Raw genomic sequence first — 72,089 nt, 5'->3', positions numbered from 1 at the left:
TAAGAAAAGATTCTCTTTCTCCTTTTCCCTCTGCCCCTCCCCTGCTTGCTCTCTCTCTCCTCTCTCTCTCTCTCTCTCTCTCTCAAAAAAAAAAGTTTACAAATTAGATTGATTTAAGGAATTATTATTATTATTATTAGGTTTTAATCTTTTTGGGGTCATGGACATTGGATTGGTTAGGGTTAGATTTAGCTGGAAGTGACAGAGAATCCTGAATAACTATGGTTTAAACAAAGTAGTCGTTTATTTCTCCTTCCTTCAAACCTAGGCAATCCATAACTAGAATATTGCCTCCATGTTGCCAAGGATGTAGACTTCTAATCTACTCTCCTGTAGATTTGACTTCCACCTCACACTCCAGGATGTCTGGTGAAGTTTTAGTCATCATGTTGATGGAAGGAGGATGGAGATGATCTCTTCCTATTTATAACATGTCTACCTGTTCATGCCTTGCTGCAAGGGAAGTTGGATAATAGAATCTTTGACATTTCCTTTCTCAGCTAAAAATGAGGGGAAGAATGGATATTGGGAGGGTTGATAATCATCATTCTATGTGGCAGATGCCTTTAAGAATTTTTGTAAAGGCTAAGACCCCTTTATAAAAACTCACCTAGGCACACATACATTTTTATATGTTTTTACAGCTTTTGCGGAATTCCTTCCCTTTGAGTCCAACCAAGTTCTCCAGGAATATGAAAATACATTAATAATAATTTTCATCAGCACCACCAGTGTCACAGATAGAATTCTCTGGGAAGCAGATCTGAGATGGAGTTAGAAGTCTGAAAAGATTTTGAGGGGAGAATATTTGTAGAAACAAAAGGGGAGGAAATAGGGTTGGGCAAGTGGGAGTCATCAGATAATTATGTAGAACTGAGAAAACTGTACACGCAATGGCACAAGTTGTCTGTTAGAGGATCTCACACTGGGCAGGAATGGCTTGGCCCTTACACCACTGCCTTGCTCTATTGTTGACTGAAGGCTTCCCTGGCTAGAGTGACACCTTGGCGGTAATTCTTAAAGGGGATCCTAAAGGAAATATAAGCTGGAGGCTATCTACTAATCATAGTCTTTGCAGATAAATAGCAAGTCCTTTCCTGAAGGAACTTGAGTGGTGTATCTTGATGTCTGTCATAGCCGGCTACCATTCAGAGGTTTAAATTGCTGTAAGTCCTTGGGGCACCTGGCTGGCTCAGTTGGTTCAGCAGCTGACTCTTGGTTTCAGCTCAGGTCACGATCTCATGGTTTGTGAGACTGAGTCCCGCGTCGGGCTCCATGCTGACAGTGAGGAGCCTGCTTGGGGTTCTCTCTCTCTCCCTCTCTCTCTACCCCTCCCCCACTCTCACATGCACATGCACTCTCTGTCTTTAAAAATAAATTAATTAATTTGAAAAAATAAATTGCCGTAAGTCCATGAAAGCCAGTTGTGGGTGTTTGTTACTCTTGTAAAATTTTACCTCTAGGTTAGCACTGACATTCTTGGAGGTCTTCCTCGTTTGTTTATCTTGCATACTGAATTTATGATAAAGCCATTGAATCCCTCCTGACTCAATCACTTTGGCCATTTGTAATGTATAGCTCAAGAAAGGAGCAGGGCAGCATCCCTCTAGGATAAGGAAATGGAGGAAAACTTTCATCACCTGAACCATCCGTGGCTGAAATGTCATCTCTACCACCACCTATTAACATGAGAGTGGCTAATGCTGGTCAACAGTTTGAGTCATAGACACTCCTTATTATCTGAGAACAAGTTCAGTGGTAACTATTACTCATCAGGGCAAAGAGGGATATGCCAATGCTCCGTGTCCAGTTCAGAGAGGAAGAATGCAGATTCTACATAAAGAATGGTGACAAAATAGCTCAATTATTAAAATGATCAAAATGGAGCTCAGTTAGTATTGTAGAAGTTTAGCTCACATTTTGTCATGAGTCTTGATTATTCACATAACTGAAAGCCTAGGAGCTGTATCATAATTAGGAAGGTATCAGTGTGATGCTGCATAACCTTTCTACAGTCGATGAGCTTGCTCGGTGCCAGGAGGGCCTTTGCCATACAGTATGTCAACCATCTAGTGAAAATGTGAATTTAAGATCTATAGTGTCATGTTTTTCTTCGTTATTTTCTTATTGGACAGCAACTGCTGAGACTTAATTTAATTATACTCTTTGGTTCCTGACATACTAACTCATTGTACTATATAAGGCTTTAACCTTAATGTAATTTTATTTTCTCCCTGTTATTCTCAGCCCCGGTCTTTACCCCTACAGAGGACTTCCTTCTAATATGGCTGATACCTATACTTCAGTAGTCTGTATTCTCATAAAAATCTGTAGGGTTATTTGTCTATCTGTATTTTAAATTTCTATAAACTTTACTGTACAGATCCCCCTTAATCTTGAAACATTTAATATAATATTTCCAAGTTATACTCATTGCTATAGAGTCATCTAGCTCCTTGCTTCTAACAACTGCCTAGAATTCCAGAGCCTGCATCCAATACCACGTTTTGGCTCCTTCCCTAGTGACAGCTCTCTTAGGTCACTTCCAACTTCTTGATACCACAATCAGTGCTTTTGAGAGTCACATGTCCTGAGATAAGATACATAAAATACAAGAGGTGACTCCATGCCTTTAAGGCATTTTCTGAGTTGCTGGAACAGCACCAAAGCTTCTAGCACAATTGTACTCAACAGGGTGCTTTGGTTCTCCTCATGTCAGGAGACATTAGGCAATATCTGGAAACATTTTTGATTGTCATGACTGGCAGTGGGTAGAGACTAAGGACGCTGCAATACAAGACAGCTCCCTACAGCAGAGTATTGTTTGGTCTAAAATGTCAATTACACTGAGATTGAGAAACCTTATTATAGCAGAATTCTTTTTAGTTCTGCAAATATATTTCTTTTATACATTCTTTGAGTCTTGATCTGGTTTTCTTTTCCTGCTTCTACTTCCTTGTTGTTCTGTTACACTGACATTCCTTTCCTCATTTGCCCTCCTTTATTTATTCTGTTTTCTCTTGTTCTTTTGTGGCCACCTGTTTTGACTGGGATCAGTTCTTGGCAGCTTCTTTCTGCAAACCTGCAGCCACATCCAACTTGATGGCTTGATTTGAACTTCCATTTCAATTCTGTCTACTCCTTAATAAAATGCAGTAATATTTCTTGCTGTAAGTTAATAATTTAATATTCTGTGGAATAGTCTGTGGAAGAGATGTTAGTTACCTAATAATTTGCATTCTCCACTTCTACCTTACTGATAGAATCCCAATTTTATTCCAGGTGGAATCAGTAAAATATTAAATATCCAGGCTTCCTGTTCAGTTATTTGAGATATATAAGCAATGATTGTTGGCTGGATCTTCCAAAATGTCCCTTAAAAAGCATCCAATAACTACCATGCCTTTCCCCCCACCTCTACCTCTTCTTCCTTATTTCTTTCTGTAATGTGGACATAATTATCAGCGCTCCAGCAGCCATATTGTGTAATGAGGCAAACTTGATGGTAGAAGTCTATTGTAAGAATAGCAGAGTAGAGATAGAGTTTGGGTCCATGATGATAGAGCAACCACTGCAACAGCCCTGGTTCTCATGTCTGCATTATTATATGTAAGAAAGAAATAATACTCGGGGTGTCTGGGTGGCTCAGTTGGTTGAGTGTCCAACTTAGGCTCAGGTCATGATCTCACGGTTTGTGAGTTGGAGCCCCGCATCAGGCTCTGTGCTGATAGCTCAGAGCCTGGAGCCTGCTTCAGATTCTGTGTCTCCCTCTCTCTCTGCTCCTCCCCTGATCACACTCTGTCTCTCTCTTAAAAATAAATAAAGATTAAAAAAAATTAAAGAAATAATACTCTATCTTATTAAAGATAGTGTGAGCTTAGCTCATGTGAATTCCACCCCCCACCCCCGCCCCAGATGGAAGGAGGTGTTTTCAGTGTGCTGGCAAAATGAAGTTTGAACCTAGAAAACTAAAGATCCCAGATCATGCTGGACTCATGAAAGTATATTCTTCTCTGTGAGATCTCCTAACTTTCTGCCACGTTTCCCAGGTGATAGACTTTGACCTCATCTGCCTTCATGCTTCAAGATTCATACCATCATAAGCATTCAATATGAACTATCCACTCATGAAATCATCTTTTGTATTTCTAGCAAAATATTATTTTAGAAGATGTTAGCCATACATATGCAATACTTTGAGATATTGTTCACCTGGAAACATTAGCAAGAGGCAATGTTTCCTCATGATCTGAAAAGGATACTGACCTTCCGACCTGAAGAAAGTACCAAATTTCCAACTTGACAAAGAAAATAGTCAAGAACTATTACTGCTTAAAAAAAAAAATTCAGGGGTAAAACTTAGATTCCATCCTGAAATGGTTTGCATTTTTGAAGAGCTATAGGAGCATGTGGACTTTATTCAAGGAAGCCAAAGAGCCCATGTTCAGAGGACCTGTGCCAACAGATGTGCTAAATCTTTCATTGAGGCCTGCTGAGTGATTAATGGGTCTTTCCTTCATTGTCTCCATTCTGTCCTAGGAAAAGACATAGCTAAAGATTTCTTATGGTATTGGTGGATCTACACTTGTTCTTTGCATCTTGAAAGGAGGTTTTGCCATTATCGTTTAGGTCACGGGGGGCCAGTATGAAGGTGACACTGAGCTCGTCCTCAATTATGATGTTATTTTTATGAGGCTGGAGGAACAGTTGCATAAACAGTATCCCTGTCATCCAGAGATATCAAGAGTTAATATTTTCAATGAACGACTAAACTAAGGATGTTTCAGACGCTTTAAGATGAAAGTGACGATAATCCTTCTCAGGACACTACAAGTGTTAATGTGGAATCAACCTCATGGATTTAGAAATGCCAGTGTAACCATCTCAGAATAGGATATCCATTTATCATATAAAGATCATGCTAAATCAAGATTTAGAAGTGTTACAGGAGCTGGTGAGGCTAAGATTCACTTTTCCTAGTCTGGGGTGTTTTTAGGCTATAGTCTTGGGGTGCACTCTAAAGAAATTGCTTTTTGCATGAAGTAGTGTTGAGTCATGTGCATTTATCCAGTACTCAGAGGAGCTTTATGAAAGGCTTACAAGGTCTTTTTGTTTTTGTTGTTGTTTTTGTTGTTTTTTCTTTTTTGACATAATCTGACAGAAGGTACAAGATGAGAGAAGTTAGAGCTAATTCCTGGGGCAAAGCTTGAAGATGGAGACCATCAGGTCATAACAAATAGTATAGTATTAGGGAATACAGGTGTGTATAGCTATTTTTTTAGATGGGTAACCTTAAATCTTTCAGTCTCTTGGTACAACTTTACTCCTTAGGATTTAATCAGATTTCTTTGAACCCCAACCCTGTGGTCCTTCCCAATATCTGCAGAGATCTCAGAAGCTTACTTTTCCTGATTCACTTTAGTTTTGAGTTCTGACTTCTCAACTATCCCTTCTCTGTTGTGAATTTTATGTACAGCTTCTTTATACTCAGCATCACCAAGCTGGATAATTATCTACATTTTTCAAAGTACAAGGGAATATGTATTTCAGTTTCCCTGAAGAAAGATTAATTCTTTCACCAAAGTGGTTAAGTAATTTGCCCAAAGTCACCCAACTAGTAAGTTAGGAAGACTACAGCATGGATCATCTTCTCAGGGACCTCATAGTCTTATGACAAGGCAAGCAATGGCCACACAAAATGATAAGAAGAGTTGTATTGGAGGCATGGAGGGGACTGTGGAGTTTTCTGCCTGGCAGAGAAAGAATACCCTCAGACTGGGAAGATTGCATTACACTGGAGTCAAGACCTGAAAGATAAATAAGCACTCAAAAGTTGGTGGGAGGGTGGAAGGGAGGAAACATGGGAACAAAAAGCCAGAGGCAGGACAGTATGATGGAGAGTATGGTGGCATTCTCAATCACCAGGTATGGGAAGAAGCAAATGTAGATAAAAGGCCACTTACATAGAAATATGCCATGCTGCAGAGTTTAGGTTTTATTCCATAGGCATCAGGAGGCCACAGAAAGACATTGAGCAGGATCGTGGCCTGATTTGATGTGTAGGTTATGCTACTTTAATGAGCTCTCTGCTCACTGGCAGCATCCTTATTCCTTACTGAAGCCTGTTAACAGATGTGCTATGAAACATGGGTCTCTGTACTCAAGAACTGTCCAGCATAAGGTGACTCACTGTGAAAGTAAGCACTGTTCCTGGCATGACAACATTTCCTTCCCTATCACAGGGAAGCCACAGAATTTTTCTCCATCAAATCTCTGGTGTTTGGCTATCACAAGTCAGAAAAAGATAGTGTCAGAGCTCTGAGCGACATTCCTTCCAACTTCATCTCCAACATCCCAGTGGAAACAGAATTATAGCCCATGGAAGAAAAGGACCACCCTGACCAATCCATAGGCCCTTTATTACATGTGATGCTTGCCTCAGCTAAGCCTTCATGACCTACCCAATCAAAACTTCTTTTTCTTTTTTCTTAAAGAACCTAGGGACCTAAACCAACAACCCCTTCCCTCCATTGCTGGTGTCTCAGAAATGAAGTTATTTGCTCACCCTTAACAGTTAAAGGCATAAGTGCTCTTGAGAGGGACTCTCTTTGGTTCTGAAAAATAATGCTCTTTTAAATATGGTGAAATTGCTCTCTTATAATTTATTTAAGATGTCATAAAGTTTCTGCCAACTCTGCCCTTTCAAACTCCAACCTCAAGTTCTCAACTGGAGCACTGAGCAGCAATTATCTTAAAATCCTCCTCATCATTCAGCCATAAGTAACCTTTCCCAAAACAATCTAATAGCATGAGTGTTTTCCTTCAAAGGAAATGTTCCAAACTTCATTTCTAATATTTTTTCCCAAGGCGGTTGAAACTATCTGAAATGTACACAAGACTTATAAAATGGCAATACAATTACCTTAGTAAGGCTTTAAACTCATACGGAGTTTCTGAAGTCATAGTTCTCCTTCAGGACAGGCCTGAGGCAAAATGATACTGTAGGAAATGTTTACACATACTCTGTTAGCAAATTTTCTCTCAAGCATGTCTGCTCATGGATTTCATACCTCAGTGTGACTGTATAGTCATGTACTACCTCTCCCAAATTAATTTTCATTTTTAGACTAATTGCTACATTACAGGGTCCAGATTTACCCTGAGACTTGGATGAATCCAAGTAGTAGGGTTGCATGAAATATATCCCTCTTTAATGAAACCATTATGTATAGATATATATACATATTTTATATATATATTAACTATATATATATATAAATATATATGGTACTTATATATAATATATATATAATATATACATGTATATATATTATATATGTATATATTAACCTGGGAAATAAGAAGTTTCTAGGAAAAATATCTCTTGAATTTACAAATTGCCTTTGGACTTGCATATGCCTGATGGACGTGGGGGTTGGGGAGCCCAATATCAGTAATCATATGATTATATATGTGTATGATAATTTGGTTCCTGTTTACTTCTTCCTTTAGGCTGTATACTCCATGCTGGTAAAGGCCTTGTCTGTTTTTTCTCATCATTATATTTCCCACACAAAGCACAGGGCACATAAGTGTAAATCAGTATTTATAGGGGAGAATGAAATGGTCTGGAAGCTACTTGAGAGAAACAGACACAGAAGAAAGAAAATGGGTGTCTTAGTCGTCTTAGACTGCTCTGAAAAAATAGCACAGACTAGGTGGGTTAACACAGACATCTATTTTTCACATTTCTGGAGGCTGGAAAGTCTAAGATCAAGATATTTGTTGATTTGGTTTTTGGTGAGACTCTCTTCTTGGCTTGCAGATGGTTTCCTTCCCTTTCTGTGTCCTCACGTAGTGGAGAGGGAGGGGAGGGTAAGAAGGATGGAGACAGACATAGAGAGAGAAGAGGAGGGAGAGAAATCTCTTCCTTTTTTCATAAGGCCAGAGTCCTACTAGATTAGGGTTCCATCCTGATGACCTCATTTAACCTTAATTAATTAATTAATTAATTAATTTTTTTGATGTCTAGAAAATCTTTTATTGGGACTTTTTTTTATTGAAGTATAATTTGCATACAATGTTAACTTCAGGTGTACAACATATTGATCTGATAATTGTATACATTACACAGTGCTCACAATAAGTGTGGTCACCATCTGTCACCACACATGTTATTACAGTATTGTTGACTACATTCTCTCTGCTATACCTTTCATCTCTGTGACTTATAACCGGAAGATTGTACCTCTTAGTCCCCTTTATCTATTGTGCCCATCAGGACTAGTCTACTCTTAAAATTCACTTTTGTATTTATACTTTAGGCTTTGGTTGATCCTAAGCATATCTCTGATGTCAGATCCTTACTGCTCAAAGTGTGGTCTGGAACAAGAGCATGGACTTCACCTCTATCTCCAGATTTAGTAGCACTGGGGATTAGGGCTTCAGCATAAGAATTTGTGGGGGGGGGACACAAACACATAGCAGTGGGCTTCAGAGACAGAAGGACTTGAGGTAAAATTAATAATAATTTACTTATGATCTATATAGTCTCAGACACTTTAAAGTTTCTGATCTCAGTTTCCTTATAAAAATGAAGATAAATAATACTTACCTGCAAGTTTATGAAAAGAATAACTAATATAAATACAACCCTTGACTCAGGGCTTACTCAAGGCAGGAATTTAATAAATATTGCTCTCTCTTTATTACCCCAAGGGGCTCTGTTTGGGGCTGGTCTCAGATGGGACTGAGATCTGTCTGGCAAACACTGGTGGGGTGGGATGTCCAGAAGCCTCTTAGCATGGAGATCTTTTATAAAAGAAGAATCTGGGCTTAAAAAGCCTGACTATTAAATATCACCTGCTCACCGTATAGGTGAGAATATAGGTAAAATGAGTTTGAATGACAACTAGTCCCTTAGTTGTCTGAGCCCTAATTCAAATTATGCCCACGTACTATGGTAACTGTGAGCAGGAACAAAGATCCCAGTAAAAATGATTAGCAATTTCACTATAAGGCCTGTGTATGGAATATTACTAGTCTCATTTGGGAATTTCCGTAAAAGAATGAAGAGAGTGGCTAAGTTGATTAAGTGTCCTACTCTTGATTTCTGCTCAGGTCATGATCTCACAGTTCATGGGTTCAAGCTCTGTGTCTGGCTTTGAGATGACAGCATGGAGCCTACTTGGGATTCTCTCTCCCTCTCTCTCTCTCTGCCCCTGCCCTACTTGTGTTCTCTCTCTCTCTGTCTCTCTCTCTCCCTATCAAAATAAATAAACTTAAAAAAAAAGAATGAAGAGGAAGATTGAGAAAAAGAGAGGGAGAGAGAGAAATTCTTTGTTATAACACAGTAGAAAGTACAAATCCGGAATCTTGAGTTCTCTGTTGTCCCAGTGTGACTGGAGATTAAAGTGTCCTGTGAGTATCTGATGAGAAAAGTGGTGCTGTCTGGCCAGAAGGAATGCTTCAGAATTTGTGTCCAGAGTGGTCTCCTAGCTTCTTTTCAGGTAGATCAAGTCAAATGGAACACAAAAGGGCCAAAGATGGAGCAATCTGGATGATTACTTTTAATTTGACTTTTTTGGGCTGGTAACTGCCTGGTATTTTTATTGGCTATTTAGTGAGATATACTGGAAAGAGAGCTGGACCTGCAACCTGAAATCCCACCTAAAGAAAACTCAGTTATGTTGTTTACGAAGTAAATAATCCTTTTTTTTAAATGCAAGGTTTATTTTCCTTATATGTAATATGATGATGGTTATATTACTCTATAGGATGATTTTATAGATTGAATGAGATGAAGTATGAAGTACTTGGCACCTAGTAGGCAGTGAATACGTTTAGTGAATTCAGTTGCCTGGGTAGCAACACTCAGAATTTTGTCAGCTTTGCCATCAACTAGCTGTGTCCACTTTAGCAAGTGTTTAGTTACTGGATTTTGCCTTTACACAACCTGTCGATCTTACCACCTTCTCTGATCCATTTCTACTTTGCCTAGGCATCATATGTTCTATTTTTTAAAATGTGTTTTTTAATTCATTGGTAAAAGGGGCTGATTGTGTGATTACAACTTCATTGCTGAGGCAGCATTTTGAGTGGACCCCCATAGAGTCTCAGGAAGGAGGAATCCTTTTGGACTTTGCGCTGCATCAAAACAATGAGACCATTTCTGAAATGATATTTTCCAGAAGAACTATGTCTCCATGTTTTCAAGAGCAAACTTGAGACACTGGTGAAACTATTTATACTCTTTTCAGCCAAATTCCTAATTTATAAATGGGAAGGTGTTGAGGTGGAGAACATGAATTTAAAAAAAAATGTAGTGAATCAATGCTAAGGGCAAACAGTCTGGAAGAGAACTTGGTTGGTCTACCCTGATTTAGATCCTCCAACTTTAGCAAATGTTAAGCTTGGAGAGTAAGTTAGGAGAAACGAATTGGCACCATGCATTATTTTTCTGGCTTGTGTGTTTTCTCTAAAGAAAGAAGAGGACTAAAATGGGCTTCTTCCCAAGGTCTGAGCTCTCCTTGTCTCCAAAAGAGGATTAACAGACTTTCATGAAAAAGAGTTTCAGGCATACCAAAGTTGACCCAAGAAGCAAGAGATAATCTTTTAGTACTTTGTATTCTCAGTGGGGAATTGCTCTGCCAGAGAGTTTAATGACTCAAATACCGAGAACAAAAACAGAGGGGTTGCAGGTGACCCAGTGAAGGAAGGCTCAGACACAGAAGCCTGGAAGTGACAGGACCTTGAGTTGAATGCCTGCCTGTGAATATGGGGGATGGGCACTAGACTCCATTCACCCTTGGTGATGCTTAGTGCAGAGCAAGTGGAGCCATAGAACTTTGAAAGAGTTTTGTAAAACTTGTCAGGGAGAATCCTCGCCATCAACATGGTAGACTGATAACTAGGTGCCTCATTCTTGTCCTTGCAGATTTAGGTTCTAATAAAATGGATGCGAGGGTAGGAAACCGTTAAAATTTATGGTATCCAGTATTTTGTTGATGTTAGTCAATAGATGCAGGATCTTATGCATATTACTAGTCCACTTCATTCTGGCAAAAAAACTACTCCCTCAGTAAGTCATTTACATGTCTAAGTGGGGACCACTCATGAAACATTTATTGTTTTATAGATAGGAAAGATTTCTTAAAAATATAAAACAAGCAAAATGGCAAATCAGCCTATTAAAAATTTAGGAGAAGCCTAAATATCCATTAGCAGAGAATGGATAAACTGTGAAGTTTTAATACAATACAATTGAATGCCAGTATTTCTCAAACTTTAGAGTGCATCTAAACCATGCAGGGATCTTGTTAAAATATGGATTCTGATTCTGTAGTTCTGCAGTAGGTCCTGAGATTCTGAATTTATTTTTTTAAATTAATTTATTTTTTAAATTTATATCCAAATTAGTTAGCATGTAGTTCAATAATGATTTCAGGAGTAGATTCTTTAGTGCTTCTTACCCATTTAGCCCATCCCCCCTCCTACGACCCCTCCGGTAACCCTCTCTTTGTTCTCCATACTTAAGAGTCTCTTATGTTGTGTCCCCTCCCTGTTTTTATATTATTTTTGCGTCCTCTCCCTTATGTTCATCTATTCTGTGTCTTAAAGTCCTCATATGAGAGAAGTCATATGATATTTGTCTTTCTCTGACTAATTTCGCTTAGCATAATCCCCTCCAGTTCCATCCATGTAGTTGCAAATGCAAGATTTCATTCTTTTTGATTGCTGAGTAATACACACAATACATATACATATACATATACATATACATATACATATACATACACATACACATACACATATACATTTTATCCATTCATCCATCGATGGACATTTGGGCTCTTTCCATACTTTGGCTATCGTTTAGTGGTGCTATAAACATTGGGGTGCATGTATCCCTTCGAAACAGCATACCTGTACCCCTTGGATAAATACCTAGTAGTGCAATTGCTGGGTCGAAGGGTAGTTCTATTTTTAGTTTTTTGAGGAACCTCCATACTGTTTTCCAGAGTGGCTGCACCAGTTTGCATTCCCACCAGTACTGCAAAAGAGATCCTTTTTCTCCACATCCTCACCACCATCTGTTGTTGCCTGAATTGTTGATGTTAGCCATTCTGACAGGTGTAAGGTGGTATCTCATTGTGGTTTTGATTTGTATTTCCCTGATGATGAGTGAATGTTGAGCATTTTTTCATGTGTCGGTTGGCCATCTGGATGTCTTCTTTGGAGAAGTGTCTATTCATTTCTTTTGCCCATTTCTTCACTGGATAATTTGGTTTTTGGGTGCTGAGTTTGATAAATTCCTTATAGTTTTTGGATAGTAATCCTTTATCTGATATGTCATTTGCAAATATCTTCTCCCATTCTGTTGGTCGCCTTTTAGTTTTGCTGATTGTTTCCTTCACTGTGCAGAGGCTTTTTATTTTGGTGAGGTCCCAATAGTTCATTTTTGCCTTTGTTTCCCTTGCCTCTGGAGACATGCTGAGTAATAAGTTTCTGCAGCCAAGATCAAAGAAGTTTTTGCCTGCTTTCCTCTCGAGGATTTTGATGGCTTCCTCTCTTACATTTAGGTCTTTCATCTGTTTTGAGTTTATTTTTGTGTCTGGTGTGAGAAAGTGGTCCAGGTTTATTCTTCTGCATGTCGCTGTCCAGTTTTCCCAGCACCACTTGCTGAAGAGACTGTGTTTATTCCATTGGATATTCTTTCCTGCTTTGTCAAAGATTAGTTGGCCATAGGTTTGTGGGTCCATTTCTGGGTTCTCTATTCTGTTCCATTGATCTGAGTGTCTGTTTTTGTGCCAGTACCATACTGTCTTGATGATTACAACTTTGTAGTACAGCTTGAAGTCCGGGATTGTGATGCCTCCTGCTTTGGTTTTCTTTTCAAGATTGCTTTGGCTATTTGGGGTCTTTTCTGGTTCTATACACATTTTAGGATTATTTGTTCTAGCTCTGTGAAGAATGCTGGTGTTATTTTGATAGGGATTGCATTGAATATGTAGATTGCTTTGGGTAGTATTGACATGTTAACAATATTTGTTCTTCTTATCCAGGTACATGGAATATTTTTCCATTTTCTTGTGTCTTCTTCAATTTCTTTCATAAGCTTTCTATAGTTTTCAGTGTATAGATTTTTCATCTCTTTGGTTAGATTTATTCCTAGGTATTTTATGGTTTTTGGTGCAATTGTACATGGGATCGATTCCTTGATTTCTCTTTCTGTCACTTCAGTGTTGGTGTATAGGAATGCAACCGATTTCTGTGCATTGATTTTATATCCTGCAACTTTGCTGAATTCATGAATCAGTTCTAGCAGGGTTTTTCTTTTGTGGAATCTTTAGGGTTTTCCATATAGAGTATCATGTCATCTGCAAAGAGTGAAAGTTTGACCTCGTCCTGGCCAATTCGGATGCCTTTTATTTCTCTGTGTTGTCTGATTGCAGAGGCTAAGACTTCCAATACTATGTTGAATAACAGTGGTGAGAGTGGACATCCCTGTCTTGTTCCTGACCTTAGGGGGAAAGCTCTCAGCTTTTCCCCATTGAGGATGATATTAGCGTTGGGTCTTTTGTATATGGCTTTTATGATCTTGGTGTATGCTCCTTCTATCCCTACTTTCTTGAGGGTTTTTATCAAGAAAGGATGCTGTATTTTGTCAAATGCTTTCTCTGCATCTATTGAGAGGATCATGCGATTCTTGTCCTTACTTTTATTGATGTGATGAATCCCATTGATGGTTTTGCAGATATTGAACCAGCCCTGCATCCCAGGTATAAATCCCTCTTGGTCATGGTGAATGATTTTTTTAATGTATTGTTAGAGCCGGTTGGCTAATATCTTGTTGAGGATTTTTGCATCCATGTTCATCAGGGAAATTGGTCTATAGTTCTCCTTTTTAGTGCGGTCTCTGTCTGGTTTTGGAATCAAGGTAATGCTGGCTTCATAGAAAGAGTTTGGAAGTTTTCCTTCCATTTCTATTTTTTGGAACAGCTTCAAGAGAATAGGTGTTAACTCTTCCTTAAATGTTTGGTAGAATTCCCCTGGAAAGCCATCTGGCCCTGGACTCTTGTTTTTTTGGGAGAGTTTTGATTACTAATTCGATTTCTTTACTGGTTAGGAGTCTGTTCAAATTTTCTATTTCTTCCTGTTTCAGTTTTGGTAGTGTATATGTTTCTAGGAATTTGTCCCCAGATTGCCCATTTTATTGGTGGATAATTGCTCATAATATTCTCTTATTATTGTTTTTATTTCTGCTGTGTTGATTGTGATCTGAGATTCTGAATTTCTAACAGACTCCCAGGTGATATATTGCTGCCAATCCACAGACACTACCTGGATTAGGAAAATTCTACCAATAGTTAAAATGAACCAAATCCTCACCTGCCACGATAAATAAATCTCTAATGTATAACTTTGAGGTAAAGAATTAAATTGCAGAAGGATATATAGGATATGATACAATTTATATAAAATATAAATAATGCAAATATATTTTTATCCATGTGTGTCATGTGTAGCGAAAAAGTAAAAAGAAGCATAACAATGATAAACATTAAATTCATAATAGCGGCTATCTGGGTGAGTGGACAGGAAAGATGCAGAAATTATATGAGGCTTTAATATGGTCCATGGTGCTTGTTTCTTAAGCTTGGTGGTGGGTACAGAGGTGTTTGGAACATTATTTTCTATATTTTTGTGTGTCAACATTAGGACTTAAAGGTATGGATTTGTGTGTGTGAGCATGTGTTAGTTCAGTAGTCTAAAAAATATTTTTTAATGTTTATTTATTTAATTTGAAAGAGAGGAAGAGAGAGATTGGGGAGGGGCAGAGAGAGAGGGAGAAAGAGAATCCCAAGCAGGCTCTGTACTGACAGCACAGAGTCCGATGTGGGGCTTGATCTCATGAACTGTGAGATCATGACCTGAGCTGAAATCAAAAGTCAGTTGCTTAAATGACTTGAGCCATCCAGGCACCCCTAGTAAATATTTTTTATAAAAATTTTGAGCCTTTTTCTTTGTGGCATTTTGTGATCTTTTTCCTTATGATCTCTTCAACTACAGATTCAGTAAATATATTCACAACTGATTTTATTCCCCGGAGACATGGAAGATGGATAAAGGATTATCAACAGTGCTATATTTGGAAAAGGAAAGCAAAACTTATTTAAGAAAAAATATACATTTTCTTAAGTATCTTTAGCAGAAGTTTCTGTTTTTTTCCATTACAGGTAATTCTACACATTCTTCATTGTCGACATTTAAAATGTGCCAAAAAAAAAAAAAATGTTGACACTCTGGCGAAAGAAGAGCTTATAACACATTAGAAGGGTGTCATTTAAAAACAGCTCATTTTTATCATTAGTTACATGTAATACTGATATACTTACAGAGAAACATTTTCCATTTAGTTATTATATTTTTGTTTAAAATTAGTTTTAATTCTTTTCTAAAGGAAATTAAAGTAGAACTAGGGATTTTAATGAGTAAAAATAAATGTTACAACTGTAAAAACTGGCTAGATATACAAGAGTTAAATGAGAGAAAGATGCAAATAGAATTCTCACAAAAGGGGAAATACAATTAATATACAGATATTTAGAATTATATTCAAGTTTACTAGGTTTGAAACAGTGCATAAGAGAACAACTATGGATGATGGTTTTTGCCCTTCTAATTACTAAAAAAATTTTATTATTTTTAAAAAACTGTAACATTTCATTCTGTTGAAGATGTGGTAATGCAAGCAGTTTTGTTATTTGTGTTAGAGTAAAGTGTAATAATTTAAGACACTATTTGGCGATATGTGCCAAGAGTTCTAAAAAACGTTCATATTACCTACTGAAAATCTCTTTTTAGAATTTAATCTGAAATTCAAGAAATTATGCATAAATATTTTCATCATAATTTTGTATATAGCAGTGAACATTTTTGAAATAGCCCATGTTGATTTGGATCCTATAGGATGAGGATGTGAAGATGAGATTATACATGTGAGAAATTTATTGGATGAAACTCCTAGAAAGTCTTGGCTATAATCATTGGGGTCCTTGAACAAAGGTCATAGGATCCCTGTTTTATGTAGGAAAATCCTGGCTCCAGTGCCCACCCTATGTCCTGTTATTGGCTGGAAAGAGCTCAGGAGAAGCCTGGACTTGGTGTGAACACAATGGCAGAGCCAAAGGAATAGTAGTTGGGTCTATCAGTTCTGCACTAACTGCTAAAGTTTCTCCTGGAGGAGATCTGAGCAGTGCACTTCCATATCAGCCACATAACCAAAATGTCTAGGTAAGCCATGTATTCGTCAAGTTAGGCTTGATGATATAACAAACAACCACCTGCATGACATAATACAATGAAGTTCTAATTCTTGCTCATGTCACAGTCACATCAGGTATTGGGTAAATGGCCTTTTATGTACTGATTCAACAATGCAGATTCTTTTCTCCTCTATGATTCCTGAGCCTTCAACTTAGTCTTCTTTATCCAGCTGAGGGGAATAAGGAAGAGAACGCACAGGGAATTATGTGGAGGAGGTTAGGGACAGGCTTGGCAGTGACCTGTATCACTTTCATTTATGTTCCATTGACTGGAATATGGCAGATCTAACTGCAAGACACCTGGGATTGAAGAGAAGCACATAGATACTGGTACTAAGTTTACTAATATCCTGCCGTATTCATGCTACATCCATTCAGTAGAATATTATGCAGATATATTCACAAGTGTCTTTAAAACTAATTCTATTTTTAGGGGCTCTTGGGTGGCTCAGTGGGTTAAGCATCTGACTTCGTCTCAGGTCATGATCTCGCGGTTCATGGGTTGGAGCCCTGCATTGGGCTTCGCGCTGACGGCTCACAACCTGGAGCCTCTTTGGATTCTGTTTCTCCCTCTCTCTCTGCCCCTTCCCAGCTCGTGCTCCGTCTCTCTGTCTCACTCTCAAAAATAAAAATAAACATTAAAAACATTAAAAAAGTGAATTCTAATTTAAAATGAATTATTGAAAGCTACAGGTAAATTTAATAAGCTTTTAAAACTACATAATAAAACTAGATGGATGGATAGCTGGATAGATATATAGATAGATACAGATATATCAAACTTAGAAAACAACCTAAATCTATGAAGATAAATAATTCAAGAAATAAACTTTCTAGAATATTAGCATAGTTGTCTTAGAATGTGCCATTGAGGAAGTTTTCTTTTCCTTTTTCTAATTTATATTTATGATTGCTTTTAAAATAGAAAATAAAGTTGTGGGGTTTTTTTTAATGGCAAGGAAAACAAAATAATTTTAAGTGTTTATTATTTTTCAATCATTTTTCTCTACATTCCTGTAAATTGCTGTTGTGTATATATAAACAGAATCCATAATAGGTGATGTGAAAGAACGAACTCTGGGGTGCTGGTAGGAATCACCTAAAGATTGGGCTGGGAATGAGAAAGGGTGACTTGAGAAAAAAGAAACAAAAATATTCTAGCCAAATAAATAATTTATAAAAGTAATCTACCCTGCAGACATTTAGGACAGAATTTTAGCATCAATTAAAGTTTAAATTTCGGGACATAATATTGTTTTGTTTTTGAAAAACACATTTTATGTCATTCTAATGATTAAAGTTAAATTACTGACCTTTGTACATTTAACTCTTAGAACTTAAGGAACATCCACATTGTTATCACAAGGTATTTTGAATACAGGCCCCTGATGCCCTGAAATGTCTGTATTCTGTCCCTCTCCTCTATCTTTGGTCTGCCTCTGTTCTCAATAAGGCAGCTGCCATCGCCTACTGCTAAGGCTCTGGCTTCCTCCAATGCCACGTTCTTTCCCAGGAGGTTAGTGCTATTTAACTAAATGACAGCTTTAATGTCAGCCACCACTGCAGCCTTTAAGCCATTCCTGATTAAGTAGAGATTCATGCCACATATGTAGTGAAACTAGTATTTTAAAACAACACACACACACACACACATACACACACACACAACCTTAAAAAACACAGGGTTTGACAAATTTTACAGTAAATTTCTCTCCTAGACAGCCTGATATGGAGTAAACAAATGGTAAATTTAGTTTCCTTTTCAAAACCAATCATCCATTTCCAAAATAAATTAATCAGGCTCTAGCGGTCTCCAGTTTATGGTGATGTTTACTTCTCTTCATTGGCTTCAATCTTGGAGTCCAGATGGGACTAAAACCAGCTCAACTTTCTTTTTGATTGGTTGGGGGTTGCTGGAGCAGCTGGGGGCAATGTCTGGCATATTTGGTTGATGTGATTTCTGCCCCTCAAATGAAGAGGATCACTTATCCTCAACCCTGAATCTCTAATAAATCTATTTATTTCCCATGTACAAATACTAGTAGCAGGATGGCATAGAATTTTAACCATTGCTATTTATTTGATGAGACCTCACCATAATTATCATTATCTGGTCCAATTTTGTACTGATTAGTAGAGTGGAAGCTGATGTGGAATAATTGAAAGAAATTGCAAGTGGCCCATTTGCTTAAAATAGCCATATGTAGTGCACTTGCTTCATAATATGCTAGTCCGAGTTCATTTGTGTTGAGAAGGAATATTCTAGATTCCTTCAAAAGCCATAGAAATACCATAGCTAACAGATGTTCTCTGGCATGAACCTTGATATTATCATGCAACTTGGTCTAGTCACTCTTCAGTTGTAGTTCTTGGGCTTTGGAGCCCAGATTATGATGAACAGTCTCATTAGGTGATTTTATGTGTGAACCTAATGCATTTGTGAGAACTGGCATGCCTGTAATTTGTGAACTTTGGATTTTAGATATGCACTTACACTCAATTTATTAGTACCTACAGTTCCAAACATGGGTGTTAGATGAGCGATTGCTGATGACTCTTCAATATGTCCAATTTTTTTTGCAATCTTTTACTTTTTATTAATATTTATTTTATTCCCCACTGCCCAATTTAAAGACCCAGATATATCTGACCCACAGAGGTGATGATGTAGAAATATTCTGCTCTTTTTGTCCTTGGATTTCAGGTAAACTGTTGTCTAAGATAACAGTGGGAAAAGAAAGTCTTCAGATTCATTAAACATTTGGCTTAGATTTTTATCAACATGTTTACAGGATTGTTACCACAGTGTAATTAATAATATTCTCTCTTCTCCATGTTATTTTCTTTGACTTGTTGGTATGATTCTTAGCACTTCTTTTTTCCTGTAATATGTTGAAGCTATACATGAAAGTCAGCATGGTCAAACAATGTCAGGCATTGATATATATATAACCAAAAGAGAAATGCTGATTTGGTCTTCCACCAAATTAACTTCTTTGTACTTGAATTGTTTTTAATGTAGCAATTCTTTAAACTGTTTCCATATTTAGTTTCAATGTTAATTCCTGCCTTGCAGTAATACTTTTTATTTTAATGGAGTTTATCCTTCCTATTTTTCCACACGTTGGAATGATTAGTGTGCTGAGCACTGGATCTCCCCAATATCTGTGGTGAAAGTGCAACATTAAACTGCTGTCTCCCTTCTCATGAGTCTGAGTCCATTTGATGTAAGTGAAGGAAAGAAGACCAATGTGTCATTTCCATACTATACAACCTTTGCAAAGAGCCAGGTGCACAAAGATATACTGTGATTTGAAGATGGCTGTTCCCATAAGGCATAACTCTCCCATGCCCATCTTCTTCATTCTGGAGCTTATTCATCAGTCACCTGTGAGAATAATTACAGAGGTTTGAGAAATTAATATGCTGAATGCTGGTAAACTCTTTAAAGATGAGAAGTACTTTATAGCTGCTAAGTATAATTTTTAAAAATATTTTTACTTTCTTATTATGTGAAATGTTATCTATGGAATTTTTGTTGACAAGTTAAATGCACTGAAACATCTTTGCTTTGAGGCAAGACAAATAAAGTAGTTTAAGCCAAAATATTGATTCTAAAATTTTTCTTTTGGGACTTTTGGCTTAAAACCAAATTAATTCGGGGCACCTGGGTGGCTCAGTCAGTTAAGTGTCTGACTTGGGCTCAGGTCATGATCTCATGGTTCGTGAGTTCAAGCCCTGAGTCGGGCTCTGTGCTGACAGCTCAGGGCCTGGAGCCTGCTTTGGATTCTGTGTCTCCCTCGCTCTCTGCCCCTCCCCCACTCATTCTCTTTTTCTCAAAAATAAACGAAAACATTAAAAAATTAAAAAAAAAAAAAAACAAACTAAATTCAACCAAACCAAAATAGACCAAGCCAAACCAACCAGTCAGTAATGTCTTTATCAATGGCCAGTATATCTTATTATTTCAGCATATAATCAGGCAATTTTATATGCTTAATATTGTGAGTTCTGAAGTTGCATAAACTGGGTCCAAATCCAAACCTTACCAATTACTAGCTGTGAAATATTAGGCAGTTATTTAACCTTCTTAGATATCAGTTTATTCATCTGTAAAATGGGATGTTGTGGAGACTAAGTTCTATAATGTGTTTGTAAAATAGTGACCCATTCAAAATAAGTGCTTGATTAGTCTGGGCTGCTATAACAAAAATAACATAGACTGGGTTGCTTAAACAACAAATACTTATTTCTCATGTTTCTGGAGGCTAGGGAGTGTAAGTTCAAGGTGCTGGAAGATTTGGTGTTTGGTAAGAGACTGTTTCCTGGTTCATAGTTGGCCATATTTTTGATGTGTCCTCACATAGCAGAAATGGTAAAAGGAGTTCTCTGGGGTCTATTTTAAGAGAACACAAATCCCATTAATGAAGGCTCCACCATCATGACCTAATCACCTCTCAAAGGCTCTACCTTCTCATACCATCACATTGGGGGTTACAATTTCAACATGTAGATTTGGAGGAGGAGTGACACAAACATTTAGTCCATAATAAAGCTCAATGAATACTAGGACTTACGAGTTATAAAACATTGACATTCAACCAGTGTTGCAGTATCTTATTTTTCCAAACCCATGATCTATGGCCAGTATCTGGACTGATTGGTGATGTCTGAACCTAATTAATTGGTGTGCTTGGTGTACTGGTAGTTAAACTACTGCATAGGTAGCAATATGTTGTTGTGGGACTATTTCAAAGCTAAAAGTCTTTGTATTCTCTAACTCCTAACACTTTAAATTCCAATTCTCTCACTCTTTTACCACATCTCCCAATAAAAACAAAGCAATAAAAACAAAAATCCAGTCCAAACAATAAAATGCTCCTTTAGGAGACCATTTTATTGATGTGTTGTCTAAAGAAAAGTGTAAAATATAAACAACAATAGCAAAAAACTAAAAGTCCATGTTAGTTTCAGAAAATCTTCCCTAAGCTATTAAACTTTAGTTATTTCATGTTTGACTGAGTGCCAGCTGCCTGCTTCCCTTTGTTATCTTTTGGTTGATCTTCTGTTATCTAGAGCAAAGTATCTCTCTCTCTCTCTCTCTCTCTCCCTCTCCTTCCTCCTCCCCTCTCCTAGTCTGTAGAGGAAGTAGCATAGCTTTTGTTGATTCCTGACTTAGCCACTGATTTGCTATGTGACTCTGGACTCCTCATAACTTTTGTGGTCCTCAGTTTTCTCTACTCTTTTGATAGTATGATGTATGTAAGTAGTAATTTTTGGGTTTTAATAATGATGTTATTTTAGCCAAATATAAAAGAGTTCCTAAATCTGGACTAGAATTTAACCTTGCCCAAGGAAACTTCTGGCCTTTGCCCTTGACTGATTGAGATTATCTCTAGATTCGTTGAATGTCCTGCCTAATAAGAGTGTCTTTGTTTACCTAGGGATTTTGAGCCATGTCACAAAGTCTAAAATGTGATTTATGGTAATGACTTTGAATACTACAGTATTAGCTGATCTATAAAGAGACTGGAGACTAATGTGGCAGTTGATGGAGCCTCAATAAAGACACCAGAGCTTAGATAAGCTTTGCTGGTTGACAAAGCTCTGTGCATATTGTCACACATCATCATCAAGGGGAGTTAATACTGACTATGACTCCACACGGAGAAGACAACTAGAAGTTCAATGTGCAGAACCTTCCTGGACTCTATGTGTCTCTTCCCTTGGCTGATTTTAATTTTCATTCTTTAGTTTATAGTAAACTCTCATTGTGAATATCAGCTTTCACTGAGTTTTGTGAGTCCTTCTAATGAATTATTGAAACTAAGGGTTGTTTTGAGGACCTCTGAACTTTGAATTAATGTCAGCAGTGAGGGTGGCCTTGTGGACTGTGCTCCTAACTCATACTACCCTATGGAGCTTTATAGAGAATTGACTTAGATTATATATGTTAAACACTGAGAATAGTGCCCAGTACAGAGTAAACCTTAAATAAATCAGCTGTTGTAATCGTCATTATTATTACATGTCTTCTAAAGTAGTACCATCCTGGGAATGCAGGACCTGAGAAGTTTTTCAGCCAGGGTTGTCAAATGTAGCAAATAAGAATACAGAACACAATTCTACTTACATTTTGTTGTTGTTGTTGTTGTTGTCATTGTTAATCTGAAGTTAAAATTTAACTGGGCTTCCTATATTTTATCTGGCAACTCAAAACATAGTCCAACATGTTCATTTTCTAGATAAAGAAGCTATGTCCACAGAGGTTAAACATGCCAGTATCCATAGTTAGAATGTCGTTTCCTGGGATAAAAAACAGATCTTTTGATTCCTATTTACTTAGAAAAAGGCCTAAAATATGCTATAGGTAAAAGAGAAATTCTTTCAAAGGAAAACTATTAAAGGAGTGTAAAAGCTGGTGATGTGTAATGAGGGATTTAAGTCTGCACACCTGCAGCCACTCAACTGGGGAATCCTAACAGGTCTCCTGGGTTTTTTCTAGAGAGTAATCACTTGACAGAAATTTAAACTTTATATGTTAGAATAGCCATTTGAAATATATTCTTAGTGTAACTCTAGTTAATGCCTTGATACTGTAAACATTTTCCATGCCTGTTTTAAGGAAGTTGGCATTTTCTGGGTACATAGGACATGTACTTGGAATTTTACTCATGCTGTTCCCTCATGCTTGTTTACTTCTTTACAATTTATGAAGTATTAGTGTTTGAATCTTCACAATAATTTTGAGGGGTAGACTGAACAGATAGTAAAATTTCTGTTTTACAAATAAGTAAACTGGGGCTCAAAGCATTTTTGGCAAGTCCAAGTTCACTGGCTCATGAGCTGAGGAGAAGGTATGAGATATTCCAACACCTGGCCCAGGTATTCTTCACAATTCAACAGTTAATGATTCCAGACATATATAGCTGGATTATAAATGAATAAGAGAACCATTTCCTTCTATGTTAGTCTGCTCTTGCAACCATAACAAAATAGCATAGACTTAGTGGCTTGAATTACAGAAATTTACTTAAAGTTCTGGCAGCTGGGATGTCCAAGATGAAGGTGCCAACAGGATTGGTCTCTGTTGAGGGACATCTTCCTGGCTTGTAGATAACTACCTTCTTGCTGCGACTTCAGGTAGCCTCTTCTATAAAGAGAGAGAGAGAGAGAGAGAGAGAGAGAGAGAGAGAGAGACAGAAAGGTATCTCTGGTGTCTCTTCTTCTTAAAATGACATCAGTCCTATAAGATAAGTGCTCCACCCTTATGACCTAATTTAACTACCTCCTTAAAAACCCTGTCTCCAAATACAGTCACATTAGAATTTAGGACTTCAGCATATGAATGGTGGGGGGACAATTCAGTCCATAACATCTTTATTAGGTACCTTGGTGTGCTGAGCTCAGTGTTAATGCCAAGTGATGTAATGGGAAAGAGTGAGAGTTTTACATGATGCTAATGAGATCCACTCCTACCTTCACCACACCTACTTCAGGCAATTTAACCTCCATGAGCCTCAATAATAACAACACCTAAAAGGGCTATTGTGTGCATGAAAGTGAAACGATATTGGTAAAGTGTCTGACATGTATGTGTTAGTATGTGTGTGTGTTCAAATTTTAATTTGCTACCCCTTTTAATGTTACTAACAAAGCATACAATGAAACATTGATTCACTTATCTTAATTGATATATTTTGATTTGGGACACAGAGAATTATGAGATTGTTCACCAATCAAATTTTTAAATAATAGTTTTTCTACACTGTTTCCACAGGTTCCTAGTTTTAAAATGGCATTTGCCTTTAAACCATATTTTTATGGAGTAAACATTCATGTTTAACTTGAAGTATTCCCTATAAAAGTCTTGTCTCCGGGTGGTCTAAAACTGAGTGTTTTAGATGAAACTGTTTATTTTGCAGATAATTCGGTAACAATCTTGTTTTGACTTTCCTACCCTGGATTGCATTACATTTTACAAACATACGAGTGAAACATGCTGATGTGAAAAACAAAGATGTGTTCATTCAGAACACACACAACCTTCAAAATCATGAGGATCAACTACAGACTTGTCTATACAATTCGTCTGACTAATGTCTATAACACACTTGGCTACAGAAATTGTTTGAATCATCAACATAAAAATATACAATGCTTACTTTGCAATGTGCCATAATTTAATTTTTGTGTTGGGAAAGAATTGCAACACCACTTGGACCACAGTGAAAGCAAATCCAGTTGATTTGGACTGATGATGTTGAGAGTCTTCAACTTGATTTTGGATGTACAAAACTTGGAAGCATGTGAAAGGGTGGGTTCATCCCTTCAAATATTCATTATTTTGTTACACCCCTTGCCATACATCCTTGGACTATTCAAAACAAGAAATTTTTAGCTTCTAGTTGCCCCCTTTTCTTAGAACATTGGTTGTAGATGGGAATCACCTGAAGTTTTTAATATCCTGATGCCAAAGCCACTTAAACCAATTAAATTGGAACTTTTGGGCATCCATGTGTATTTTTTAAAGTTCTCCAGGTATGTCCAGTCAAGACTCAACCACCATCTTAGAAGAAAAAAAAGACAAATCTTTTCGACCAGAACTGTAGCTTTCAACCAGCTGAACATTAGGTCACCTGGGGGAATATGGAGAGACTATCAGTGTCTGGGGCCCTACAAGTGAGGTGCTCTCATTTCATTTGTTTGGGATTTTTTTCTATTAGACAACACCTTCTCCTTATTCATATCTAGAGCTAACTCCAAAGGTGTGGGCCATAAGAGCAAAAGTAAGTTCCTTTTCTCACTTCTACAAATCTCTGGATGGTGCTTAGGTATACATTTCTTAAGTTGTATTGTATTGTATTGAATGTTTTTAACTTCCACATCCATACAATTACTCACATGGTTAAAACAAAGGAAAAGATAAATATGTATTTCCAAAAAGATGAATTTCACATATAAGACGAACAAAAATACTTTTTAAGCCAAAAATGTTAAACACACACACACACACACACACACACACACACACCACCAATGATTAACTTTTCTTTGAGCATTTACTGTGCCAGGAACTATGCTAAATATTTCTTGTTTAATATTTTCTTATTTAAGAATCTGAGAATCCTGTGAGATAAAGATTACTGTTAACCTCATTCTTTCCATGTGAAAACTGAAGGTTAATTTCCAAGGTCACATGCCTATTAAGTGGCAGACTGTCAGGTCTGAGATTTACCCTACTTGTTAGCTAGCATGTTAGCCTCTCATTTTCATGGATGCTGGCAAAGATAGGAGACTCCTGGGTCAAAGACAAAGGACAGAGCAGGAAGCATGGATTTCACGTTCCTGTTGGTTATCCTTGCCCCACAAATCCCTGGGAAATAATGTGGATGCAGACCCAGGTGGTTTTAATGGGTTGCATGCAAACTTGTCCAACATTTGCCCTGGATGGAGACATTATTGTAGTGGACAGCAAATAAATATGCTCTCTGTTCAGAGATGCATGGACCATTTCTGTGTTCCAAAGTTGTTCACCATTCAAATAGCTTTGAAAAATACTCCCATATAAAGGCTGTCAGTGCCTTAGCTGGAGAAATGTGCAGAAATGTGAAAGACCATGGAGAATTTTCTTCTAACATAGAGTCATATTTAGAGCCCAGTCTGACCCTAGTCTGCATTTTTAACTACTTTTTTTTTTGATAAACTGGAATAAGTAATCAGAATAGAAGAGACAGAAAGATAAAGAGTTCAAAGAAGTAGAGCAGGAAATTGTGGAATCAGTGTTGAAGGTGAGAGACAAAATAACTAGTTCCATTTTTCGTGTACAAGTTACAGACTTAGGGATATGAACCACATTTTCCAGGAGCTAGTCTCCATTCTGTTTCTCATTAGCTTGCTTTTTCTGGGAATAATTGAGATTCTTTACTCACTTCCCTACTGCTGGCACCTGAAAAAGTTAATGAAAAAAGGTATAGAGATTGAATGTTTTCCCTGCTAGAACATCATGCCAGGAGAAGAGGTCTTGGAGCTTCCTCTAGGATAGAATGACTTTCTTCATAGCCTCAACATTGTAAATAAGACATTATTATTAATACATTTTTGAACCGTAACCAGATTGTGAGATCCATAATTGTATTGTTTCTATGTGAAATGTCATTCTAGGCAACCAGCCTTTGAACAAACTTTTGGAATGTAATTCGTTATAAATGGAGAGTATTTCTGTAATATCAGTTGTTTGTGCATATTTCTTTTAAAAAGGTAAGTTTTGAAGCCCAATTTCCAAAGGTTTCTTGAATGCAACATGACTAAGGTGCCATATATCCTCCAATAACTATTTTGTGGAAAAATTCAGCAAAACACTGACAGAAAGTGTCTTCAATACAACAAGGCTGCACGCATTCTAATATCACTGGATAAATATCCCACATATATTACACAATTTAAGAGTAGGATAATAGAATATAAACTGAAATGGTGAATATGTTAACATGCCATGAATTATATTGTTTTAAGACATAAAGTGTCTGTTCCTCAATTTATAGATGGAGGCAGAGGTTCAGTGAGTGCTTTGCTGGCTGCCTCCCCTTATGAGAACAGCCAATAATTATCTTAATATCTCCTGAAATGATCTACAAGTAATTCAAATTGATGACAACTTGAGTGGTGCCAAACAACTTGGCAGGAAGACAGAGACTTCCTTGAACATGACCATTCGTGCTGACCTGCTCTGTAACCTGATATAATGTGATTTGACTGATGCAGCTAACATTAGGCATCTAGTACAAAATTGGGAAGCAGCACTCTCTCCAAGCCATCAACATGAGAAAAATATGACTCTGACCTGCATTTGTTGAAAGGGATTTGTTTTCTTCTAGCTATTTGCCAGTTTAACATGCGACCACTGAGTCCTGGGACAACTTGCCTATGTAAATTAGCTGGACATACCCAGGAGGATCTGTGGTGCTTCACTGTCCAGAGGTAATCAATGGGCCAATAGATGACAGATAGTTGAAAGAAGAGACACCTTTTTCTGCAGTGTTATTTCTTTATGAAGTGATGTCTCAGAGAATCTATTCCTGCATTCTAGTATCACTTTTTTTAAAAGGATCATTTAATCCCAACTCTTTCCATTCCTAGCTTTTATTGAGGATGAACAGATAATCCGTTTACTGACTTGAAATTATCCCTATGGCATTCTTGGCAATTAGATTACTTCCCTAAATAAACCAACTTAATTTTTCTCCAGGAATAAATTGACATGGTCTTGGGCATCAGACACAGCATGGTATCTCTTCTACCCTGTCTCTTACTTGTGACAATGGTGACATTTTATGACCTATCCATTTCAATGTGTATCATGGATCACACTCTTCCATTTGTTACAATCTTCTTTTCAGTGGCTGCCACATACTGAATTTTTGTTCAGGGAAAAATGTTTTATTTTTATAAAAGATAATGTCAATATTAGGCTAAGTTTTGAATAGAAGCTAATTAAAAATATTTTTTTATTTATTATTTTTGAGAGAGTGAGTGGGGAAGGAGCAGAGAAAGAGAATGGGATAAAGGATCTGAAGTGGGTTCTGTGCTGACAAGCAGAGAGCCCAACACAGGGCTTGAACTCATGAACTGTGAGATCATGACTGGGTTAAAGCTGGCTGCTTAACCGACTGAGCCACCCAGGCACTCCTAGAAGCTAATTTTTGAAACCTGTTTACTAATGTCACCTAATTATTAAATAAATAATAAGTGTGGACCAACTATGAAACAAGTGGAAGGATATATGCTGTGGACAAAGAGATGAATTATACATAGTCTCTACAGTTAGAGTTTATAAGCCCTGCCTGTATCAGAAGAAGTATCAGTTCTCATTGCAATTAAATCACTTGATTAAAAAAAAATTTAAACTATTTGTTGGTACAGATATTCAAATGAAAATTTGCAAAAACGCACATGCAGCAGACACAGCTGTACTCTGAGATCCCCATTATCTGAGTTAGCAGGGCTCAGCTCCAAGCCCTCTCCTGGAATTGTCCTCAGCTGCCTCGTTCAACAATGTGTCCCCTTCCTAGGGCATCTGGCTTCCAATGACTGGGCGATGAAAGCCCAGCCCTCTTGCCCTAATTCAGGGCAACTTTGCAGGGCCATCCCAGCTCCAGAACTTCCTTTGGAATTTTTAAATAGCTGGTGTAGGCATGAGTTTTCTAAAATTGAGAATATAATCACATGAAACATGTTAGATTCAACTTGTTAATTTAAGTCTGGTCCTCCCTGGAACCCTAATAAAATGACACCTAAGGAATAAAGAAGATTAAAAAAAAACTACAAGAAGAAAAAAAAGAATAAAAGAGAAAACTGCAATAAACTCAAAACATAAAATTTGTGAATTCTGGGAAGCTGATGACTGAGTGGCAACTGATGCATCAAACTACAGGAATCTTAAATCTCAGTTTGCTAGTGGGACAGTCAAGAAGAACCAAGCCGATTTGTTCTATAGATGCTTGGCAAGGCTAAATAATGAGTTGGTGGTATCAGGTACCTCAGGAAAGGATATAGGATTGGACTTAAACAGGAAGATCTGATGAAAGTCTTGAAAATATCAGATTACTAAAATGCCTTCCTGATCACACAAGACTACTTTTCTCGAACCCATAAAGAAGCCTGGAATAAACTTTTCTTACTAAGGATGTTGAGTGAGACAAATTCTGAACTGGCGAATGAATATTGAACACACCCAGGGAAGCTATGATGGGCCACACTGGACCTGAAGGAATTAAGTGAAAAGCTACATACTGCGCTATGAGATCCTTACACCATCATTCCCCTACTTAGTTCCTAGAATGTTCTCAGTTGGGTGATTTCCCTATGCAAGAGGTTGGAAAATCGCTTTCTGGGGAAACTGACTAGCCTAAGAAAAATCCTATATGCTGAATTTGGAGTCCTCAATGAAGTTGTAGGTTTTAATTTGATCATGCTACAGTAAAGCCCAGCAATTGTCAAGACGAATACAGAGCTTCCAATCATCATTTTAGTGCACCGTTCTTAAATGTGAAAGGATACACAAAAATCCCCTAACTTTCAAGGAAACCTCTGTAACAGAGAAAGAAAGAAGAGTAGGGGAAGGGAAAGAAGAGAAGGGGATAACAGAATCAGAAGAAACAGAGGTGACACTGGGAGACAAACACGTGTGTGTGCTCACACTACATACACACACACACAAGCACACGCACTGCTATAGCCTGAATATTTGTGTCCCTCCCAAACTCATATGTTGAAACCTGATCCCCACTCTGACAGTATTTGGTGGTGGGACTTTGGGAGGCAGTTATGTCATGAGGGTGGATCCCTCCTAAATGGGATTAGTGCCCTTATAAAAGAGACCTTAGAAAACTCTTCCATTATGTGAGGACCCAGTGAGAAGATAGTCATCTACAAACCAGGAAGTGGGTTCTCATCAGAGAGTGGATCTTCTGCCACCTTGATCTCAGGACTCCCAGTCTCCAGAACTATGAGAAATAAATTTCTGCTTTTTATAAACCATCCAGTCTTTGGAATTCTGTTGTAGCAGCCTGAACAGATGCACACACACACATACACACACACATGCGCACCCCTACCTTAATTAAAACCCTGGTAAAGATTGTGTGCATTAAATAAGAACAAGAGACCATAAAATAAAGAGCAGTCAGATAATAAAAAAAAAAAAGAGCTCTTAGAAATTTTAAAAAATGGTAGCATAAATTAAAAGTCAAACAGAAGGATTGGGAGATAAATTTTAAAATATCTTTCAAGAAGTACAATGAAAATAATAGAAACAAGTTAAAAAAATGACAAATCCAAGAGGTCTTACATTCAACTGATATGAGTTCCAGAAGGAGAGAACAAAGAAAGGAGGAGTGGAAATCATCAAAATGTACAAACCTTCTGCAGAGTCTCCAGTTTGAAAAACTCACTAAATTTTCAGCAAGAAATCTCAAGGGCCTAACAAAATATATCATCTGGATAGTTAAATTGTCAAGTCCAAAGTAAATAATCTTTAAAACTCAAAGATGTTAAAAAGAAAAAAAAAACAAGTTACATGTAAATGCATTAGAAATCATAATGGCATTAAGTAACACTAGGATCTAGAACAAGGACTAACAAATTATGACCTGTTTTTGTAAATAAAGCTTTATTAGAACACTGCCACGCCCATCTGTTTACAAATCTTCTATGGCTACTTTTGAGCTACAACATCAGAAATGAGTACTTTGCAATAAATATCACACAGCCTGCAAAGCCTAAAAATTTAATATCTGGTTCTTTATAGAAAAAATGTTAGCCAAACTGAAAGCCTAGAAGACAATTGGGTAATGTTTTCAAAATTATGAGAAAATATGATTTATAACTGATAATGCAATCCAGCCACACTAAAAATCAATCATGAATGTAGAAACATGGTATTTTTCAGATATGTAAAATCTTGAACATTTTACATCCCAAACACCCTTTTTCAGAATACTACTAACAATGATAAAGGGGGTTTGTGATAAAATTGATTAAAAAAAATGTTAGGATAAAACCTGTAGATCAGATAATGCAATCTGAAGTAGGTAGATAAAAGATTGAAACAATATTTTTAATGTTTATTTTTGAGAGAGAGACAGAGTGTGAGTGGGGGACGGGCAGAGAGAGAGGGAGACACAGAATCTGAAACAGGCTCCAGGCTCTGAGCTGTCAGCACAGAGCCTGACGTGGGGCTGGAACCCATGAACCGTGAGATCATGACCTGAGCTGAAGTCGGAGGCTTAAACGACTGAGCCATCCAGGTGCCCCTAGATAAAAGATTTAGTAGGGATATTCCAATGAATCGATAGCGTTGCTAGAACATTGGATAAACGTAGAGAAAGTTGGAACAACTGGGATAAATTAGTGTTAGGTATGCATACATTTTAAAGCAAATACAAAATATATGGCAAGTGTGTCTGCAGGGAAGCAAAGTTTGTACAAGAAAGAAAATGGAATAATAACATAGTTAGGTTAACTGTAAACAATATTTACCTGGTCATAATAATATAAATACTGAATACTAATTTAATCCAAAAAGGTGATATAACCATATTTGATGGATGAAGATGAAGGAAGTGTGTGTGTGTGTGTGTGTGTGTGTGTGTGTGTGCACACGCATGCATGTGCACTCATGAATGGAGAATGGTACATAAGACAGCTAATCTTTCTCTCCATGTAAGGATTAAATAATTAATAGCCATATAATCATGTTATTTTGAAATATGGATGGGATGTAAATACCCCAAGCAAAAACTAAAAATGATGAAAGTGGTTACTTTTTATGAGTGGAAATCAGTTGTTGGCAAGGAGACTCTGGAGTGGGAAGAGAAGAGACAGAAGATGGCAGTTTTTCATTTTGTCTAGTATATTCTTTGTTTTTTAAACTGCAAACCTCAATTACTTTCATAAGATGAAAGTAAATTGTAGTAAAAAAAAATTAGAGATCTGAAGTGTAACCATGTAATAATTTGAGCTATTTGAAATTCTTCAATTGTCAGCTTTCGCATACAAAATCAGACATTCATGGATGCTGAGATTTTTTTCAGGGTACAATGTCACCATTTTAGATAAAACTTCTCCTCATTTTCATTGCACGTAGCTATTTCAGAATGAAGGAACAGATCTGAATCACTGAGAATCTGAAAATGGCTCACCTTCCTAGAAAGAGGTCACATATTCAAGGGAAAAGGAGTGAAAATATATTCTTCTCTATCAGTTCCAGCCATCTATAATAAAGGCAGTCATTGAAAAGATTTTTAGAATGTAAAGCTAACTTCAAGGCTTATGGCTTAATGCCAAAAGAAATTAATAAACTATAATTATAAGAGATGAAAATAAAAATGATAGATACAAAAATCTGCTTATTAGATTGAAAGATTAACCCGACCTACAATTTGGGAATTTCAACTTACATCCTTAAACAGATGACTGCACTCACAGTAACAGTAACTGCCCCATCTTTTATGCATGCTTAATAACACACTTCCACTGGTGACCATGATTTATAATGCAATGCATATTTTATAGAGATTCGATCACATACTTTCCAAAAGAAATGTTTGTCTCAAGTCCTATAGAACCAGAACCCAAAAGTTCACTAATGGTCTCACTAAAATTCACGGAAACACGGTAGTGCTCTTAGAACAATTAGAAATGTAATTCATTTTGATGTCAAAAAAGAATAAAATGTATGCATTAATTTCCAGAAATATAAAAAATTATGAGAACTAGGCAACTTCCAATATCCCCAACAATCAATCTATCCCCAATTCTTGGGGAAAGCAATTGAAATGATAAAGAATAAAATATTTTACATATGCAAAATAGTGTAGGACAAAGATAGTTAAGAGTCAACATCATACTGTGGAAAAGGCAGTTATTTTGGAATTTGGTTGTTGGGACTTGGATTTTAGAGTTCCACTCTCCTGATTTTTGTTTTTGTCTTTATTTTTGTTTTTGAGAGAGTGAGGAAGAGAGAGAGAGAGAGAGAGAGCATGGGGGAGGGGGGAGGGGGGAGGGGCAAAAAGCAGAGAGAGAGAAAGAGAGAGAGAAAGAATCTCAAGCAAGCTCCATGTTCTGTGCAGAGCCCTACATGGGGCTCAATCTCATGACCACGAGATCATGACCTGAGTGGAAATTAAGAGCTGGATGCTCAACCTAGTAAGCCACCCAGGTGCCCCTAAAATTTATTTTTAAAAGCTTTATTCAAAATAACACAATTGGAAATCGTTTCTCAAGATTTCTGGTGTGATGTTAGAAAGGAATTTGGATACTTAAAGGAAAAAAAACTCAGCAAATGCCCAGCACAATCCTACTGCTGTGGCTGCCTGAAAATCCTTTCTTCAAGAAATAACCAGCCTAATATTGTATAATTATTCTATATGCAGCCAGGTTACAGTGCTCTATTTTGCCTAGAAGGAATAATGACATGAAGTGGAGATTGGGCCATGGCTAATGGTTTGGCCACATGTTTGGAAAATTGGAAGGAGTATAACTGCAGAAGTAGTAACAAGAAGATCTGGAAGAAAAATTTTAGATGAATCTCTCAAACTAAGTCCCCAAATGCTCATCTGAGTCTCCAATATAAAGGAACTTCATAAAAATCAGGCGGATAGGATGTCCACTCTGATTTTCAGTCAACCATTTAACCACTGCCATTCTAATGTTTGTTTCATGAGCTCATAAAGAAAATAGTCATATTGGTAGGATAGACTCCATGCTTAGGTTCAAGAGCATATACTTCACACCAAGGCTGATGTGGGGATAACAACTACTGGGAGTCCAGTTTGCAAGAAAGCAGCTACCAACCTGGGGCCTTAATATAATTTTGTACCTCTGTGACTATGGTAGCAGACTAATAATGTTTGGAACTGTTGCTGTTTAGACTCACTAGGATAGATATCTGTTCTAAATTTGCATTGCTTACTGACTCTGCATATTGATGAAATTCCTAATACCCTGTAATGATTTTCCTTATTTTATGACTTTTAACCAAGGGATTTGGTTTAAACTAAAGAAGTAAAGCAACAAGTTCATGTCCATAGGATTCACTGGAGTCATAAAATAGTTTATTGAAGGCTCATTTATGATTCCATTTGACACCTATTATCTTATGAAATTATTGATTCCCTAATTTCAGAAGGTATGGATTTAGTAATCAAGAAAAATAGGTGGAGGGAGCTGATGTTCACTTTCTGACACTATAACTCTTGCCACTCATGTTAATTTTGTTTCCATTTGAGGAATGTTTCCACCAGGGAACATAGCAATGTGTTCATTGCATTTGGACTACCATGTAGTAATTTTGTTTTTGTCATACAACTGGGAAAATTGTGAAAAACAAAGTTATGACATTCATAGCGTTATTGGCCCTACCTATCTAGGGGAAATAGGGTTTCTGCAATATGATGGGGAAAAGAAGATGGATGGTAAGAACCTGGGAGACAGTCTGGGGTATCAACTTGTTTTAGTATGGCTAGAAGAAACAGTTAATGTAAGACTATTACATTCTTATACACACACATTACTACCAAGTACACAGATCTCTCAGAATAGAAATTTTGATTACATTATAAAACAAATAACTTACCAGCTGGGATACTGGCTAAAGGCCATGAGAACCAGTGGAGGAAAGAAGTAAGAAATAGCCTCATGATTAATAGCAGAAATTATGGAATTAACTTTTACTATTATTTTCTTCCCTGTATGTTATATACACATCTCTGTATTCTAAATCAAAATCACTTCTTTTTCTTTCATTACCAAATATTTTGTAAAAGATATTATCATGGCGATTAAGTTTTCCATTCAGTTCTAGGTCGTAGAATATTAAGATGGGATCATAAAGGAACTAGAAGAGAAAAATTATAATGACAGAAACTGTGTGCTTGGATCTAGATGAACTCTGTCTCTGGGAGAATAGATGAATTTTGTCATACAGGGATATTGTGACAGTTTAGCTTTATAGATATTGTGTACTGTAGGAGGTGGGCCACAGCAAAAATTTTTTCATTGTTAATACAGCATAATTTCCTTTATTTTTATTTAAAAAAATTAATGTTTATTTTTGAGAGACAGAGAGACAGAGGACTAGCAGGGGAGGGGCAAAGAGAGATGGGGAGACACAGAATCTGAAGCAGGCTCCAGGCTCCGAGCTGTCAGCACATGGCCTGACATGGGGCTTGAACTCATGACTGTGAGATCATGATCTTAGCTGAAGTTGGATGCTTAACCCACTGAGCCACCCTGGTGCCCCAATTTCCTTTTATTTTTTTTTAAACCAGCCTTCAATTACTTCTTCTGTATTAAATATAGTCTTGTGGGTCTGTTTTAATGTTCATATCCTCCCTTAGCCAAGGGGCAGCACATAAGCCAAGAGAGGTGACTTGGATGCCCTTTTCAATCTTGATCAATAAAATAAGGTAACTGGTTGTGTTTGGAAGTAGATTTCATCGTGATGGTGGGGATGTATTGGCTAGATTGTCCATGTTGTAGACTAGTTTGTTCCCTACACAATTCCTGCACTAGGCTTCTTACTTTCAAACTGTATTGCAAGATTTCAGTGACCTTCCAATAACTTCTCTTTTGCTTAGATTAGCCAGAGAATCTTAAAATTATAGTCTGTGTGAAAATCAAAAGGACAGGTGTCATAAAAGTACACTGAAAATATATGAAATGCCATACAAAGGCATTAATATTATAAGGGTTATTATGACTATGATTGTCATTACTTGAATCCAGTCATATTGATTCATGAAATTTTCTCTTTGAATCATTAAAAAAAAATGCAGGTGAAAAATGGTGCTATAAGTCACTGGGTATAGTAGTCTAAACACATCCTTTACTGTGGGGAAGTTAAAAAAAATACAGCAACAGGAAAAACTCTATTGACTTCATGGTTTCTATCTATATGAATAAATGTTGAATATTAATATATGCATTTTATAACTTTTTTCTTTTAAATAATGCATTTTTAAGTTTACTTATTTTGGGAGAGAGAGAGAGAGAGAAAACAGGAGAGGGGCACAGAGAGAAGGAGGGAGAGAATCCCAAGAAGGTTCAATGCTGTCAGACAGAACCCATCATGGGGCTTGATCTCATGAATCGTGAGATCATGACCTGAGCCGAAATCAAGAGTCGGTCACTTAACCAACTGAGCAACCCAGGCACCCTAAATAATAAATTTTTAAATTGTCTTTGCTTATTGAGTCCATAGAAAAAAAACAGCAAATGTGATGGTATGATAGAACTATCAGTGAATTTGGAATCAGAAAACCTGGAATAAAAACTCAGCTTTACATCTGTGTGAGCCCTCTCAGTCACAATATCCTCCACTTTTATGATGGGAATAACAATCCCTACTCTCAGTGTTGCTATGATCATTAAATGAGACATTTTAAATGAAAATATTTGCACAAAACATAAAGCAGCATAAGTAAGTGAGCAATTTTTATTAATAATTAATAGAATTTTAGTATATCTCAGCTTGTTCTTCAGAAAACCAACCAAAGTAAGACAACATTCATTCTTTCTTCCAAAAAATATTTACTAAGTTATTACTATGTATCTGCAGGATTCTCATAATTAATGATAATGCAGCAAACAAAACAGACAAGGTTTCTGCTCTCATGAAGCTTATGCTGATGATCAGAGAGAAAAGAAGATGCCAAAAAATGGGGACAAGGATTATTTCATTTTTTTTTCTTGTGGGTAATTCAGTAAAACAAAGTGACATGAAATAGGGTATTGGGAAAGTTAGTTCATGTTACATTTTTAAGAGATGGCTGCCAGAATTGTCTGGAGCCAATAGTAGAAGTCAAGAATTTGTCCATGGCATACTAAAATACTTTGTTATGTCAGGGAAGAACACGATGTTTAAAGGAAAGATTTAGGCTCAGATATAAATTTGGGAGTTTTCAGCATCTGGAAGTTGTCTAAAGTCTTTGGAGAGCATGACATACATTACAAAATTAGAAATGATTCCAGGTGTCAGCCCTGGGGAATTCAGGTATTTAGAATTGGGTAGTGGAGAAGAAATTGCAGAAAGGAGTAAGATTGAATGGCCAGAGAGGCAAGGGGGAAAACTCAAGGAGTATGAAGTAATGGGGCAAGAGAAGAGAGTGTTTCTAGAAGGAATAAGTGATCAGCTGTGTAAAATACTGTTAAGAGTTTGAATAGTATGAGGAAAGAAATGTGATCATTGGACTTGACAATATGGAGGATACTGGTGACCCCAAAAGCAATTTATGGAGTGTTAGCTTTCTGAGGAATGAATGGGAATTGAAGAAAATTGGATTACTGGTGTCACTTGAGAGCTCACTGTTTTAAGATGGCTAAGAGATGGGGGCTGGGGCAAGTCTGACTGAGAAATAATTGTGATATGAGAAAGCAGGGGGCACGAATGGAAGGTTGTGCTGATGAAAATTTAAGAACATCGAGAAACCATTGTTCATGTTTACCTGCAGGAGGACCAGGAATTTTGGGGAGGTAATAGGGGACTCACTATTAAGTTACTACTATGTGCCAGGTATTTCCAGATGTTGCATTTAATTCTTATAATCCTATGAGATATGTTGGAATGTCTCTAATTACTTGATATAAAAAAATGAAAGTGACATGTGCACAAAATCTAACAGACCATCCCAGTTCCCACTACGGTATGTGTTTTTCATTCTTCTATTTGAGAAAAGAGAAAAAAAAAATCACAAGTGTGTGAAAAGATTTAACAGATTCCAACAAGCAGATCAATCACTTGCATCAATGAAAATGTCCTTCCCTGGAAGAAAGATACTGAAAAAATCGGGAGAAAACTTTAAAAATTTCATTGTGGAATCATGGGTAAGGGCACAAGTTTTTGTCCAGAGTTCTGGCTCTGTCATTTCATATGCAGGGAACTTTGCTCTGTAACTGTGATATTTCTCCCACTACAGGGGCAGGGTATATTTTCTTCCTTCAAGACTTTAAGTGCAAGCATGTGATGTGAAGAATTGATGGTATGTCCTAGAAGAGGTCTTAAGAGACCTTGCATGTTTTTACTTGCCCCATTGCATCTTTACCATTATCATGAAATGACCATGTGTGGGCTGGCTCACAGTTCCCAGCAAGAGGAGGAGAGATACATAGAGCAAAGTTGATAAGTACTTAGATAAGTTCACCATGATCAGCCAACCTACATCTAAGTCCCAGACCCCTGAGTGAGCCCTGCCAAGTCTAGTGTGTGTCTATGTGATGTTACTACAGCTTTATAAACCCTAGGTTTCTTGTCTGTTAAATATGAATAATCTAAAAGTATAATGTATGTAAATTACATGAAACCTAGTAAGCATTTAATGAAATTAATAATACCTAAAACAGCATTTCATGAAACTATTTTAACAATTATTATTTAATAAAAATAATATTCTTGACGAGATTGAGAAAAAAATTGGTTGCTTTGGAGAGAGCAAATACAATAGCAAATGAAATAGTGAAATTAAAGTACTGAGTAAAAGTTTGCATACTGAAGGAAAATCTGATTCAATTTTGTGCTAGGTTTAAATGAAAGCTCAAAAACTTAATCAGAGAAAAAGCTTTTATGAAGAGAAGAGTATAATAAGAGCAAACACAAAAGCCTTATAAAGGCAGATCTAGTAGATCCAAATGTGTACAACAGAAATTCCAAATGTCAGGAACTAAAGCAAAATAGAAAAAATAATCAAACACATATTAAATTAGTTGACTTCGAATGTAGACTCACATCTTCAGAATTATATGACTTATTAAGTAGCAGATACTTTTGAACTTTTTATTATTGAAAATTGCAAACCTATACAAAGGTAGACAAAATAGGTATTGAGTTCCCATCTACTTGTCACCCAGCTACAATTTTTAAGCCTTGGTTAATCATGTTTCCTGTACATCCACATCAATTACGTTCTCCCAAATTATTTGGAAGAAAATCTCAGACACTGTATCATTTCCTTTATAAATATTTCAGTTTTTATTTCTAAACAATAACTTTTTAAAAGTATAACCATTATCATTCTTAAAATTTAATTATTAATAGCTCTTTAATGTCATTAAATATCAAATGTATTGTTTGAATTTGTATTAATCTTAATATTATAAAATGTTTTTTACTGTTTACTTGAATCAAAGTCCAAATGAGGTCCTCACACAGGAATTGTCTTATATGTGTCTTAAGTGCCTTTTTAAAAATAGGTTTCCCTTCCATCTGTTTCTTTATTTTTATGATTATTTGTTGAAGAAACAAAGCTTGTTTTTATCCTGCGGTTTTCTAGTCTGAATTTTGCAAGTTGCTTCCCTGGTGTGTTGAATAAAAAAGATATTCTAACCTCTGAATTTCCTAAAAGTTAATACATGAATCTAGAGGTTTGAGCAGAAAAAAAAAAAAAGATTGATTTCTTTTTTCTTTCATTTCTTTTTAAAATTTTTTATCTTTATTCTTTTTTCTAATTTAATTTTTTAAAATTTACATCCAAATTAGTTAGCACATAGTGCAACAATGATTTTAGGAGTAGATTCCTTAATGCCCCTTACCCATTTAGCCCATCACCCCTCCCACAGCCTCTCCAGTAACCCTCTGTTTGTTCTCCATATTTATGAGTCTTTTATGTTTTGTCCCCCTCCCTGTTTTTATATTATTTTTGTTTCCCTTCCCTTATGTTCATCTGTTTTGTCTCTTAACGTCTTCATATGAGTGAAGTCATATGATATTTGTCTTTCTCTGACTGACTGATTTCACATAGCATAATACCCTCCAGTTCCATGCACGTAGTTATAAATGCTAAGATTTCATTCTTTTTGTTTGCCGAGTAATACTCCATTGTGTGTGTGTGTGTGTGTGTGTGTGTGTGTGTGTGTGTGTATATATATATATATATATATATATATATATATATATATATACTGCATCTTTATCCATTCATCCATCAATGGACATTTGGGCTCTTTCCATACTTTGGCTATTGTTGATAGTGCTGCTATAAACATTGGGGTGCATGTGTCCCTTCGAAACAGCACACCTGTATCCCATGGATAAATGCCTAGTAGTGCAATTGCTGGGTCGTAGGGTGGTCCTATTCTTAGTTTTCTGAGGAAACTCCATACTGTTTCCCAGAGTGGTTGCACCAGTTTGCATTCCCATCGTTCTTTTCTTTTCTTTTCTTTTCTTTTCTTTTCTTTTCTTTTCTTTTCTTTCTTTCTTTCTTTCTTTCTTTCTTTCTTTTTTTGCAAGGTGACTTCATAAGTAGCATTGTGTTTCTATCAAGAAGCATACAGTGTCTGAGTTTTTGTCTTCATGATATTAGAAGCAGTGGATGATCAATGCCTAGATCCATTATGGTTTAGAAAATAGTGATACTACAATTTTATCATTTATTCCTTAGGTATTCTCTGGAATAGTTCTGTAAAACAAACTTCCCTCATTATTCTCTGGTTACCCACATACAAAGTTGCAAAGAAAAGGCAGGATAGATGTGTGATTCTTTCCCTTCTTCACTAGTTTTTGAAATTATGAGTTGGTTCACTAACATCCTACAAACTTAACTTTTTATATCATAGATGCTTAGAGATTAAGCATTTATGATGAGTTTCAAACTACCTTATTTATTATCTTTTTAATGCTGAAAATTTCTCTCTTTGACTAGTGTGAAAGATAGACTTCTGGTCTTTTCATGTGACCGTGATAGTTTCAGAGAGTTTTCTTGCTATGTCTTATGACACAATATACTGGGTAAATCTTGTAAAATTTTTGCTGCAGCCCTGGAATCAGCCATTTCTCCAAGGAGCCCTGATTCCTTTTAGTGGGAAATAGTATGTGATTACCATAAGGGCATTTCTTATAAGTGGCTTGGTCATTGTCTCTTGGCTTTTTTAGTATTCAGAGTTAAGGAATGCTTTTTTCAAAGGAAAACTCATCATAGATTTTGCACTGGTACTTTTGATTGCAATTCAAGATTATAAGAGATTTTACTTAATCATTTCAATATAACATTTGTAACTCCCTTTCCTCATGCTGAGAATAATGCCTGAGAAACATGCCTGTTTCTCAATAATATGGAATAACTGTAGAATAAGAATATCACATTCATATTTTTTTCCCCAAAATATACCCACAGCAGATTCAAACTAATAACACCAACACTTCAGCTCCTATATGATTACTAAAAACGTGTTTTTCATTTCTTTTACTTACTTAAGTATATCCTGGCGGGGATATATAAATTATTGTTCTTTTAAGTCCCTAGGAACAATCTCTGGGCCATCAACTAAATGAACATTGTTTATTCCCCAAATTTTATTTTCGTTTGTCAAGGATTGCTTTTTTTTTTTTACAAAATTTTTTCTTAATGTTTATTCATTTTTGAGAGACAGAGAGAGACAGAGCTCAAGCAGGAGTGGGGCAGAGAGAGAGGGAGACACAGAATCTGAAGCAGGCTCCAGGCTCCAAGCTGTCAGCACAGAGCCTGATGCGGGGCTCGAACTCACGAACTGTGAGATTATGACCTGAGCTGAAGTCAGACGCTCAATCGACTGAGCTACCCAGGTGCTCCTGTCAAGGATTGCTTTAAAAATAATTTTATTTATAATTATGTGAACTCTAAAAAAACAAGATATATCTAAGGAAATGTAGACTCTTTATATTCTTTCTCTCCTTTTAAAGGAAACCATTCCTTCTATTTTATGGTTACTTTTCTATTGTTTACTTTTTAAGATAAGAGGATATATAATAATGTTCATATTCTTCCTGTCTGAACTGAATGATAGCATGTATGCAATTTTCTCCGCCTTGGTTTTTAGTTCTTTAATTTAATTAAACTATATTTCTTGGGGATCACTCCATATAAGCATCTAGAGATATTCCTTACTCTGTTTTAGTGTTGCATAGCACTCTTCATAGGTATGCCCACTCTTTAATTAGCTCTGTTGAAGGACTTTTAGGTTTTTACAAGGTAATGATCTTCAGTGAATAGCTTTGTACAAATGACTTCATACTTTTGCCAGGTATCTTTGGGAAAATTCTTAGAAGTAGAATTGCTGGTCAGAAGGTAATACATAAATAATTTCACTAGGTATTAACAAATTACCTGCCAGAGAAGTTATGTATTGTTATTCAGAAGACCAATATGTGGGATAAACTATTTCCCTATTGCCTCATTGACAGAGAATGTCAAACTTTCAGATTTTAATAGCACCCACATTAACAACAACAACAAAAAAATGACACACCTAGAATAAATCTTGGCAAAAGCTGAATTTCCGGAACCAAAAGGAAAACTACACACATTTTTCGCAGAATAGTAATACTCCTCCTAGCTTTGTTAAACTAAAACAAGTTACCTAACAAAGAGTTAAGAAACACACACACATACACACACTCTCATGGTGACATTAAATCCCCCATAACATTAAACGAAGGAAACACTGGCATACTTGCTTCACAGTTTTCAGGGGATAATTGTGACCAAAGCATTCTATAACTTATGAATTTATATTCTTAAGTGAAGGCTTTATAAAGGAATTTTATTTTTTACTTTTATTTTTAAAATTTTTTACATGTTTATTTTTCAGAAAGAGACAGAGCATGAGCAAGGGAAGGGCAGACAGACAGGGAGGGAGAGGAAATCCCAAGCAGGTTCCACACTGTCAGCACAGAGCCTGATGCAGGACTTGAACCTATGAACCATGAGATCATGACCTGAGCTGAAACCAAGGGTCAGATGCTTAAATGACTGAGGCACCCAGGTGCCCCCGGGAGGAATTTTAGGTAGATTTTACATAGAATGATTTAGAAAGTAAGCAACTCAAATAGCCTTCCTGAAAAAAATGCCAAAGTAAATGAAACCAAATAAATATATAAGTTATACAGAAAAATTGAGTTTCAAAAAAAATTGTTAGCATAGTTATGAAGTATTGTGTCAGCATATTATTTTCTCAAGAAAGGATACAATAAGAAAATAAAAAATAAAATTTCAAGATTATTTTAATGAACACAATGAGTATAGAATGAAACAAGTAAATATAGGCTAAATTTTTTATCTTACTGATGGGAGATTTCTTTTACTTGATTGTAGTAGAGAAATAATAGCTCAATTTCTGATAGTTAATTTAACTTAAGGATAAACACTGAAAGCAAAAATTTAAACCACTTGACAAAAAATGTTAAGAAAACTTGAGTAATATAAAGATATTAGAAAAATAAATCACAAAAGTGAAAGAAAACATAAATACCAAAAAACAAAATAAGACCAAAGACAGGACTTTATGTAGTTTATTCTTAACATACTTAAGTCAAAAAATTTTCACAGAGGAAAATTAAAAATAAAAACCCACATAAGTAATAGTGAATATTATGTTTTTTGATTATCGAGCAATTTTGAAAGGCTTCCTATGTTTGCAGGATTTCTTACTTATGTGTTCAGCATCCTCAAATTAGAAACCAGAAAAACCATTTTGTCAGCCTCTCTTGCACTTAAGGGATACTTGTGTGATGTAAGTAAATCTGATTACACTCTGGTGCCAGACTGTGGTTCAGAAATGAACTATATAAGAAAGGAGGCTCCGTGAAGAATCCATTGTACTAGCCACACTAGCCAGTTCAATCCTTAAACATTTGGCTCCAGGGGTGAACTGCCTACAGGATTGAATTACTGGCACGGAAGTGTGTTTAGCATCAGATGCAAATGAAGTCTTATCACTGGCAATCATAAAAACTTGAGTATCAAGTGCTCAGTATTAGTGGCAGTCACTGTTCCCTCCTTGGGCTGGTTCTGTGATATGGTTGTGGGCATACTTTCTGGAATCTTAACCTTTAGCCTTTCTCACCATCCCTCTCAAAATTTTGTCAGCTGTTCAAATCTTTATAATAAACTCATTTTCTGCTTAAGCTATCAAAATTAGCTTCCGTTGCTTGCAATCAAAAACCATGACTTGTATAGATTATGACTCCAGAAGTCGTTTTAGAAGACAGAACCTCAGCAAATAGGAAGTGTTTGGAATTGGTTATCTAGTCTCAGTCAGAACAAAATCTCTGAAATCCAGCCAATATGAAAGGCTCTTGGCAAGCAGCGTGAAACAACCTTCTAAATTTCATCAGTGGTCACCTGCAATGAAGTAGTCATGGAAGGCGAGTCTTTGAGGGAACCAGAGCTGCAGCCAGAGAATAATATGCAGGAACATAAAGAATTCAAGGAATATGGAGTGAGTGTTTGATTCTGATGGTACTTGACAACCTAAAAATAATTACAAACCCAAAATCCATTGTTCAAGAGAGAGAAAGAAAGTCATGGAATTTCTCTGCCAAAAAAAATACTTGATTAATTGTGTCCTGGAGCTGAAATACCTAAAACAAAATTCAAATGACCCTGCACTTGCTACTATTTTTCCATTAAATTCACAGCCATGTCAGTTCTCTTGTGTGAAAGTTAGGGCTTTGGGAAGGAATCTGAAGACTTAGATAGGATATTGAAATTGATTGCTCACATACAATATATTCATTTACTCTCCAAAAATGAGAGTAATACCAACCTCCAAAGAGTCTTTGGAAAAGACTCTCTTCAAAAATGTGTTGGTGTAAAAGAGAAATTAAGAAAACAATCCCATTTACAGTTACAACAAAGATAATAAAATACCTAGGAATAAACTTAACCAACGAGGCGAAAGACCTATACTCTGAAAATATAAAACATTGATGAAAGAAATTGAAGACAACACAAACAAATGGAAAGATACTTCATGTTCATGGACCATAATAAAATATAGTTAAATTGTCCATACCACCCAAAGCAATCTACAGATTTAAACCAATCCTTATCAAAACATGAACAGCATTTTTCACAGAGCTAGAACAAACAATCCTAAAATTTGTGTGGAACCACAAAAAACCTCAATGAGCCAAAGCTATCTTGAAAAAGAAAAACAAAGCTGAAGGTATCACACCCCCAGATTTCAATATATACTACAAAGCTATAGTAATCAAAACAGTATTGTACTTGCACAAAAATAGACCCGTAAATCAATGGAACAGAATAGAGAAGTCAGAAATAAAGCCATGATTATATGGTCAATTAATCTTTGACAAAATAGGCAAGAATATGCAATAGAAGTAAGATAGTTTCTTCAACAAATAGTGTTGGAATTAAAAAACAAAGTGTTGGGAAAACTGGACACTTACATGCAAAAGAATGAAACTGGACCACTTTCTTACACAGTACACAAAAAATAAACTCAAAATGGATTAAGTACCTAAATGTGGGAACTGAAACCATAAAAACCCTTGAAGAGAGCATAGGCATAATTTCTTTGACATCGACTATAGCAACATTTTTCTAGATAGGTCTTCTGAGGCAAGGGAAACAAAAGCAAAAATAAAGTATTGGGACTACATCAAAATAAAAAGCTTCTAAACATCACGAGATACAATCAACGAAACTAAATGCAATCTACTGAACGGGACAAGATATTTGCAAATGACATATCTGATAAAGGGTTAGCATCCAAAATATATAGAGAACTTACATGACTCAACACCGGAAAAGACAAATAATCCAATTTTAAAAACGGGCAGAAGACACGTGATAGATCTTTCTCCAAAGAAGACATCCAGATGGCCAACAGACACATGAAAAGATGCTCAATGTCACTCATCATCAGGGAATACAAATGAAAACCATAATGAGGGGTACCTGGGTGACTCAATCAGTTGAGTATCTGATTCTTGATATTGGCTCAGGTCATGATCTCATGGTTTCATAAGTTCAAGCCCCTCATTAGGATTTGTGCTGACAGTGAGGAGCCTGCTTGGGATTCTCTCTCTCTCTCTCTCTCTCTCTCTCTCTCTCTCTCTTTGCCCCTCCTCCACTCGCACTTTTCCTCTCTCTCAAAAGTAAATAGATAAACATTAAAAAAACACAATGAGATATCATCTCACACCTGTCAGAATGGCTAAAATCAAAAGCACAAGAAACAAGTGTTGGGGAAGATATAGAGAAGAAGAACCCTCATGCACTATTGGTGGGATTGCAAATTGGTGCAGCCACTCTGGAAAACATTATGGAGGTCCTTAAAAAATTAAAAAGAGAGCTACCTTATGGTCCAGTATTCACACTACTGAGTATTTACCCAAAGACTATAAAAACACTAATTTGACAAGATATATGGACTCTAATTTTAATTGCAGCATTATTTATAATAGCCAAGTTGTGGAAGGAGACTAAATGTCTATCAGTAGATGAATGGATAAAGAAAAGGTGATACACACACACACACACACACACACACACACACACACACACACACTGGAATATTACTCAGCCATAAAAAGAATGAAATCTTGTCATTTGTAACAATATCGATGGATGTAGAGAGTATAATGCTAAGCAAAATAAGTCAGTGATAGACAACTACCATATGATTGCACTCATATGTGGAATTTAAGAAACAAAACAAAGAAAAAGAAGAGACAAACCAAAACCAGACTCTTAACTATAGAGAACAAACGGATAATTACCAGGGGGAAGAGGGTGGGGGGGATGGATGAAATAGGTGAAGGGGATTAAAAGTACACTTTACTTGGCGAACACTGAGCAATGTACAGAATCATTGAATCACTATATTGTATACCTGACACTAATAACTATACTGTAATTTTTAAAAAGGCATTGGTGAGAGTTGCCCTGTCATCTTTGATGAATGTTCTGGAAACTGTTTTCTGTTGTCTTTGGATGCTATTAGGAGACAGGGTCCTGGAATGGTAGATTCCTCACAGCAGCCCTTAAACGTCAGAGGCATAGACATGGTTGCAGTAACTGGTAAAGGGATAGATGTGGTCATTGGAGAGGTTTAGCTCACGGTGAAATATGGTGGTAGGTAATTGCTACTGATCCCTAGACCTGAAAAAAAAAAAAGAGAAGTCTACCAGGATCCTACTTGATTTTTATAACTTAAAAAAAAAGTCTAGTGAACAGAAATCTGACTTAAGAGGCATAGGTTTCCACTCAAATTTCAAAACTTAGTCTGTTCACAGACTAAAACCTCTGAAAAGAGGGATGGCTTTCTTGAGGAAGGAGCAGTTGCCAATCTCACAAGAATGTATGATACCCTTCTAAGTGTCTTCCAAAATGTCATGTGGCCATTTACCCTAGTAACTATGTTCTGGAAAAACAGAAATCATCACATATTTCGGGCATTGTTGGAAATGGACCTGAACAGACCTAAATCCTTGGGTCCCAGGCATCACTTTTGTCCATCAGTCAGAATTGAGGCTTATGTGGATCAAATGAAAGAAATTTTGATCCAATTCAATTTCTTGGATAGCTCATTGGTGCCTCAAAACCATTATCTGGCTGTTTTCCAACTTCTGTGCATGTAATTGTCACAAATGTACTTAGCAAGTTATAGAATTTCCACAATCCTAAATCTTTGAGTGGCAGATATTATGATACAAGGAACTATGTATAAGCCCCTCAAGTTTCCTCTTTGACCAACATTAAAAAACCAAGAGCAAATTTCTTACCAAGATATCTTGATAAGACAAATGCAAAATGCATGCTAGCAGATGAATTCAATTCCATAAAAACAGAGGGGCTTGCTTCCTTATTAAAATTTCTGAGGTCCAGCAGTCTGAGTCTTGGAGGGAAGTCTGTGCAAAGGTAAAGGACAAGCTGCTATAACTTGGATTTTGGAGGCAACATATATTACAACTGAAAGTGTTATTTATTTATTATTGTTTATTTATGGGCAAGTTACTAGAAAATCCCGTAGCAAAGGAGAAGGAGCTCGCATCCAGTTCTAGACTTATATTTCTCGATTTGATCTTGGAGGAAAATAACCAGCTTTAGAGGCAGATCTTAGAATAGGGAGAGTTTGACAGTTGACGCAGGTTCAAAAGGTGTTAATCCTATGTGTGATCTAAGTATTATGAAACCCAATTTGATTGTGACAAGGAATTTACTTGGCATGGATATTTTAGAATTAGGTTTGTCAATAATTTTTTCTTCACATGTTTTGTCATACACAAAGAGAAAAAAATGTGTGAATCAAATCTCAGGAGCAGGGCCAGGTATGTGAGAGAGGGCTGAAGGATCTCTAACAGTTCCCCTACCATGCCCTCCCCCCCAAACCAAACCAAAACAAACCAAACCCCAAATGCTCATTATGAATGATGAAAGGAGCAGGGATAGCAGGGTGGATTTCTGAATTATTTAGTATATTCTAGAGAAATTGCTAATTTATGGTGGATATAAAATATATTGCTAGGGGCACCTACGTGGCTCAGTCGGTTGACTGTCCGACTCTTGATTTTGGTTCAGGTCATGATCCCAGGGTCGTGGGATCAAGTCCCAAGTTAGGCTCTGGGCTGAGCATGGAGCCTGTTTGGGATTCTCTCTCTCTCCTGTTGCTCTCTCCCCCCAAAAACATTGTTGGATAATAATGGTTTTGAAACCCTATTCTTGGATAAGTTTTCTGCAGAAGTTTCATAAGCCTTGAGTAATAGTTCAGATGAAAGCATTTATCATTATGACACACAGTCAGATTTAATAATTCCTTTTCTTAGCACTGTTTCCTAATCACTTGTATTGTTATGTTCAATTTTATGTCCTATTCATGAATATGCATATAATTTGGCTTCTTATGTCAATCCCTACTTAAATTTGATTCCTTTAATGTCAGGGTTGTGATAATTTGGAAGTGGAATAAAATGAAAGTTACCATTAGTACATACTTATCATAATTTAAAAAATGCAAATATAAAGAACATTGGAAAAATAATAAAAATAAACTACTCATACTTCTTGGAAGATTAAATAGAGGTTAATTTTTCACTGATTATTCCAGAATTTTGAAAAATTAATATTATATACAAATCTAATTCCCTTTGTTATTTTTTAGCCTGTTTCTGCTGTTGAGACAGGTCTAATATGAAAATTTGGGGTGTTATTTCTTACAGACAGGTATCCATATACAATATACTACTATTATGTATACTGGAAAATGGACATGTTCTTTTTAAAATGTAAGTCTATTGCTGGGTTCTGGCTCTGTCTCCCTCACTACCATGATTTTCCATGAATTTACCCAGTAATTTTTCCCTATATTTTGTTTCAGAGATTAATATACATATTTACATTTATATTACTTAATAATTTATACTATATTGTGCTAATATATTGATATACATTTCCTATATATATATATTTCTTAAATATATATATATATATATATATATATATATATATATATATTTCCATGTGTTACGTTAGCTTTGGTTGCAAACTAACTTTTAGCAAGTTTGGCTTTATCCACCAGTTTGTGTGGCTTGAGCTGTGAGTAGGTGCCTCCATAGGAATTTGATAATTTTCCCCCCATATTCCAAAGCCACCAATTCATGGAGTGGCCAGCCATTCAAGTATTATGAGTTTTTGGTGGGTTCTCAAGTAGCATAGTTCCAAAGCCATTGCTTTTCTGTTCCTACATGAACATAAAAACCCAAGTCCGTAGATTAAGAGTACTGATGCTATCTCCCTGAGTATCTCCAGTATTATTTCACACACACACACACACACACACACACACACACACTCACACTCACACACTGGTGTTCAGAACTCTCTTGAGTTTTTAGTTTTTGAAATTCATCCCTACTGTTTTATCAAGTTATTCTATGTATTGAGAAATGAACTTGTTATATTTCCTCCAGCTTTTCTAAATGTTTATATTAGAAACTTGTTTTTATACAATCATCTACCAGTTTGGTGTTTCTCCTGATTATGAAACAAGGATTGGGAAGGATAATTTGCTTAAAAATGTCTTTGTAATCTGGTGAGCAAACCAGTTTTGGCACTTGAAAATAAGCACATTTGTTGTACTAATTAGAAATCATTTTTATTATTCTTATTCACTGAAACAGATTGTTAGGACAATTTTTGGTCTGGTTTGAGTTACTGCATATACTTGAAAGAAAAAAAAAGATGAAAGAAGCAAAGCAAGGCAAAATAAATATTCCACAATTCAGATTTATCATCTGACAAAATTGGTGAAGATACACAGAGTTATGTTTATACTTAGAAAATAACTTTAAAATAATTTAAACTTCAACACTTGGCAATATTAACACTTATCTAGGGCTAAAGTTTTTCTAATGCTGCCTTCCACCAGCAATGAACAACACAGGAAATGTTCTTTGCAATCATAGCAGCATTTTGAGTATAGGATCTAATTTTGTGGAGCTCTATATCTTTTGTCCTTTACCATGTGTAGAGCCAAGACTTTTTTTTATGGGTTGAAATACTAAGTAACATTGGAACGAAAAGAGATGGTTAAAACAGGAATAAAGCTTTTTGATTACAACAAGGCATTTTGAAACCTTTATTGTTGCAGAATTTTAAGCCATGTCTAACAGACTATCCTGAAATTGATGTGCAGATTTCACATTGCTTGATGAAATTTTCACCAAATGGGCTTTTCCCTGACAGTCACGACAGAAGTCGTTTTGTGATCCAGTAGCAAGCATCATTAGTGGAGACGGTGGAGACTCCTGAGTTTTTAATGCATTCTGGGAAACCGCCACAACTTGGCAAGGTCTCTCTGTGGTTGCTTTATAGTGCAGAGCCTCACTCTGTGTAGTAAAAATAAAACCAAATTCATTTGGGCACAGTCTTTTTGTTGCTTTATTTAATTTTCACTTTGGCATATGGCCCTTAAAGCTTTAATAGGGCAGATGTGGCTTTGGAAGAATTTCCTAATCCAACTTGGTTAATGACTTTCATGGTAGAAGCCAGCTCAGCAGTTTTCTCTCAGTCCATATTTAGTTCCTCTTCTCACTGATTTTTCCTATGGTGGAAAACCTCTCCATGGGGCCACCGATTATCAGTAGCGGTTTTCCTGAATTTTGAAGTAACTGCCCTCAGGTTTGGGGGATGCAAAGGCACAGGCAGAGTAAATGCTACTAACACTGAGCTATTGATTCCTGCCGGGGAGAGGCAAGTTGGCACTCCTTTCGTGGTCCTCAGCGTGATGCCTCCAGATTGCTCTGAGGGATAGAGGGTTAATCACATGGGTTAGCATTTGGGGAAATTCTACATGAATTAGAGTTTTTGATGATTATTGGCATTCCTGATGTCAGTGCAGGGCTGTGGAGCCGGGCAGTCTGTCCTTCATATCCTGAGGAACAGAAAAGAATGTTCTAGATTTCTCTGACTCTGTTTCCTGACAGTAATGTATATTAATGCCCACCTCACAGAATTTTGTGAGGATTCAGCGGCAGGAAGTTGTATTTGCCAAACTTGTTATTCACATGCCGTTTGAGCACATTTTAATGTTATATCTGGGTTCTGTCTGTATCATTATTTACTTAAAATGTTTTAACAATCAGCTATCCCCCAACTTTTTAAAATTTATTGCTCCTTTGGCCTCATTCCAAGCGATATCTGCAAAAATTTGATGCGCTGGTTATATATATTTTTATTACACATCAAAATAAATGTAAAACTGTCTCTTGCACATTTTGGACAACACTGATATTATGCTCACATAATACTTAATATGATAGCTTCAATTGCACTAGTTGTATCTCCCATTAGACTGCAAGTTACACGACAATAGGGACTTTTATTCAATTTATTTATTCTGATGTCCTTGATGCCTAGCATAATATCTGGCATATGGGGAGACCTCAAATTGTCTGAAAATTGTTTGAGGGTTTCTTGTTTACTTGGAGGAGGAGACAGATGTGGGAAAGGGACTATTCCTTCTCTCCATAGGAGTACCTGCATTCAAACTCAGCATCCCACAGGACCGGGGATGTCTTCCCTCTGACAGAAGGGCTGTGCTTGAACCTAACTTCTCCTGAGCTCCAAGAGCTGGATGATTGACTTTCTGCTATAACTGCAGAAAAGTCTAGAACTTAATCTAGTGTGACTGCCTCCCCAGTATTCTGATTACTACCATACCCTTGCTTTTGCTTTTATCTCTTTTCTCCCATACCCCTGCCTCTCCTTTTCTTTCAAACATACACACACACACACACACACACACACACACACACACACACTGACAAGGTTGTTTGCATGTTTACCTTATAAGAAGGGAGATCAGCGTGATGGCAGGAGTTCTTCCCTGGAAGCTTCACCCATGGTCGGTCCAGGCATATGTGCCTGCGGGGTGATGAAAGGGTGGGGTCCCTGCCTTCCATGCTTGGCTTGCACATGTCCTCAGTGAAACCCTTTCCTTAATCTGTACTAAATGACCTTGTGGAAATCTTCTCAAGCTCTCCTTCATGACAGTTGGCAAAATAAAAAGGGACATTCTGCATAACCGAAGGATGGCAGCATATATATATGTAACCTGATGTTCAGTGAAACAAAACTTTCTAAAATCAGAACATATCCTTACATGGTGTCCAATTCCTAGCACATAGTAACTACACAATAAATATTTGTTGGCCACATGATGAATGTGTAAATGAATACTTGCAGACAGTGAAAGAATAAATGGCTGAAAAAACTTTCAACCAGTTGTTTTTTCATGGTTAGTAGAGTACAATGAATAAAGCCCAGAAGAGTGGTAAACTAGAACTTAATTTAGCTGGCACTTTTAGGAGATGACTTATTCTAGATAACCACATTTCCTGAATAAGTGAAACTTTGCCTTCAAAGTATACATTTGCTTCTTGAATAAGCTCTCTTTAAAAAGCCCTAGTTCTCTGCCTTATTAAATTGAATATATTGTATATAATTTAACAGTTCCCTCAATATTTATTAGTGAAAACTGTATTTTAAAAATAATTAAAATTAGGTATGGATCTAGAAATTTCAGGAGTCTTCTTTTGTGCAATTTTTGCTTGGCTGAAAAAGAACATGTGTAACCAAAGGATACTGACACAAAGCATGGTCCTCGGTAGGAGTCTATTCTTTATCTCCACAATGCTTACCTTACAGGGATATTTCTTTACGGAAAGGAATTTGGAAAGGTTGTATACTATACTTAGTTAATCACGTATTTGTTTTAGTGTTTGTGCATTAGCTTGAGTTTTGACTCCATCTCAGTTTTCATCTACAGAACAGGAAAAACCTGATTTTCTTCTTATTAGAAATTCTTTTGGTGACTTTGTAGGCATAACATCCAGTTAGGGATGTGTACAAGAAGATTCATCGGAGTAGACTTTTATAGTTAATGTTTATTGAACACATGCAATTGCCAGCCACAATGCTTCAGAAAACATTTAGAAAGCAAATGTTTCTAACATTTAAACTTTACATTGCAGCTATATGAAATGAGAGGCATCATCACCATTTTGTAGATGAAAACTGATGCACAGCGTGGCTTAGTAACACTCTAGGAAAGTTGTCTGTTGACCTTTCTTGCTGACCCACTTTTCTCCACACTGGACATCTATCTTCCTTCAATCCCCTACGTTATCAGTGACATGAAGGCATTGTTTGGAGGTAATCAGGTCTAGGGATTACCAATGGGAAGCATAGCATGGTACCAGAAACAGCTTTAATGTCAGCGTGAAATTTTACCGTGATGAGAAAATTATCCTACACCTTGGGAAATTTCTTGCTGGTATGTCCTCAGTAGAGCCCCAGTGCATGTCCTGTGTTCTAACTGCAGAGCCAGAGCAGTTCTGCCCTGTGGAGCCTCTTCACTCCCAAGCCCCACCTCCTGTCCCCTTGGCAACCAGGCAAAAACAAAATTCCTTTCACTTTACTATGCAAGGCAGCTCACCTTTCTTTTTGAAATTTCCTCTTGTTTCAGACCATGAATGGATTATTATTTTTCAAGTCCAGAGACTTTTCCAGGTATTTTCCTAAATAAAAAGCCATCTTCACTGGTATATGGAAATAGCCCTGGGTATTAGGTTTTTGTTTGTTTGTTTCAAATATTGATAGTTTTCTTCTCCACTACATCTATTAATATCAAAAATTGAAAATAACTTGATAATAGGAAACTGGCAAATGCAAGATATGACCATACGATGAATTTTAGGTTTAATTTCACAGGAAAATGTTCGCTAATATTTAAGTGAAAAAACATACTCTAAAACACGATGTGCCCTTTGAACACCCCCTCCCTTTTGTTTGTTTAAAGAATTACTCAGGAACTATATATAAATACCATGTATTGTCTGCCATAGACTATTACACAGAGATCCCTTCTGGGTCTATTGTGGTGTGTGTGATCCTTTGCTCTTACTCAAATTCTCTTAACTGCTGTGCTTCCCTGACACCACCTTTACTAACAACTAATAATTACCAAGAACTTACTCTGTGCCAAATGCAGTTCTATGCACTTCACAGGACTGAGTTCATTTAAACTCATTCAAAACCCTAGATGAGGCATGTACTTCTATTATTCCTACTTTATAACTGAGTAAACTGAGGCACAGAGAAGTTAAGTACGTGGTTCAATTCATAAAGCAGTTCAGTGGGAGAGCCAGATTTGAGCCCAGAAAGTCTGTTTCTGGGCCCTACATTCACATCTACTAAGCTTGTGTAGCTCTTTCCTTTCTTGTTCTCAAATATCATTTCTTCCTACATCAGTTGGTCCTGCTTTGATCAACCATTGCCATTTCTAATGTGTTCCTCTGTTTGTTAGGGTAGAATGGGAATGCTTGGCCTAAACATAATCTAACATATTGAATCAGTGACCTTCATTTTAGGTACCATATTAAATCAATAGTTTCTGGCCAAATGAATGTCTATAATAGCTCCCCTGCCCTCCCATATGGAAAGGGAATAAGTCTTTCCTTGTCATTTAAAGATCTCTTCTTGTTTAATCTAATAGTTGAGTGGCTGGAAGTCTGACTGTCAGATAATTGCTGTGCTCTGGTGACTATATACTTAATACTCTTTTCTGGTCAACCCTTTACTGTCTATGGTAGAACTCAGAGATAAGGGGGTTAATGGAGCATCTGGTGCCTCCAGTGATAAACTTGGAGAAGCACCAGGCCTGTAAATAATAGATTGTGGGTGGAATGTTTTTTTATTTATGTCTGGAGAGTTTCTGAGGTGAGGAATGATGGACGGGGGATTCCCATGCAGCCTGGTGACACAGATAGCACACTTGACAACCAGCAGAACACTGATCTGTTTCAGCGAGGCCCTAGATAGGAACCTAGGGGTGCCCATGCCACCCAGTTGTTTGCGTCCTCAACAGGAGAAGGGAGCAGCCCAGCTGGCAAGAGAACAGTGGGCTTCCCAGGACTTTGTTATGAGGTTATGTTTTCATCCTGTTCCAATCTCTGCTTGGCTGGATAGGAGTTTCTCTTCTGTAAGGGCACATCATAAATGTGTCACCATGCAAATTCTCTGTAAGAACCGATAATTCTTCATATCTGCCTTCAAACGCTTTAGTAATCAATTTCCCTGAACTTTCCTGCTGAAGGTTTCTTTTCTTTTCTTTTCTTTTCTTTTCTTTTTTCTTTTCTTTTCTTTTCTTTCCTTTCTTTTTTTTTTTTTTTTATGTATTAAGAGAGATCAAAGGCAGCTGCACAAGTGAAGGTGTAAGAGGGGGGCAGTCTCCCTGAGTTCCAGTAGATAAGATCATGTGTGTTGTTTCACCCTAGTTTCCAGAAAGAAAATAAATGATAAGAACTAAACCGAAACCCCTTGAGCTTGCTTGTACATGAACTGATTTTCCTTGCAGATCTGTCTGCTTTCTGTGGCTGGAGGAGGAGAGGAGGCCTGGGAGGGTGGTGCGAGATGACTGAAGAGCAAACGCCTTTGCCCTGAATTTATTATGTAGTCTCCCCGGTCGTGTGATGGTGGAATTCTCTCTCCTCACCCCTCACCTTTCCTCCACTTCCTACCTTACACAACATTATGAGGTGGCCTCTAAATGAGCATGTGTGAAAATTGCAATGTAAGGCCATCACATAATCTCCCTTTAAAAATTATGGGTTCATCTTGATATGTAAGAATTGCCTTGAGCTCTGGCAAGATACCATCCTTTGGGGGTTAGAATAGCTGCCCTGTGGCCCTTTGACTGGGTTGCTTTTGTTATCACAGTACGCCAACCTAGATTTGCCCTGTCACACAAATGTGCTGTCAGCAGCTTAGTTTTGACAGTTTTAGTTATGTGTCTCCTTGTAGCATATTGTCACACATACACTGACAAGAAGAGATGTAGTGTGCTAAATATAAATCCTCCAGGAAAAGGAGAGAAGTAGCTCTTGGGACAAAATCTAAAAATTATTTTTGAGTTAATTTGTTTTGTGTTGGATTAAGAATCATTTCTAAGTGATAGAAAAGGATTTTTTAAATATCTGGTTTATAAGAAATGAAACATTTTGAACAGAAAACTAATGAACGATTTTAAAACATTAAATGACAATCCTTTAATTGTGTATATATTTACCATAAAATGTTAGTGAAAATATGGATATGTTAACACCAACTTCACTTATGGCAATGAAAGTTTACACATGCTCTGCTCTATCAGAGGAAATGACTTGTCTGGGTAGCTATGTTTGTTTATACTCTCTGGTGGTGTATGACTCCAGAAAGATTAAGAACCTAGTGTGACGCCAGTATGGATAGATGTTGGTCATCTGGCACACCAGAAGGGGAGGCCAGTTACCTTGGAGACATTTGATCTCAAGCACAGATTCATAAAGGATACAATACATATTTAAAAGGCAGGTTTCAGCTGGCTAGCTCAGTTGGTAGAACAGGAAGCTAGCTAGCTATTCAGCTCTTGATTGAATTGATGTCAGGATCCCAACAAAAGAAAAGCAGCAACATCAGGTTTCAGTTCTTAAGCCTACCGTATATTTTCTTCACCTCCATTCACCCCAATCCCAGCTTGACTTTTCTCATTTTATTCCTTCTCTTTAGACTTTTTTTTTTAAATTTCAGAAGCACTTGAAATGACAAAAGCTTAGCCTTATGAGTGAAATGTGCATTATCTGATATATCTTCAATCCAAACCCCCTAACTTAGCTTTCCAAATAGATCACACTTCTAAAAAATTCTAAAAAAAAAATCAAGATTTTCCTGATTGGCTTTTCACTCTTTTTCAAACAGAAGATGACTCTTTAGGCATCTGTCCCTTTTTGATCAGATTGTCCCTTTGGTCTGGGAGTCTGGGATGTCTTGTTATCCTTATGGTTTTTCTCAATGTATTCTTCCTTTGGGCCAAATTTAATAGCATTCCCTCTTTTGTCCCCTCCACAAAACAGCTACTTGTCCTCTATCTTATCATGCAAATGTTCCTGTGTTCCTAGAGTTTATTTCCTTCTTCCTTATGCTCTTGTTAGCTGACTTCATGTCTATCTTTTCCACTGACTGTAAATTCCTCAAGTGCAAGAGATTTTTGTTCTTCACTTCTGTTTCCTGTGTAGGGAGTAAATGCTCAGTAATTGTTAATACGGATAAAAGATCATGAGCCAGGCCCAACCGCATGGAAGCATATGGTATTGTTAATCTTGTAGGAAAGAAAGAGTCTAGTAGCTTCTTGTCTGAGTGATGGTTCATCTCATGGTGCCTCCACATCTCTGGCTGATTCATCAGTGAAGGGGATGAACCTGAAAATAGTATTCTCCTCTCGTGGTTGACTTCAGTATTACATTTTTATTATTTTACTCAAGAGTAATTTGGGGACATTTGCCATAAAAGAGTACAGATAAAATGAAACAAAACAACAGAACAATAAAAATTAAACTAAAAAAAACAACAAAGAAACATGAAAAGCAAATGAAACATTAAGAGCCAGATAATAAAAGTGGGCAAGAGAAAAGAAAGCTAGACAGTGCAGCTTAATTAAGGCAATCTCTTATACATTCATTCTAAGGGAACACTGCACAGCGTCTCTGACATAATTAAACCAGTGTTTGTTAAGACTCTTCTTTGAGGGACTAGGTAATTAGCATAATCAATCAGATGATTAACATAATTAATTATCATATTCCACAGCATTAATAAAATCAGTTGGGCTTAAATTGGATTTAAGCATTAATAAAATCAGTTGGATTAATAAAATCAGGTCCTGTGTAGGAAACAAACACCGAGGTCTCTACTAAGTACCTTGAGCAGAGATACGCTGCCAGACTTGGGCTCTGCCACTGGATCATCTGCTCTAGGACTGATGGTATTAAATTTGGGTGGAAAGGAGGACTTAAGCAATGGGTCTGCGATCAGGTGCTCAGTAATCCTTTGGTAGCCACCTCCAGATATATAAAAATATCTCAGTGGCATTCCATACACCTACTGCCACCAGTAAGAACAAGAAGTCACAGAGTGAGAGGTTAGACTTGTAAACCACTGACAGATACATGGAACAAAAGGTTCCCTTAACTCTGTCCAGTCCTAGCCAGTTTAAGTAAACGGCAGGATGAAGGTGGAACGTGTTTAAAAGGAACCAATGGAATGTCACCAAATGGAAGGACTCATGGTAGACCCAGAACTGAAATGTGAGAGACAGAGGTCCTGTTTCTCCGTGCCTGTCTGCTTCACCTTCTAGCCACTTTCAGGTCTCTTTTCCCTGCTTCTTCATGCAAAAACTACAAATACCAACATGAGGCACATCTCCTCAGTCCCTACATGTAGATGTTCTTAAAGATTCAGTGTCATCAGATAAGTGATTAGAGTTCCTGAGTCCTAACTCTAACCCCATAGGAGGGCGGATCTCATTAATCCAGCCTGGGTCAGTATCTACGTAATTGAACAATGTAGGCAAAAGAGGCAGAGTCCTAGAGGTTGACTGCTGGGAGGGGTGTTAGAGAAAGGGCGCAGAGTCTGGGAAGCATTTACAAAGATCTCATTTAATGAATGTAAGTAAGACTGACCGCATTTGCGGTTAAGTGAATACCCTTTCGGAGCTTTTGTCCACTGCAAGGAAGGAAAACCAGAGCATTCAGGAATCAGCTTTTAACTCCTCTTTGACTATGGGGGAGGGATATTTTGTACCTTAATGAAGACTGTGCCTGATCATAAGTGACATTACTTAGAAGTACTGAGTCTCAGTCACTCCTGTAGAAAGCCAGAGAGTGAAGTTCAACCATCCTTGTGAAATTGAAAAGCATGAATAATTACTTCCATAATTGTTTCTGCACATTTATCTGGACAAAAGCAGTATCTGAGGACAACAATTAATGATTTTAATAACAGTTGTCACTTCTTGCTGTGGACATTAGTTGGTATTTGGCCTTCAGCTATGACATTGTACTCTCAGCCACTGTAATCACTTCAAAAAAACCCAAAACGTGTAGACCAAGACACGAACGATATCAGTTCTCTTTGAACCCTCAGAAATGATGATAGTTGTGGTGACAGTAGCAATTGGCAGCAGTGACTTCCTTTTCTGCTCCACTCCTTCAGGGCCTCCCAGCAGACTGTTGTCTTCCTTTGTTTCCTTTGGCTCCTTGCCTCTTCCTCTCCCGAAAGGCACCTGTTCTGTTTTTTTCACACTCCTGTAGAGTACTGCATGACTCCACAGTTAACCTCCATACTTTCAGTCAGAACAGGGAGCTATGCTTTATGCTTTATACTTTAAAAAGGAAACGTAGACCTTTCTGGAAATGATTAAAATATAACTTGCGTTTCTGAGTCAGACCAACCTCCAGCAAGCACATTTTAAGAATTACTCTTCAATATATTTCTTATTTTATTTTTTCTTTTATTAAAAAAATTTTTTTTTAACGTTTATTTATTTTTGAGACAGAGAGAGACAGAGCATGAACGGGGAGGGGCAGGGAGAGAGGGAGACACAGAATCGGAAGCAGGCTCCAGGCTCTGGGCCATCAGCCCAGAGCCCGACGCGGGGCTCGAACTCACAGACCGTGAGATTGTGACCTGAGCCGAAGGCGGACGCTTAACTGACTGAGCCACCCAGGCGCCCCTTCTTTTGTTTTTTTAAGTGATGATTTTTTTTTTTACATTATACTGTGACTTTCTTTATTATACTTTAGTTCTGATGACAGTGCTACCAAAATAATAACAGTGTCTGCTCCCGTAATTTAACAGAGTGAAACCTACCACCATCCATTCTGAAGCATTAATAAAAAGCTCTGTGCTAAGTGAGCTTCAGTGCATTTGGAAGAAAAGGCTAGACATCAGGTGTGAAAAGGTTACCTCAAAGCAAACTATGTATTATGACAATTTGAGAATCTAATAGTTATATATTTGCCTTTTTTGTGTTTCTGTTGTTTTAGAAAACATAATGAACCTTTATTATTCTGTTCCTTGTTCCGTTTCCAATCTAATTTCAAGTAGCTACATGACAAGAACCTTTTCATATTTCTTTTATATTACCTCAGCTGAGCACAAAGCAGGTGTTCAATAAATGTTTGTTGATTGATCTATATGAACAAATAAATATCCGTGTAAAAAGTTTTCTCAAGTTTTTAATAATATTTATAAAACCTCAGTGTAGGATAGAATATAGTTTTTTCCTTTTCCTGTTTCCCTTTCCTTCCTAAATAATTCAGATAAGGTTGAGAAAGGTGTCAATGTCATTGGAAATGGGGAGCCTTGGTGGCCTAGAGTGGGCTAGCAGTCAGAGGTCTCACATGGTAAGAAGAGCTTCTGCATAGAAGGGTGGCCCAGCATGATTAGTCAGAATCTATAAAGAAATCCCATGGATGGGTGGCTTTCCACAGGATGTCAGAGTCTGAGCAAGCTGAGGGTGTTTCTGTGTGGGGGTTTGTGTGTGTGTAGGGGGAAGGTGTGGGGTGGCTGGCATGGGAGGTGAGAACCCAGTTTGGGGTGAGGAGAATATCCAAGCTGGCTTCGAGTTCCTGGAAGGGGAGTGAGTGGTGGCAGAGACAGAATATTGGCTATATAGAGAGGAATTGATTAAATAAATACATATACTAAAGATAATGGGAATCAGTTTCCCATGGTTGGAAAAGGTGTTATAAATATAGCAAGAGAGAAAACTAGAATGAACCCTGTGGATTGGATTCAACTATTGATGTGAATTTATGGCTTTCAATATAGATTGGGGGAGATAAAGAACTATAAAAATAAATATAGTTACGTATAAACGCTCTGAACATTGATATATATGTGTATCTATGAATGTGTTAAGTGCATATATACATATATTCCCTAGGTCTGTCTGCTGAGAGTACTCTGGAGCAACCATTCTCCACAAAAATGATTCAGGGATCTTTGACAAATGCTACTTTCAGGCTTGAGACAGGGGAAGTTTGATAAGCCCGTCATCTTATGGTAGACCAAAGAACTCTAACACTTTCTTGAAGGGGTTCCCACTGGCCAAACTAAGTTCAATTTGAGTATCAAAGTAATCTGTAGATTATAATCCATTGATAAAATAGGAAACCAGGAGTCCGTGATGATACAAACAAATAAATGAATAGACTAAAAGCTTGATAAGAAACAGGATATTTAAATTATTTCAAAGTATCCTTTCACAAAATAGTTACCAAGCAATCTTTTTTTGGAGAAACATGACAGATCCCATGTTAATCAAGTGATCAAAGTGAATATCATTATCAAAGGGACAAATTGAAATTATGTCCCAATTCTTATATGTTAGAAGAATAAGCAAATAAATAATAAAGTAGGAAGAAGGAATTAATACATATGAAATTTGAAATATATACAGAATAAAAGTCTTATCAGTAAATAAAAGCAATAGATGGAAAAATTAATAAATATTTGCTAAGTTTGATTAAGGGGGAAAATAACATGATTACTAAAATAGCAACAGAATATAAGATATAGGGCTATTAACTAGAGCTGTGGATGTGAATAAATTTGAATAAAATACTATTTACAGATTTGGATCAATAAATTTGTGATTCTAGGAGAAAAACTTATTTTTCTAAGAAAATGTAAGTTAATAGCAGTGACTCAAAAAGAAGTAGAAAATTTAAAACCATCAATAACTGCAGAAGAAATTGAAAATGTAGTCAAAAATTTCTCTCTAAAGAAAAACTAATGCCAGATGGCTTACTATAAGTTTCTTAGAAATTTTAAAGGAATTGCTGATTCTCATGTTTTAGAAATTCTTCCAGATGATTCAAAAAGGTGGAAAGCTACCTAATTACTCTTCTAAGGGTAGATTTAGAGTGATACCAAAACAGTATGATTTTAACAAAAAGAAAAACTTCTAGTAGTATTCTAATTATAAATATAGATGCAAAGCATTCTAATTATAAATATAGATGCAAAAGTCAAAATAAGTTATTAACAAGGAAATTGCAGCAGAGTATTGAAGGTATGAGTAAGTAGGGATTATATCAGGAATTCAGATTTTTCATCGGGAAATCTAATGTGATTCTCTATAGAAACAGATTAAAGTGGCTGGAAATACCATGTAATTATCTCAATTGATGCACTTGAAAAACATTTAATAAAATCTAACACCAGTTAATTTTAAAAACTCTTTACTTGGAACAGAAGGGAAGTTTCTTAATGTGTTGATAGGTACCCATGGGCTATCTATAGCAAGCATCACAGAAAATGGTGTCACTTTTAAAGCATTCTTTTTTTTTAATGTTTATTTTTATTTTTGAGATAGAGAGACAGACAGACAGAGAGAGACAGAGAGACAGAGCATGAGGAGGGGAGGGGCAGAGAGAGAGGGAGACACAGAATCCAAAGCAGGCTCCAGTCTCTGAGCTGTCAGCACAGAGCCCGACACGGGGCTCAAACCCACAAACCAGGAGATCATGACCTGAGCCAAAGGCAGATGCTTAACTGACTGAGTCACCCAGGGAACCCCTTTTTTTTATTTTTTAAAACATTTTTTACAGAGAGAGAGAGAGAAAGAGTGAGTGAGCTGAGGGAGGGGCAGAGGGCAAGAGAGAGAGAATCTTAAGCAGGCTCCACACTCAACGCAGAGTCTGACATGGGGCTGGATTCCATGACCCTGGGATCATGACCTGAGCTGAAATAAAGAGTTGGACACTCAAGCAACTGAGCCACTCAGGCGCCCCACTTTTGAAGCATATTTTTAGTGAGGAAGAAGGTGAAGATGCTATTACTGCACCTTTTCAACACTGTGCTTGAGAACTAAGCCCAAGCAGTAAATTTGATTTAAAAACAAAAACAAACAAACAAAAAAAACACAAAAAGAAGTAGAATGAGAACTATGAGGCAAATGTCATTATATGTAAAATAATCTAAAATAGAAACTAATCTAAAATAGAAAAACCATGAATTTACAGCAAGTGTTTAAGACCATTAATGATTTAACAGACTTAAACCATTATTAGAAAGAAAAGATCTAGGCTGTGGGAAGGGCCACTGTGAATGACACCACTCTCGTTTTTGTCCCTTTTTGACCAGATGACAAAATTAGCTTTACACTGAAAAGTATTATTAAGTATCTGTATTGTGTTAACCCAAGTGGTGTTCATAAGAAATTACTTCACTGTCTTTAGAAATGAAGCTTCTATCGGTTTATGTCATTATTTGGAAAACGTTTCAAGATAGAAAATAGAGTTGGACTGAGATCCAATAAGCGTGTTGTCCCCCCAAAATATCCATTTTCAAATGTTTACTTCCCTTTTCATCTGTTTATGGAAAATCATCACAAAAGCAGATTCGCATATTCGAATACATACAAACTCATATTCTATATTTGCTGTGGAGTTCCATTTTCTTTTTATTTGTATGACCTTCTGAGATGTCGAAATTATTATTGTCATCATTACTTGCATGCTTCATTGAACCCTTTTTGAATCATTGATCTAAATTTTCAAATAGGAGCATTAACTCAGCATGGTACTCACAATAGAGAATATTAAATTCACAATTATAAAAAATATACCACAAATGGTAGAATAATTCATCAGCAGAGACAAAAATACATTCTGTTAACCGAAGAATAGGCAAGAAGAATTGATAAACACACTTAGGATGCCTACAACAACTTTCAGAAGGTGATGATCATTATACATGTAACAAGATTTCTGCAAAAATCAAATCATTTCACATCATAAGTTTATGGAATGCCTGTCAGTGTAATTGTTCTGTTGCTTTCTCTTCTAAAGCTTCCGTGTTATCTGAAGACCACTTAATTGATCACCAGATGTCTGGAAACCTCACTTCAGGAAACCCTGCTCCACATATTTGAGGAATGGAAATTGATGCAACATCTGGGTTAAAATTATACAGAAGTGTAATAGTTAAGATATGTTTCTCACCTCTACCCTGTTTTCATGCTTTTACTTCTATTGGTGGAGAGGCTCAAAGCCATTCCCTGGTACTAAGCCTAGACCCGATACTTTCTTCTCCACATTTGAGAACGCTTTATTAATTGTTTGAAAGCTTCCATAGTGATCATGGTGCTCTAGAAGTCATTGGCGGTGGGACAACAGAACCTCATAGAACTTTTTCCCCAATAAAATCATCTTTTAAAACTGCCTGTATCTTGTCTGTTTTCAAAAGAAACACATTAGTCTTCAGCTTAAAGAACATTTTCCGAAAATGTATTCCAAAGTATTAAATCTACCTTTTTTTGTGTTATTACAATAGCCAAGAAATAAATCTGAGTTTATTTAGTATAAACTTGGTGCTTTTAGACAAAGCAAACAACTTCAAATTGCTTAGGAAAATATTCAAACTTGATGGAGCCTTCAGACATTGATTTAAGCATGTGGCTTTTGGTTTTTGCATGTTGAAGGGATTGGATATGGCAAAGTAAAAAATGTATGCACGTGTGAGTGAATGGAAACAGAGAGAGAGGGACCTCTGTGGACTATTCCCTTTGCTAACCTTATGTTTTCTTGGCTTTGAAGTGGAAATATCTGGTATTTCCAGCTTGGACTAAATCACAGATTTCTAATGAGTTTTCTTGATATTTGCTCTGACCCGATTCAGGTCAGCTTATTGCTTTTTCTTGCAGTTGAAAAGCAGAGGAACAAGAGGTAAGCCTTCTTTTGCTCATTAAGGTTTCAGCCAGTGATCTTAACTCAAGCATTTCTAATTAAAATGTAAAGATCATTAGTATGCGCCATTAATAGAGGTTTGTCTTTCGGCTCAGAACGCTCCCTTGGAGGTGGCAGGCTCACTCCTGCACCCACTGGTGCTACACAATTGCTGCTCTTGGCAAGGTCTCAGAACAGGCTGGGGTTTCTGTCTGCTACCTGAGCCGCTGGTGACAACCGCCGATTATGTCTGGCTCAGGGCAAGGAGGAGCCAAGAGTAGAAACAAACTGCAACAGCAGCTTCTCCTTGTTACTGCCCCCAATTCCCAGCACTGGCATTGCTGAATGAGAGAGAGGCAGAGGCGTCCTAGAACTGATAAGAAAGACATTATGTAATATTTTGAAGTGATATATCACCCTCTCCCCCTAAAATGAAGATGTATATTCATGTGGTGGGAGATCTTTTACTTTTTTACGTAGGGCTTCAGGAATTCAAATTTCTACGTAATCCACATCATGCAAAACATTTTAATGTGTGCTATGTTTCCCTAAAGATAAATACTACTTTTGGTTTGACATTTGCAATTGAGATATGAGCTGATAGAAGTTTTTAATTGTAATTGCTAAGCTACTTGATTTTGAATATGAAAATTGTGATTAATTGAATCTTTAAAGGCACATGACATGTGCAGGAATCAAATGGAGACTTTAACCCATAGCTTGTAATATTTATGGCTTATTTTATATGTAGTATGTTAAAAGAATAAACTGAAGAGACATACTGAACAGTAAGTTAGAGCTTTGGGAATGTCCAATTACTTAGCCTTCATCTTAGGAATATTAATGTAGGGATTTAAGGCAAATCAGAAATAAGAATAAAATTACTTTAATTGTGTCCTAAATACTCTAGTAATTACATAAAACACTTGCTAATTTATTGCTTTTATTTGCTTCTCTATATAATCATCTGAACTTCTGACCCATTTTAATTAAGTTAGAATATAATTAGTGTTTCTATTAAAGTATTTGGAGTTAATAGAATACAACTTATTTCTTTCATAATCAAGATTACTATGTTGCCTGGGGGTACTTGTGATTTCTAATTTAGTTAGACTCAATGGCAAATACTAATAATTCACATGTACATTTTTATGCCTCTCATCTTACTGATTGACCTTTGAACTATTTGAGAAAGAAATATGAGCATTGACTTTATACCATAGCTTTATATAAAATTCATCCAAGGTTTAGAATGTTTGGAGACTTATTATAAACACACTTGTAATAAGAAGGTGCTGGGTTTTAATCTGTATCATAAATTACATGTGCACTCCACAAAGGGCTGTTAATAATTTGAGGGTGTCGAGAAAGATAATCATCTACTTACTATGATAGCAAGAAAGAGTTCTAAAAGTAGAGTTGAAGTCAAGGGAGAGACATATTATGAATAGCTTTGTTTTATTATAAGAACAGGTATTGTCTGGTTTTTCATTTAGATATAGCTATTGGAATATACTGGGAGAAGCTCAGTTACCACATAGTTTTTCAATAGGAATAATTTGTTAACTATAAATCAATGCATTCAATTGTCATAGTTTTATAAGACTTCAAATACAAGCGTCTGTAAGTCAGAATAAAATGTTAGATTACATATTCCACTGTCATCATGGTTCACATGCAAATACTTGTTCATTTAAAAATATATGTGTATATCTCTAATGACAGAGTGATTCCTTCTTAGATACTGAATAAGCCCAGTAAGCCAACTCAGCCGAACACAAATAGTCAACCCACCCCAAGTGGAGCTTATCAGAGCCTAGAAAACTATAACCATGAGTACAGTGGTTCTCAAACTTGAGTGAGCATTAGAATCACTGGAGGGCTCATTAAATCCATATTGTTGAGCCCCACCCTCAGCATTGCTAACACGTTCCCAGGTGATGTTGATGCTGCTATCTGGGGTCATGTTTTGAGAACCACTACGTTAGAAGATGCCTCTGAGGCTTTCGGAAAAGTTTTCCTTGTTTTATTCTAGTTTGCACTTCACTAGATTTTTTTTTTTCTGTGTAACTCATCAGAAAGAAATGACCTTAACATTTTGGTAAAAGGCGAAAGATTTATACGATCTGAAGAAAAACCAGAGCATATAAATGACCTTAACATTTTGTAACATCACTGTAAGATGCTGTCTGCAATTATTTTTACACTGGGTTTCATATGCCAACGAACATGAATAACATATATCTAAAATGTAAGTTTTTATGAATGTATAATATCTACCCATCATCTATCAAAATATAACTGTATGTTGGATTCGTTTCCATTCTGTTAAACTTCTAAATCCCTTAGTGATTTTGAACTTAAAGTTGGAGATGATGGTTAGGAAACGGTTGAAAGCTGGAGGGAAACCTCTAAGGCTTTAACATTACAGTTTTCTCAGGTAGAGCTGAGTGACACTTCATTGACTTTTAAAGAGAAATTGGTGGGGCACCTGGGTGGCTCAGTTGGTTAAGCACACAACTTTGGCTCAGGTCATAATCTTGCAGTCTGTGAGTTTGAGCCCCGTGCTGTGCTCTGTGCCGACAGCTCTATCGGCTGTTAAAAAAAAAAATAAAAACATGCTCTATCTCGTGTTAAAAGAAATAAAAAAAATAGAGATCGGTGAGGACAATTTTAGGCAATCTTAAAGACATCAGATATCTTGAATAATTCTGTCCCTTTACAGAAATGTTTCAGCATTGAGATGTTCTAATATCTGAGACTGATGCTGTTTTAAACATGCTGGTTTTATAACCAGGTGTATGTGAATAGTTATTTTGGACTGACTCAGCTACGTGTTTGCTTTCTTTTCTCTCACACTAAACATTTTCTAGTCAGCCCTCCCCAATCCATGCAGATCTTCAAATTTATAGCCACTAGCGCAATTCTAATGTCTATAAAACCTTGCCTGGCAACTGATGGGAGCAGATGTTAGGCGAAGAGCCTTGGAACATCTGTTTGAGCTGCCCGCTGTTCCCTGTGGCGGGCTGCTGGAGCCTGCACAAGGGTTCACACTCTGTCTCCTTCTCTGACTCCCACCTGCGCACACTTGATTAGAGATTTAAAAATTAGGGACCATTACAAGGGGCAGCCTTCCTAGCAGAGGAGATGCCCCCAATCTCCTCCCGGGAGTCTGTCTGCCCTCTGTGGGGTGGGGAATGCCATGACTGTGGGCACACCATGGTGCCTTATCTCTACATCTCGCATCATCTGGAGACTGTTTAGGCAAACATTTGAGAATCTGAGTATTTGTTGGAAGATTGCCTCTGTTTTTTTTTTTTTTTAATTTCCAACATGACTTTGATATTTGGGGTGGGGCAGATTAGCATACATTTCTGAAAGTTCAGCACCCCATGTCCACTGAAAAAGTTTTTAATCTTTTTAATCTTTTTAAACTTTTTAATCTTTTTAATCTTTCAGAAACTATAGGGTGTAATGGTAGTGGAATTGTAGATGTATGTATAAGGTATGGAATTAATTTAAGAGGTGGGGATCATATTTATAGGGGGATCAAGAAAGTTTCAAAAAGGAGATGGCACATGAGCAGGTTGAAATATGCATGTGTAATTATAACAGTGGTGCATGTACCTGTAAAACATTCAAACTATACATTTTGTGTTTGTATCTGTAAAGATTTAGTGTATATTGTTCCGAAATATCTCTTTTTAAAATTGTTTTTCCAACATTTATTTTTGAGAAACAGAGAGAGACAGAGCATGACTGAGGAGAGGCAGAGAGAGAGGGAGACACAGAATCCAAAGTAGGCTCCAGGCTCTGAGCCATCAGCACAGAGCCCAACTCAGGGCTCCAACCTGCAAACTATGACATCATGACCTGAGCCGAAGCTGGACGTTTGATTGACTGAGTCATCCAGGCGCCCCTGAAACATTCTCTTTGACTTAAAAGTGTATCAATGACATTTTTCCTATTTGGTAGCTACAGATAAACTTCATTCATTTTAATAGTGGTCCAGTTTTTTATTGTGTATTTGAATTCTAATTGATTTAACCAACCTCCTATTGATGGACTTTTTTTGTCTTCATTTTTTTGCCATAGCAAATGATATTGTAATTAACGTGTGTGTGTATGTGTGTGTGTGTGTGTGTGTGTGTGTGTGTGTGCATGCTCTCATGCCTTTGTACATATGCAGGAGTATTTTATTTTATTTTTTATTTTATTTTTTAATTTTTTTAATGTTTATTTTTGAGAAAGAGAGAGACAGAGCATGAGCCGGGCAGGGGCAGAGAGAGAGGGAGACACAGGATCTGAAGCAGGCTCCAGGCTCTGAGCTGTCAGCACAGAGCCTGATGTGGGGCGTGAAACCATGAACTGTGACATCATGACCTGAGCCGAAGTCAGACACTTAACCAACTGAGCCAGGAATATTTTTTATAAGATAGAGAGTCCTCAAAAGTAGAATTTCTGGGTTTGTACGTATGCATATTCAGAATTGTAAGTTATTGTCTAGTTGCCCTTTAAAGTCCTTATACAAATTTAGAATTTCATGCACAACATTGAGAATGACTGTTTTTACTCCCTCACATGTTTATAAGACATTATAATAACTGAAAGCTGGTATAGATTAGATATTTCAATGTACATTTATGTGATCATTATTGAGATTGTCATCTTCACATGTTTATTACTTATTTGCTTTTTCCATGAATTTCCTCATTGTACATGCTTATTATAAAAATTATTTTCCTAAACAATATTCTAACATTTTTATAACACGGCTTTGTTTTTCATTCATACCATTGGATCTCTGGAATCCAGTCGTGATTAAGGCATGAGGCAGGGGTGTACATTTATTTATTTCCCAAGTAATTAACAAATTTTTAAGTACTAGTTACAGACTAAATAATTAACCCACTGATTTGAATTACCACCTTTATAATATCTGATACCTAGGTCACCATCTGGGTTCTCTTTCATTCCATCCAAACAAGAAACATCATAGCTGGTCAGTCTTCTGTCTGGCAGGGATTATAAAGAGTGAAATTCTCCACAGAAGAACCAGCATGTACAAGGACCCGGGAGCATGGGCAATGTGCTTTGTAAAATGCAAAATTGTAGAGTAGTTGGAGCTTTAAGTTTATGAACAAAGATTACTAACGTCACTAGGAGGTCCACAGCAAAATCAATGAAAATGTTTTCTGTAAATAAAACACTGCTCTCCAACAAAAGCATAATATTTACCCATTCCAATTTGTTTTAGATCATTCATGCTTAGACTTATTTTAGCCCTTTGTTAGTTTTTATGGAAAGCCAATGTGTTCAAATGCAGTGTTTTAAAAAGGCTTTACCTTTTAGCACATAATTGTTAGCTTTCAAAAGTAAACAGTTTTCATCATTTATATTTCTGTAGCTTCCACCTCCTTCCTTGGGAAGAAGAAATGCTGAGAACAAAATGTTCTGGAATTTTAGTGTTTGCCTGTCATCTCCCTGAACTTCAGTTTCAGTTTTCTGATGAGGAAACTCTTTCTAAACTTATATTTTTTCTTCTTTTTTTAGTGGTCCAAGCAGAACTAAACATAAGCTCATGTGACAGTGGGATGTAGGTGTACATGCAGACAGAAATTATTTGTTGCTGTCTTTGTCATTAATGTTTTATTCTTAATGTTGGCTTTTTGTAAAGCAAATGCAAGCCAAGTGCTGAAACGTGTCCAAAAGTTGCTCTTTGTAACTAGCTCTTCCCATCATGGTTATTGACCCTAATTCAGATAAATAAAACCCCTAAACCCACTTTTTTCATGGTTAGAACACCATTTTCCTTTTACTCTCTCTCTTTCTATTTCTCTCCTGTCAGATATCCAGATAGCTGCAGGCAAGAAAATACCTTCAAAAGTTATTTTGACTTAAATCAGCATCATTTCCAAGGTTTAATCATTAAAATGTAATTAAAATGTCATAATGCTTACTTAAAATTGCTGATTCAAATTTACACATTACAATGTAATCTAAGTTGTTCTAAAACATCATGCCTCCCTACAGGAAATTAAAAAATAAAACAAAACATTATTTCAGATTTACTGATAAAATTGACATAGCATTCTACAACTCCAAAATATTCACTAAAAAGATTTAGTTTCTTTTTGCTAAACGGTTGAATGTTTAAGGGGATTTCCTTTCCAGTATCATGGGTGTGGTGCACAGATTAGTGGGAACACAGGGAACGTGAGAGAAGGTTGCTTATAAAAGCTCCACATTGGAACACCATGTAAATATGCCAAATTGACTAGTACAGAAATAGACAACTTGTGGAATTTTGGACATTTTCTACATTCAGTGGTGCCAGACCCTGGAGGGGGCAGCAGTCTGGTCCAAGAGCAGGTAAACAAGTCGACGGAAAGACTGATCATTGGCAAGACTGCCCTTTGAACTGTGGCATCTCCGAACTCCCCAAAGGTCAGCTTGAGTTTGGCAAATATTGCAATTCTCCCTGTGATATGAAAACTTAGGTGCTGAGCAAAGTGCTCTATCATTGCTATCTAGACGTTCAACCTCCAGGATGGTGCCAAAGGTTTTGTTGTCATGGTGTTTGGAGTATATTCACTGATACTGCTGGCTGGAGAAATCCAACTATTGTCTTAAAGAATCTGTTTCCTTACCGTCCTCTCTCACACTCCTGGAAACAACAACAACAACAACAACAAACCAGTGACTAGTTTCTTCCAAGAAACTACTGGGGTTTTTGTTTGTTGGTTTCTTTGCTAGGTGCTTGGAGGGCCCCGGGGAGACAATGGTACAGCTGGAATAAAAAAACGTAAAATGTCTTCATGAAGACCACTAATGTGAGCCCCACGTAGTTGAGCTGAAGCTTATGCTGAAGGTTTGCAGGGCATCTGACACTTACTTTTCACCTTTCTTTTTATAAAAGGAAAGTGAACAGGCTGTGATGTTTCTGGTTTTCTGGGAAAGTATTAGAAGCTTGTTAATTATGGTAGAGTGAACATGGCAGGAAAAGGAAAAATATAATTTTAAGTATAATGGTGCATGCTGGAAACACAGATTGGCAAGCATATGGGGTTCTGGCATCTGGACAGAAGCCTTCATAACCATCTGCTTCTCTGAGGTTATTTTGGCAATTTTTGCGGTGATTCCAGTGATTCACAGGTCTGGGCTAAGGTGTTTTTTTTTTTTTTTTCTTTAGTTTTATTTTATTAAGCTCCAAAGAATTCTTTTTTTTTTTTTAATAAAGGACAAACTGATGGTTACCAAAGGGGAGATGGGTCGGGGGATGGATTAAACAGGTGATGGGAATTAAGAAGTGCACTTGTGATGAGCCCCGGATGTTGGATGGAAGTGTGGAATCACTGTATTGTACTGAAACTAAT

The 72,089-nt window shown here is 36.8% G+C and overlaps 1 long non-coding RNA gene across 1 annotated transcript; it reads left to right on the top strand.

The window, feature by feature from the left end:
• The first annotated feature begins 16,434 nt into the window (after window positions 1-16,434).
• LOC122198714 lies at window positions 16,435-64,209 on the top strand. Its single transcript, XR_006193114.1, has 2 exons — window positions 16,435-16,658; window positions 63,838-64,209. It is a non-coding gene; the product is annotated as an uncharacterized LOC122198714 (long non-coding RNA).
• Window positions 64,210-72,089: the final 7,880 nt, after the last annotated feature.

The sequence above is a fragment of the Panthera leo genome, chromosome C2 (assembly GCF_018350215.1).
Source record: "Panthera leo isolate Ple1 chromosome C2, P.leo_Ple1_pat1.1, whole genome shotgun sequence".
Classification (NCBI taxonomy): domain Eukaryota; kingdom Metazoa; phylum Chordata; class Mammalia; order Carnivora; family Felidae; genus Panthera; species Panthera leo.
This window is presented reverse-complemented; position numbering and strand designations above follow the sequence as displayed.